Source organism: Lactuca serriola, chromosome 1 (assembly GCF_051521515.1).
Source record: "Lactuca serriola cultivar US96UC23 chromosome 1, Lser_US96UC23_V15, whole genome shotgun sequence".
NCBI lineage: Eukaryota > Viridiplantae > Streptophyta > Magnoliopsida > Asterales > Asteraceae > Lactuca > Lactuca serriola.
This window is the reverse complement of record NC_136408.1, coordinates 115,631,103-115,703,191: the sequence shown is the minus strand read 5'-3', so window position 1 is coordinate 115,703,191 and position 72,089 is coordinate 115,631,103.

The window sequence follows — 72,089 nt, the reverse complement described above, 5'->3', positions numbered from 1 at the left end:
ATCATATCAAATCCCTCAAAGCCTTGGAACTCAACCTAGAAACTACAATGACATGTTTAGACCACAAAATCATTAAGAAACAAAGGCTAGAAGTGAGTTCACGGCCAAGGATGTTCTTGGGCCGTGAACTCCATTTTTAGGTGCCAAAACACCCTAAAAGCCTTCCTTAAGCCAAGAGACTAGTTTAGACATGTACCCTAATGAGTTTAGGACTAGGAAACACCCTTAGAACACCAAGAGTACGGGGTTCATGGCCCAAGAAGTTCCAGGGCTGTGAACTCCAAACAATAGTGCCAAATGGTGCTATAAACTCTTCTAAAGCCTTGTACACTAGCCTAGTTTAGTTCCTAGTTAAATTAGGGACTTGAAAAAACCAAAAACACCCATCCAAGGGAGATTACGGCTGTAATCTCCATCGGATTTGGTCCCAGGGCCATGAACTCCTAAAATGAGTTATATAATGCCCTAAACTCTTCCAAAGACCAAGCCATTAAGTAGAATTGCTTCTTAGGGTCTTATAGAGCCTCAAACATCAATTGGCAAAGTTAGTATGAGCTTATGGCCGTAAACTCAAGAGTTTATGACCGTAAACTCATTAATTGGTGACATTAGGGTCGTAAACTCCATTAGGGAGTTTCCCTTGAGCCCTACACACAATAGCTTCCCCTACAAACACTTAGATGCAATCCTAGAGGCTAATAACACTTGATAAAGGTGTTTAGCATGTCCTAGAGTGTCTTGACTTGTTTATTAGTTGTTTATAGACTAATTTGTTACATATATGTGATATTATTTGTTAACTAGGATCATAGAGTGTGTTCAAGATTTCACTTGACACCTAGCAGTCCTACCTCTTCGGTTCATCCGTATCACCCACAACAGGTGAGTCCATACCCCTTAATCAATGTTTTAACTGTTTTTAAATATCTTATGGGGGGATACAAGTAGAATCATGTTAGTTACTATATCAATCACATGTGATTAGTAAGCATCATTCAAATGATTGGCTACTCATTAGCCGTTTTACCAAACAGTTTCCTTCAAGTGTTTTTCATAAACACTTTATATGTTTAAAACTCCTTATTAAAACTGTACATTTTACTTTGTATGTTTCATTTCAAACTCATTTACAATTGTGTTTCAAACAAATGTTTCCTTATACTTAAACTATTTTATCAAACCCATGCTTCCAACCCGTTTTATAGATTGACATCAAGTCGATCTTTTCTTAGATATTAATTATGTCCAAAGGTTTTACAAAACTTATTTTGTGCTTTTATATTATAAATTGCATGCCTACATATGTATAGCTATATAAGAAATGTTTAAAAGACTTAGGAAGGCTATCAACCATATTTCCTTTTCGCGCTTGAGATGTGGTCTGGTGGGATATCGGGTATCCGTCCGAAGGTCGTTTAAATATTAGTTATATATCATATGTACATATATAGTCATAAAGGTCCTTCCAGTTCATCCAATTCCCTTGGGTAGCAAGGGTATACATCCATGTTCGTACGTAACAGTTAAATTACTAGTAAGCTACCATATGGGTAGTTTAGGAAGATACTAGAACTATTACTAGAATGTGATATCATACAATGAGTCAGTTCATTCATGAGTCAATACTTGCTAGATAGAGAGAACACACATTATAGCTAGTACACACAGTACATTACTATTCATGCTAGATAGAGAGAGAACACACATTACAGCTAGCACACGTAGAACATTACAGTACATTACATATACATGAATACATTAACAAAATTGTGATCCACTGTATCGGAGCATGCCTTCAATGTCATGGCTCGAGTTGTAGCAAGAGTCTCTTGGAGGGAGAGCATGAGTTTGTGTATAGATCTATACTGGATTGACTATCCTACACCTTGCTGCTAGCTACAGCCGGACCTGCAGGTCTGCGGGTGCCAAACTTCATACCTTTTTACGACCTACATTTGTCGTTGTGACCTAGTCGATAGTATGGTACAATTAATCACATGATACCTTAATATAAATCCGGTTTAAGGTAGTTATTACAGCAGTAGTTCCTATAATACAACACTACAATACTACATTAATTTACCCTTTACATATAGTTAGTGATCATTTCACTTAAACATTATTGTACAAACTATAATTTGTTAATGATAGTTACACTTGGGAAAATTACACACTTTTAGAAGAAACGAACAGACAAAACATTTAGGTCTTGGTAGAAGACTCGCTTTTATAATAGTAGGAAATCATAGGGATTTCTAGTGCTTTTCAAATGTTTACAGTTGTTTTACAAACATTCTCATACTTACACGAACTTTCTTTCAAAACATTTTCCAGTCTTTCATTACATGTCAAACAAATACTTACATACAAATTAAGACACATTAATACTTATAATCTCACCATCTTTAAAGCTGATACTCTCTTTCAAAATAACTTGTATCCTCAGGTCAACAGTAGACAGGTACTGAAGCAAGGTTTTGAGAAGATGGAGCTCGTTCAAGACTCATCTTTCATTTTGTTTATGCTTTAGTGTCTATTATAATTTGACAGAACACTTGTATTAAAACTATATTATTAATACAATGGATGATGTTGTTGCTTGTTTACTACTTTTCATTTTTGTGATACTGTACATTACATCCTTCGCCCCAGAAGATTTCCGCCGTTCGTGGTTTTGGGGTTTGACATACCATGAGAGACAATACACTCATGATTTACCATGATAAACAATACACTCATGATTTACCATGAGAAACAATACCGCAGGCTTCATCGACGCCGGAACAAAAACAAATAAAAGGAACAAATCGTCACTCGCTTGTCTTGGGTTGTAATTAACAACCACGAGTGGGGTCGTCAACCCGTATCTTATTCATACACGACTTCCTCGCTCGCACGCGATTAATGGTTACAGGTTAGAGGACTTCCACTAAGATCCCCAATCTTAGTTGATGAATGAGGTAGCTCATGTAGAATTTGACGGCGTTCTATAGTCCTAACAACAAAATCATTTTCATGTCTAAAACCCTAAGTTACTAGACTATGCTTTTAAATGGTACTCCTAACTTCATAACATTTAGGCAGTATAACAGCTATAACTTGACGTAAAACCAGGTTTTATCTTGACATAAAAGCAACAATAATATATAACATATCAAGTTTTATCTTGACATAAAACCAACAATAACAACATATTATATAAATTAACATATAGAACTTCCGAATATAACTTCGGAACTATATCGCACACAAAATATATATAGAATCCTAAGTATAACTCAAGATCTACATTAGTATAATAACATGCTAACAAGATTATAATAGTTGTATATATTCAAAATATTATATTTAGAATAACTATATCCCGGTTAAATAACTATCTATGTTGATACTAATATAGACATAATAGTAACGTATATACAATATTTAGCATGTGTTTTCCCCCAAAAATATTAGAAAGTGGTGCCATGAAGCTCACCTTAGCAGTGTGATTTTATGTAATCTAAGCAGAAACGGTCAGCGGTACGAGGTCGTTAGGGGCTCGGGAAGCGAAACGACTTCAGCAAACGAGAGAGAGAGAAAAGAAATGGTGTACTAAGCCTTGGTGTCAAAATGGCTATTTATAGGCTGATTTTTGGCCTCTCAGGATGTGAGAATGACAGATTCACGTCGTGAGCTATGGCAAGACTCATCCCGTAGCTTTAACATGTGTTTTCTAGCCTCGAATAGTGTCCTGCAGCGTCCTCACGTCGTGAGAAAACCTTGCTCACATCGTGAGCTTTTGGGTTATCATTCCGTAGACTTCTAGCTTCAAAATGTAGCATTTCGACTCCTCACGTCGTGAGTTTTGATGCTCACATCGTGAGTCCAGTCAGATTACGGTTTCTGACACGTGTAGTGCTCTCAGATAGCTGTAACTTTGGAAGGTAGTAATTTTTTTAACACGAACTCCGTTTTTGACATTCTTTATATCCACGCGTAGGTATTTAGGAGTACTAAAACTCTCTGTTAGACTCCAATGGCTAATTCTAAGTCTATTTTAAATTCCTCTTATTATAGAGATTTATAGTGTTAGGGTTTATCATAACTTCTTCACGCGAAGTCAGATTTAGACGTTCTCTATATTTTTGGATTCGTGTGGACGTATACTTTGAGTTGTATCATAAATTATGTATGAAAGTTCATACTTTGAGTTGTCACTTTATTAGTTTAACAAAGTCACATTAGATGATTGGCATAATCACATGTGATTCTTATTGACCTATTTTGACTAGTGTTACATTATGTTATGATTCATGTATATTCGTTGTGATGATATTCAATTTAAGTCACGCGAGCCCTCGGACGTTTCCGCCGTCTGGTTCGGGGTGTGACATTAAATCTTAAGTGTGGATTAAAAATTGGTTTATTTTAGTTTTATCGTTTCTCCCACCTTTAGAAGAATAAAACATAGACATTTCGCCTATCATTACAATTTTCTGAAAGGTAACTATCTCAATTTCATATCATATAGAGATTTATATAGAATTTTTGAAAAAGACTTTTGAAAGGAAAGACTTACTATCTTTGGGATCTGATCCTACACCGCTGCTCAATACCTTAGTGGATCGACTCTATTACATAAGTGGATTCCTAACGTTTGTATCACATCATGACATAATTAAGCAGTTATTATTGTATTGACCCAAAACCTCGCTAATTGATCTTTACATTGCTTACTCTATCAATTAGATCCTTTACCCATAGAATAAAATAGCTAAGCATATCAATTTCTTCATATTTCAACTTCTATGAAGATTCTTTTCTATAGCTGATAAAAATCGTTGTTTTAGACGATGCATATGTAGAAAGCCTAGTTTTCTAGTATTTACTAGTGAATTTGATCTTTCTTTACTTTTTTCTTTCTATAGAGGAGATAGTCGCATGTAACGACAGATCACAGCCATATTATTAAAAGCTTGTGGTAAGAATGGGTTTCGTTCCAGCGCTCGAAAATAATATTCCAAAGCTTTCGTATGTTCTCCGTTACTTGTCTGGATAAGTCCTATGTTATATAGTATATAACTTCGGTCATAGGGATCAATTTCTAGTCGCATAGCTTCATAATAATTCTGTAAAGCTTACGCATAATTTCCATCGGATTGAGCTGACATCCATTACGGTCGTTATTCAATTCAAAGAATCTCCGTTACAGAACCGTACATGAGATTTTTATCGCATACGCTCCTCCCTTATGTCCATAATGATAAAATTATTAATAAGATGAAAGTATTATAATTATGAACTGAGTAGGGCTAGTGTTTTTACAAGAAATATCTAACCAACCTTCCTGCAAGAGATCCTTTCTTAACATCAAACGTATTGGTACTAGAGAGAAATGATAACTCCAACAATTTCCTTGTTCTCAACGCTTCTCGGTTTCCAGGAATTAGTCACTTCAACAGCCTTCGATGGTTATACGGGTATCCAAAATACAAACGAGATGGATGTTTTTTGTTCCAACCATTCTTTTAATCCCAAGCTTGCTAAAGAAAAGGATAATTTATAACAAATTTTTCGTGTTGTTGATTCCTAGATGTAGTGCTCCTTCCCCTCTGCTGCCTATTGGTACTAGTGGAGTAGGATTGACCTGTAATACCAGAGGTATAAACTTTCGCTCAATACTAGAATCGAGAATTGAAACATAGCATCTGAGGTTGCATTAATCGAGGATACACGATAGAAGGAATTGTTCTATTTCCAAACTTTACCTTCAACAAGCATAGATTTTTTTTCTTTTTTTACCCATCACGAATCATGTGTATTTCTCGTAAGACTGAGATTAATAAAAAAAAAAAGTCAAATCGCACCATCTCTGTAATAGGTAAATGCCTATTTTTTTCCTGAAGTTGTCGGAATTATTCGTAATAAGATATTGGCTACAATTGAAAAGGTTTTATCAATAAATTTTCCATTTATCTGCGATCTAGGCATAAGTAGCCATCCATTCTATCATTGTTCTCATTACTTCTCGCGGGAAAATAATCCCACAAGGAAAAGAATTCTACAGTATGAAATAACATAAAAACAGATTGATTCTCATTAAAAAAACAAAAAAAGACATAGTTCTTTTATTCAAAAATTCCATATTCAAATTGTTATTTTTTACATTGGAGGAATTGATAAAAACTAAGAAAGAAATATGGTAATTGGATTTGATTCCATCTTACTGGAATAGTCTACCAACAAAAGTAACTATTCTTATTTGATTGAAGTTACAGCATAGAATAACCTCAGTTGATTTAATTATGATACAAAGAAGAAAAAGGATCGAATAATCATTGTATGATGAAAATAGAATAACCACATATTTTTTGTGTTGTGTACTAAGGGGTATACACTATACAATCAACTATAAATAAATTCTTTATCAATTTCTATTTGTAATAAATAGATGGGATAAGGATTTGTGTTGATAACTCTAGAACTAGTCTAGAAAGGAATTTGAGAATTCTTATGATATGGAATCGTAGTATAAATCGAATCATGATCTAAATATTTCCATTAACCATAGTCTACAAAATATAAATCCCTCACAAGCACCCAAATATGCTTGGTAGTATCCGGTTGAATATACAGAAAGGGTAGGCAAGCACCCAGATATGCTTGGTAGTATGTTTGTATGGTATGTCGTAATTTGGGGAACTCACTAAACTTTGTTATTATGGTTTTTAGTTTATGTTTTAGGTACTTCCGTTTCGAAGGGAAAGAGTCTGGGATGATTGCAGTGCACACACCACATCGCTCCACATTTATATTACTCGGATATATTTGGATGTTAATGATACACCACTTCGATCATGTTATCTTGGTTGATGGTTTTATTAATTTAAAAATCGAAATTTTTAGTCATAAATTTTGGGATGTTACAAGTAGTTATCAGAGACTTAATTTGAGGGATTTGGGCATACTCTCGACTGTGTATGAACTCAAACTGAGGGTTTGGTAGATTTTTCAAAAAGAAATGTTTTTTAAGTGGGGGGGGGGTGGTATTCTAATAAAAGAAAAAGACTTTGGTGCATGCAATCGACCAAGCTCATGTAAGTTTTACTAAAATATGCATGCATGCTTTATGATACTATTTGACTTTTGAACCTGTGAATAGCATGCTAGTTAGGGCTAAGGATCTGCTCAATATTTTCATGAGAGAATGCTAGGAGAGATGCCTTTATGTGCCTATTTTATGAGCTTGTAGACATTCATGCTAGTACTAATAAATCAGTGATAGGATGGCCTGTTTAGGTTATGCTTGTTCCGATTACTCGATGCTCGAATGCTGCTTACTTTGTGCTTTTAGCAGTTTTAATTAACCTCGGCTAACTAGTAAGCGAATATATTAAGTTACATATTTTTGATACTATATAATTTTAGAAGGTTGGGTTTTAACTCTATTGCGTAATTGTTTTTTGAGTCTAACCATTGTAGTGTGAGACCTTTCATTCGAAGAATTATCTGGTGTCGATGATATGTAATTGTATCTGTGAGCTAGTTAAAGGATGTTAGAGGGAGTTCCTTATGTAAATGATGGCGAGGAGTAGTGTGGTGGTTGTCCCAGGTACATCAATCATTTTCACGGTTTTGTTATGGGTGGGTCGAGTTGCTTATCGCCGGATCTTCCCGAGTTGGTTAGTTAGATCCATAGCGCATTTCACGTCTTTCAGTTGCCGAAATGTTTGGTGGATGGATTGGCGTAATATGTGATGCCTTGTAGCCTAAAAGTAATTTGATGTTATTATAGATATGAAATCTTTCTTGGTAGGAAGTGAGATTGAGATGTCCTCTGTTTGGCTGTGACTTGGAGTGTTACTGCATGAATGCTGCTTGCTTTGTGCTTTGTGGGACTCATGATGATGTGATTTAACTATTAAGTGAATATGTTAAGTCACATGTGAAATTGGTTAAATAATCTCAGAGTGACAGATATGACCCTACTATGTAGCTCTCATTTAAGTCTACCTGTTGTAGGGATGAGTCTTTCACTCGATAAATTATCTAAGCTTTGATGCATGTAATTGTATTCATGAAGTAGTTAACTGGCAGTATTGGCAGTTCTTCAGCAGCCGATGGAAGGGTGAGGTTAGGAACCGAGAAGATCCTAGGATATTCTTTAGTGGGTTGGCCTATGCTTTTTAGCAATGTGTATTTATTTGAGAACAAGTCTATAATAATGGATATGACGGATAAAGACATGAGTGGTTACTTAGAGGACTCGACATGATTCTTGAGGAAAGTGTGGATAATTGTGGAAGGTAGTATTCGGCCCATACTACTGGAAGCACAGGATCCATACTCGAATCGAGTAAAATATAAGACGATTATAAGGAACTAGTTACGGAAGGTGGCATGGTTTGGCACAACGATTCGTTGTGATGTATTTCCGCCTTCATCGATTATTGGGTATGACCGTCCAGGTTGAGGATGGGTCAGATGATTGTTCGGGCCTCAATGGCCATGTATAGTGGTTTCAATGGTGTAGAAATATGAAAGGAAGTTGATTAAAAGGTCTGTAGGCCTTGTTCAAGTAGTAATATTTGAGTCGCGGGACTCAAGAAGGAGCCGATTGTGATGAATGGATCAAGAATTATAGCCAGAGATTAAAGTGAATGGTTGATGGATTGGTTTTCTGAGATGGGATGTAATCACGACATGAGTATATAAGATTGTAGTTTTATTTGTTGATGAGTATGGCAGAGTAGGAATGCACAAAGGGGTTTGAGGTACACTTGCCTTGAGATTAGATCAAGGGTCTTTTTTCTCAAAATTAGTCAGGTTCGGTCCTAGTTGTTTGTTTCAGGAAGCAAGGGAAATGAATCAGTAAGAGCAAATTCTGTTGTCTCTGATGTATCGTGACTAAGAGAATGATGCTTCTTATATTTTTGAGTAATGATCATAGTAAATTGAGTGTTGGGTATTAGGTGAGGTGTATGGTAATTCATTTATTTCTAGATAGAAAATTGGTGTCATGAGTGGTCAGAATTATTGGTTGTGCATCTGCATAGGATTCTGATATTAGAGGTGGTTATGATTGGGAGGTTTCGAGGTTTCCATCTGAGATATGGGATAACTTTGTAGTCACTTTTTCCTTATCTGGAAGACCGTTTTGTGGTGTGGTATGTCTACAATGTCATTTGATGGAAATTCGAACCCTAAGTGGGGTAGAACCGACTATTTTGGGCGAAGAAGAATTGCTATGTTTGAGTTTACGATTTCAGAATAATGGTCTTAGGGATTTGTGGTCCAGGAATGTCGAACCTTGTTTCTGGATTTAGTCAGGCCGGAGGTGCAGAACAAGCTATCATCAGTGTATGTGTTCAAGAATGTAAGAGTCGTGTTCGCGACAAGATGTTGAATAAGGAAGCTTGTTATAGCAATGGTTCCTTTCAGGATGTCGCTGAATATATCATGAGGTGTTTGGGACACTCAGGTTGAGCATCGAGTGCCGAGGGATTCCTCAACTCATTCTATAGGTTCTTATCCCTATTCTAGGGTGGGAAATATAGATTGGTAAATCAACTTTGGAGTTTGGTATGTTTAGTCTTTTATGGGTTTTGTGCTAGTGTAGTGGGTTATTAGGTCAGTTGTCAATACATTCTCAATCATTGGTCCTTTGATTCATCATCAAAGGTGGAGGTTCTTCGAAGTTTCATGTTGTGTTAGTTGAAGTTCAATAGAAGCGTCAATTATCGTCATGTTTTGTATGCTTTATTTTTTTTCGGTTTCTAGGTATGTTTACCCTCAATCATGGTGTGGAATTTTGATACATAACAAGCTCAGCTTTTGGTTGCATTTTGGATCCCCTTGGGAGTTTTTTTCGAGCTAATTATGTATTAGTGGAATCTGCTCAATTTTCAATTAAGGTATGGGATCCTTCATCGATCGTTCGTGGGGATGTTTCAGTTAGCAGTTGAGATTTGTCTAGTGTTGCATTAATATCAGTCTGCGTTGTGAAAGGAATTGTGCATGACAGAAGGGTACGGTCTATGTTGTATTTGGATAACATTGATAGGGATATTGTTAGGTCCCTATAAGATGGTGGACTAGTAGTTGAGTACCTTTAGGTCCCTTTGGTGATGGTCACGAGTTTTCAGGATATGGATGTGATGGAGGCATGATCGGTTTAGTATCGTGAACTAGTTGTTGTATGATATATTTGGGTAAGACCCGATAGTCTTTTGATTGAGACTCTTAGGTCACAAATTTTTATCTTTCTTGGCTTATGTGGGTGTTTTTTCCTTGTGGGATTTGGGAGATTTAGTGACCATCTAGTTGCGATCATGTTGGTAGTTAATGGTTATTAGCAATAATGGTTGAGCACCAGTAGCCGCTCGTAGAGTATTTGAATTATGAACTTTGCTTGCTTGAGGACCGTCTATTAGGAGTTTGGTTACTAACATTGGGAACCGGTTATGGAATTTCAAGCCATGTAGTCTATTGTGAATGTCTCGAGCATTTCGTCAAGTGGGGGTTCAATCGAGTTGATAAAGGTTGGATGCAATGTGAAAATTCTTTGATTGATAATCTTTGCTCGTCGGAGCAATGGTTGATTATGGCGTGTTAGGGAGTCAAGGGTTTATTTAAGGTTTTTGGTACATTTTTCGGATTTGTAATTGGTTGAAATTCGCGATTGATGTGTTTTGAGTACTTCAATCCGCGTGGTTGGCAGTGTTCTTAGTCAAGGAAAAGGAGTGGGTTCATCAAATGGATGAATATTTGTCCTGGAATATAGGGTCTAAAGTTTAGATATAATGGGTTCTCGGTCTCGGGAAGCATCTTGGTAGAGTTGATTCAGTTTTTGTAGTTTTGAGCGTCCTCGAATTTGTGGTTCTCACTAGAAGTTCGGTCTTATAGCTAGGAAATTATGGAATATGATGGTGTTTTACGTGCATCCCTATGGCGGTTATATTGATGTGACTCGCATTGGGAATCATAATGGTATTTTTATGCCAGATATTTTCATCATCAAGTTATGTTTAAGGAATCCGTCAGCTGAAGATATCAGTTGCATGGCACAGGATAAAGAAGGACGTGTTTTAGTTCTGATGGTAGGAATGGCCCTCGTGATTTTGTTTTGGATTGGTTCTACCTGAGCGGAGGTTAGGAAAGTTATGGGGTTTCAAATATCTAGCAGTAACATATTGGTTCGACAGTTAAAGGATCAGTGTTTTGTTCTAGGTTAGGAGGTGTTGGCTGGAGCATTGGTTTCCAGGTGAGTGGTAAAGAGTGATATCAAGGAAAAAATGTAATTTAAGTGTGGGAAAGTTGTAACACCATATTCGGAATTTTTCTTAATTCGAGGTTGTGGCCCGAGGATCAGTTATCATAAGGCTTACGACCTTTGGGAAAGAGAGATCTATACCCATTTGGGAATGGGTAAGGTAATTTAGATGATTTTGAAGTTCGGTCTGTGATTTGGAGCCCTAGGCTTTAATCGTAAATGGGCAGTTCATACCTTTTATGATTATTAGGTTTAAGTTTGGAAAGGTTTAAGGCAAGGATGATGTGACAACCCGAAATTTCCATTTGTACGAACTCTATCTTTTCAATAGAAGCTAGTCCAGTTTCAGTGAATTTCATACTTTTCCGAACAAGTTTGTGTACTTTAGGGTTTACGTTTAAGGAGATATTAGGAGAGTGGATGCTCCTGGGTTTGTGAAATTTGAGCATTCCAAGTTTCATAACATTATAGTCCAAATTCCAGAATAAAAATATTTTCTGTCAAAATATTTCAGGACTATAAATAGATTTCTGAATTTAATTAATTCATTATTCACAATTCCAAATAGAGAAAAGCCATTTTCTCTCTGACGGATCTTCGGGTTTTCATCCCAGATTGTGAGTCTACTTCCCTAGATGTGTTAGATTACTTGTTATATGCTTTATAACATCATTTACATGCTTAAAATGCAAGATCCGTGAGCTTACGGCCCAAGAACCTTCTTGGGGTGTAAACTCCAAAACATGGCCTAAAAGCTTCCTAGTCCCATTTCCGTGATAGACAACTAGTTAGGGACTTAATGTATGACCATTAGAGGCTTGAAATCACTAAAGAACCACAAGATATAGGAGTTTACGGCCAAGGATATCTCTTGGGTCGTAAACCCCTTTTTAAGGGCTATAAGTGCCCTAAACCACCCCTAAAGCTTAAGGACATTAACCCTCAAATGCTTGTACCTATTTTGGACATCAAAACACTTCAAAATCATTAAGTTTTGGGGAGTTTACGGCCAAGATATGCTCTTGGGCCGTAAACCCCTTTTTCAAAGGCTAAGTGTACCACAAACACCCCTAAGGCCTTAAGACAATTACCCTTGAATGATTAGGACTTGAATGGGGAATAAATTACATCAAAATCATCCCTTAAAGGGAGTTTACGGCCAAGGAACATCACTTGGGCTGTAAACTCCAAGTAAAGGCACAAATGTGTGCCTAATGTCCCCTTTAGCCTTAGATAAAAAGATGGAAGCTATCCTACATGTGCAAGTGCCTCAAATGAATTAAAACCAACACCCCATAGGAGTTTATGGCCGTAAACTCTAGGGGATATGGTCATTAGGCCGTAAACTCCTCTATGGAGCATTCTAGGGCCTTAAACTACTTCAAGGATTATTCCAACAAAGCTAGGCTTATTCTAGGATCAATATAGCACTTCAAAACACCCAAAACCACCAAGTGAGGAGTTCACGGCCGTAAACTCATGAGTTCACGGCAGTAAACTCCAAAGGTGGGGTTTTTTGGGTGGTGAACACTTATACAAGGCCTTTTGGTGCTTCAAATCCTTTTGCCTTGTCCCGTATCGACTTAGATGCAACCCTTAGAACCTATAACATTTATACAAAATGTTTTCATGTTCCTAAGTGTCCTAACTTATTTTATTAAGTTATTACTTGGCTAATTAGTTATATATATGCTTATTATATGATAACTAGGCTCGTGCGTGTAAACAAGTCTCCGTTTGCCACCTAACACGGTATCCGACACTGCAATTCAAACAGCTCACCACAAGTGAGTTCATACCCCTTTAATCAACCTTTGAAATGCTTTTAAATGTTATAAATACCTTATGGGGGGGGGATGCAAGTTCAATACTTATAGTTATTGCATCAATCACATGTGATTGCATTAATCACATGTGATTTATAACTAGAAAACCAATGATTTATTCAAACTGTTCAAACTGTTTATCAAATTGTTTCACTTCAAATTGTTTCACTTCAAATTGTTTTACAAAATCTTTTACTTATCAAATGTTTTATTAAACTTTAGTTTATTCCTTATAAAATTGCATGTCCATATATGTATAGATATATAAGAAATGTTTAAAGGGCTTAGGAAGGCCATCCGCTCTATTTCCTTTTCCTCGATTTGGATGTGGTCTGGTGGGGTTTCGGGTGACCACCCGAAGGTCGTTTCAATATTATTTATATATCATATCTACATGTATAGACATAATGACACTTCCATATTCATACTTATCAGTACAACAATAATTATTTACCATCGGGGTAACAAACAAGAACATATACAACTATACTAGAAACAAGAACATATACAGCTATACTAGAAACAAGAACATATACAACTATACTAGAAACAGAACATATACAACTATACTAGAAAGAGAACATATACATCTATAGTAAAATCAGAACATATTCAACTATACAAGAAACAGAACATGTATAACTATACTAGAACGAGAAACATTACATATACATGAACACGTTAACAATTGTGATCCACTGTGTCGGAGCATGCCTTAAATGTCATGGCCCGAGTTGTAGCCAGAATTCTCTTGGAGGGAGAGCGTGAGTTTGCGTATAGATCTATACTGGATTGACTATCCTACACCTTGCTGCTAGCTACAGCCGGACCTGCAGGTCTGCGGGTGCCAAACGTCATTCCGTTATTACGACCATTCATCATGTCGTTGTTACCAGTCGATAGCATGGTGCAATTTATCACATTATACCTTAATATAAATCCGGTTTAAGGTAGTTATTACAGTAGTAGTTCCTATAATACAAAACTACAGTACTACAATGATTTACCCATTACATTTTTTAGTGATAACCTCACTTAAACATTAATGTACAAACTATATTTTGATAAATGATAGTTGCACTTGGGAAATTACACACTTTTACAACAAACGAGCATACAAAACAGCTAAGCCTTGGTAGAAGGTTACTTTAATAGAAAATATAGGATTTTCTGAGAGATTCAAACTTTTACAAACACTTTCAAACACTTACTTACATTTTTACAAACTTATACATTGAGACAGGTTCAAACACTTTTGACAACAAACATTGACACTAAAATACTTATGAACTCACCAGCTTAATGCTGATAAACTCTTTCAAAATAACTTGTATTCTCAGGTCATCAGTAGACAGGTACCGAGGCCAGCTTTTGAGAAGATGGAGCGTATTCAAGACTCATCTTATTATTTTGATTTACATTATTTTGGTGTCTATAACTGTACAGAACACGCTTGTATTAAAATTATATATTTAATGCAATGGATGATGTTGTTTGCTTATTTACATTTACTGTGTTGTGATACTGTACATGACGTCCTCCGCCCCAGAACGTTTCCGCCGTTCTTGGTTTTGGGGTGTGACAGATTGGTATCAGAGCATTGTTTATAATGAATCAAGTATATCAACCCATAAAAGATATACTAAACTATAAACCCAAAAGGGATTAAAGCACTCTGACCAAGAGTTTATACTTTAAATATTAAAATATTTAATTATGTATATTAGTTTACATTCAGACTAAAATCAGTGTCACAATGACAAGAACAAAAGTATTACGATTGTTGAATATCACAAGTGAGCTCGGGGATGTATGGTCAGTCCTGGAAATGGCATAGCCTGATCAACTATGTTGGACCTAGGAGTGATTAGCATATGCCCTAGAACGGTTGTGATGTGTTAACAAGTCTAAAAACTTACCAACAAATACCACAAGAAGATCAGTAGAACTTAAACTTAAAATACTATAGGTGTATTTTGTACTACTAGTTACATGTATACTATATTCTTATACCTCTCTTCTCGCGTAGATTAAATGGTTGGATTCCATCACGGCGACCCGTACTTTCCAAATGAAGGCAATGCAGAGTGGATCGAAGAAGAGCCCGAAGATGAGCATCCAATCCCTTTGGATGATCACCTCGCAGAAGGCTTTTCCGATGGATCTAACTTCGAGCCTGAAGTCAACAACCTACCACTAGTAGGTCAAGCCCCGAACAACAATCCCCGACCAGCTTTTCAAGGTCCTACTCCCTTGTGGGCAACCAACTTGAATCGCTGGAGTGATGAACAGGGTCAACCCTTACCATACTTTGGGGACCGAACCTTTTACAACGTCAGCGATGGTGGCTCTGCTGACCGAGCTCTGCCTGTCATTATCCGCAGAATAGCTCGTAATGTCGAGCAAGGTCGAGCAGCCATCGACCAGGTCATGGAGATTGATGCCAACTCAGGTGTCAACACAGTCCGCATCCGCCGTCTTGAAGAAGACATGGAACAGACCCTGAGAACCAACGAAACCCTACAGCAACAGCTGGATGCCTCCCGAGCTGAGGTCGTGGAACTTAGAGCCCGTCAAAGAGCTCAGGATCGACAACTTCAAGAGGTGTTTCTTCAAGTGTCAGACCTCAGGGCTCGCCCGAGGAATTCCCATCGCCATTAGATGATGTCTATTACATCTCTGTCTTTTGATTAAGGAATAGCCTTGAACATCTGTGCTCTAAGTAGCACTTGTCTGTAAATATTCCTAACTTTCAGTACTCTAATTAGGAATCTAAGAACTGTCAAACTTTCTGTATGGTATGATGTAAGACCTACAGTTAGGTCAATTTTTCCCTGAACTTATTACATCAGTAATGCCAGTAGTTTTGACATCCATCTATCTGTGAGGAAAATCTATACACTTGTGTCTTCCTACTAATATCCCTTGTTGTGATTTCAAACACTCATTCAAATGTTGGGCTATGGTTAGTTTGTCCATGGGTCACTCTCACGTTTCTTACAAATTGATTCTTACCATTCTCTTATCTCTATAAACTTATAGCTGAAAGATGCCACCTCGCAGATCTACCAGAAATAACCCTACACCTCCACCTCCTCCGGTCATCGATACTGCAGCCCTGAATGCTGCCGTAGCCGCAGCAGTGGCGACTGCCATGGCTCAGTATCATTCAACTGATGCCAGCAGAGGTGGAACCCCTGTGGAATCAACCCCGGTCGAAATCCCTGTGCGCTCGAGAGAGTACTCCTACAAGGATTTCACAAATTGCAAACCGAAGCCTTTCTATGGCACCGGCGGAGTCATTGCCCTCTCGCAATGGTTCGAGAAGACTGAATCAGTCTTCAAAATCTATTCCTGCCCTGCTGCGAGCAAAGTCAAATATGCCGCATGCACCTTTGAGGGAAAAGCCCTAACGTGGTGGAACGGCCACATTAAAACCCTAACACTCGTCGTGGCTAACGACATGGGCTGGGAAACGATGAAGGACCTCATGACTGAGGAATACTGCCCGAGGGGCGAAGTCCAGAAACTGGAACCGGAACTCTGGAACCTGACCATGAAGGGCACCAATGTGATCGCTTACACTGCCAGATTTAGCGAACTGGTGGCCCTCTGCCCTAATATGGTTCCCACTGAGGGGAAAAAGATCGAACGATACATATGGGGGCTAGTGCCTCCGTATCAGGGGAATGTCATAGCATCGAACCCCGCTACCTCCAACAGTGCCAAGCGATTGGCACAAAGACTCATTGACCATGGGGTCAAGACCCCTACAACAACAACCACCCTAGCCATCTCGGAACCCTCCAAACCCGCCGAAACTAAGCGAAAGTTCTGGGATGACAAAGCAGCGAGCTGCCAAAAAGCAACAATTTATGGCAGTGCACGCCGCGATAGCCTCTACTGCTGCTACTGCTCCGATGAAGCAGTATGCTGGAAGTTTGCCGAAGTGCAACAAATGCAACTTCCACCACAATGGCCCCTGCCGTGAAATGCAGTGTTCTAACTGCAACAGGAAAGGACACACCGTCCGTTTCTGTAAATTCCCGGCACAATCGATCTCCCAAGTCCCTGGCTCTGGCACGAGCCCAACTTGCTATGGATGTGGCGAAACAGGCCAATATAAGAGGGACTGCCCCAAAGCGAGAAATGCTGGAGGAGCTGGGAGGGTACTAGCTATAGGCCACGGGGAAGCAGTTGCTGACCCGACGGTGGTGACTGGTACGTTCCTCCTTGATAACTCCTATGCATGCATTCTGTTCGATAGTGGAGCGGAGCGAAGCTTCGTAAACCATAAATTTACTCGCATGCTTAAGCAACAACCACACGCACTCAAAGAACTATTCACAGTAGAAATGGTTAATGGGAAAACTGAAAGTACAAATAGCATATACTTAGGTTGTATCCTAACTCTAGATAACCATTCATTCATAATCGACCTCATGCCGGTCTCAATAAAAAGCTTCGACGTTATTATCGGCATGGATTGGTTAAGTCTTCATCGTGCTGACATCATGTGCTACGAGAAAGCAGTCCGACTAAACCTCCCGTCTAACGAAACTCTTATAGTCTACGGCGACAAACTTGGTGCGAGTCTTCGCATTATATCGAGTATTCAAGCACAGAAATATATACGCAAAGAATACCACGCATTCCTTGCTCACGTCGTCGACACGAACCTCGAAACGAAAGAACTAAAGAACATCCCAGTAGTGAGCGACTTTCCCGACATTTTCCCAGAAGAGCTACCTGGATTACCTCCGCAACGACAGGTCGAGTTCAGAATCGACTTAGTCCCAGGAGCTACCCCAGTAGCCAAGTCACCCTACCGTTTAGCACCAGCTGAGATGCAGGAACTCTCTGGTCAACTTAACGAACTGCTCAGCAAGGGCTTTATAAGACCAAGTTTCTCACCTTGGGGAGCACCAGTCTTGTTTGTTAAGAAGAAAGACGGATCATTCCGTATGTGTATCGACAACAGAGAACTCAACAAATTGACGGTCAAGAATCGTTACCCTCTGCCTCACATAGATGATCTATTCGACCAACTGCAAGGGGCGAACTATTTTTCCAAGATTGATCTGAGATCCGGATATCACCAGTTACGAGTGCTAGAAGAGGATGTGCCGAAGACAGCCTTCCGAACTCGTTACGGACACTACGAGTTCGTGGTGATGCCATTCGGATTGACTAACGCGCCCACAGTCTTCATGGATCTGATGAATAGAGTATGCCGACCTTACTTGGATCAGTTCGTCATCGTTTTTTATTGACGACATCCTGATCTACTCCCGAAGTAAGGAAGAGCATGGCGATCATCTGCGACAAGTTCTAGGAACTTTACGAAAGGAGAAACTTTATGCGAAGTTCTCGAAATGTGAATTTTGGATCCGAATAGTCGAATTCTTAGGACACGTGGTAAGCGAAGAGGGAATCCACGTGGACCCATCCAAAATTAAAGCCATTAAGAACTGGTCAGCACCTAAGACGCCGACAGAAATTCGTCAATTTCTAGGTCTTGCTGGCTACTACCGCAGATTTATTCAGAACTTCTCCCGAATAGCGAAACCTCTTACAACCCTGACCCAGAAAGGCGTTGCCTTTGACTGGGAAGAGAAACAAGAGAGAGAGTTCCAAACGCTCAAGAGAGCCTTGTGCACCGCGCCAATACTATCCCTTCCCGAAGGAATAGAAGACTTAGTAGTCTATTGCGATGCATCAAATCAAGGGCTCGGGTGTGTTCTGATGCAGCGAGGTAAGGTCATCGCCTACGCCTCGAGACAGCTGAAGATACACGAGGTTAACTACACGATCCACGATCTTGAACTAGGAGCAGTAGTGTTTGCTCTGAAGATCTGGAGACATTACTTGTATGGAACGAAGAGCACTATCTTTACCGAACACAAGAGTATACAACACATTTTCGATCAGAAGGAGCTAAACATGAGGCAACGACGGTGGGTCGAGCTACTCAGTGACTACGAATGCGATATTCGTTATCATCCGGGTAAAGCCAACGTAGTAGCAGACGCCCTGAGTCGGAAAGAATATTCTGGTCGCAAGGTCAAGTCATTATCAATAACCATCCATTCACACTTGTCTAAGCAAATTCAGGAGGCTCAACTTGAGGCCATGAAACCTGAAATTGTGACGAGTGAATCCCTTAGGGGAATGGACAAGAATTTAGAAGCCAAGGGTGACGGAGCTTTATATTTCATGAACCGGATCTGGACACCGAAGCACGGTGGTTTCCGAGACTTGATCATGACCGAGGCGCACGACACTCGGTATTCCGTCCACCCAGGTTCAGATAAGACGTATCTGGATCTTAAAAAGCTATACTGGTGGCCTAATATGAAAGCAGAGATTGCTACCTTCGTAAGTAAATGCCTTACTTGCGCAAAGGTTAAGGTCGAGTACCAGAAGCCCTCTGGTTTACTTCAACAAACAGAGATTCCAGAATGGAAGTGGGAGCGGATCACTATGGATTTCATAACCAATTTGCCCAAGACAACGGGTGGACTTGATACCATATGGGTCATCGTTGATAGATTGACCAAGTCTGCACACTTCCTGCCTATCAAAGAAACTGACAAGATGGAGAAACTTACGAGAACATACATTAGGGAAATCGTACGACTACATGGTGTACCTATGTCCATTATCTCCGATAGAGGTAGTAGGTTCACCTCAAGATTTTGCCAATCACTACAACATTCCCTAGGAACAAGGCTGCACATGAGCACCGCCTACCATCCTCAGACCGACGGACAGAGTGAGAGGACCATCCAAACACTGGAAGATATGTTGCGAGCCTGCGTGATTGACTTTGGGAAGGCATGGGATACTCATTTACCCCTTGTCGAGTTTTCCTATAATAACAGTTATCACACTAGTATCAAGGCTGCTCCATTTGAAGCTCTCTACGGCCGAAAGTGCAGATCCCCTCTGTGTTGGGCTGAGGTGGGTGATACCCAATTAGCTATGGGGCAAGCTTCCGACAGTACTCTCACCGGTCCGGAGATCATTCGGGAAACGACAGAGAAAATCATTCAGATCCGTGAACGATTGAAAGCCTCTAGAGACCGACAGAAGAGCTACGCTGATAAACGAAGAAAACCTTTGGAATTCCAGGTGGGAGACCGAGTCCTTCTCAAAGTCTCACCCTGGAAAGGCTTGATATGCTTCGGCAAGCGTGGGAAGCTTAATCCAAGGTACATAGGGCCTTTCGAGATTCTTGCAAGAGTCGGCCCCGTAGCTTACAAACTCGATCTACCTGACACACTTCGTAACGTACATTCTACATTCCACGTATCTAACTTGAAAAAGTATCTGTCCGACGAGACTCTTGTAATCCCACTCGACGAGATCGAGATCAACGAGAGCCTCAACTTCGTGGAAGAACCAGTGGAGATCATGGATCGTGAGGTCAAGCAGACGAAGCAAAGTCGTATCCCTATCGTGAAGGTTCGCTGGAACGCCAAGCGAGGACCGGAATTCACTTGGGAACGCGAGGATCAGATGAAGCTGAAATACCCTCATCTTTTCGCTTAAAGGTTGTAACTTCGTATTTGCTTAAATTCTAATTTCGGGATGAAATTCCTTCTAACGGGGGGATGATGTGACAACCCGAAATTTCCATTTGTACGAACTCTATCTTTTCAATAGAAGCTAGTCCAGTTTCAGTGAATTTCATACTTTTCCGAACAAGTTTGTGTACTTTAGGGTTTACGTTTAAGGAGATATCAGGAGAGTGGATGCTCCTGGGTTTGTGAAATTTGAGCATTCCAAGTTTCATAACGTTATAGTCCAAATTCCAGAATAAAAATATTTGCTGTCAAAATATTTCAGAACTATAAATAGATTTCTGAATTTAATTAATTCATTATTCGCAATTCCAAATAGAGAAAATCCATTTTCTCTCTGACGGATCTTCGGGTTTTCATCCCAGATTGTGAGTCTACTTCCCTAGATGTGTTAGATTACTTGTTATATGCTTTATAACATCATTTACATGCTTAAAATGCAAGATCCGGGAGCTTACGGCCCAAGAAGCTTCTTGGGGTGTAAACTCCAAAACATGGCCTAAAAGCTTCCTAGTCCCATTTCCGTGATAGACAACTAGTTAGGGACTTAATGTATGACCATTAGAGGCTTGAAATCACTAAAGAACCACAAGATATAGGAGTTTACGGCCAAGGATATCTCTTGGGCCGTAAACCCCTTTTTAAAGGCTATAAGTGCCCTAAACCACCCCTAAAGCTTAAGGACATTAACCCTCAAATGCTTGTACCTATTTTGGACATCAAAACACCTCAAAATCATTAAGTTTTGGGGAGTTTACGGCCAAGATATGCTCTTGGGCCGTAAACCCGTTTTTCAAAGGCTAAGTGTACCACAAACACCCCTAAGGCCTTAAGACAATTACCCTTGAATGCTTAGGACTTGAATGGGGAATAAATTTCATCAAAATCATCCCTTTAAGGGAGTTTACGGCCAAGGAACATCACTTGGGCCGTAAACTCCAAGTAAAGGCACAAATGTGTGCCTAATGTCCCCTTTAGCCTTAGATAAAAAGATGGAAGCTATCCTACATGTGCAAGTGCCTCAAATGAATTAAAGCCAACACCCCATAGGAGTTTATGGCCGTAAACTCTAGGGGATATGGTCATTAGGCCGTAAACTCCTCTATTGAGCATTCTAGGGCCTTAAACTACTTCAAGGATTATTCCAACAAAGCTAGGCTTATTCTAGAATCAATATAGCACTTCAAAATACCCAAAACCACCAAGTGAGGAGTTCACGGCCGTAAACTCATGAGTTCACGGCAGTAAACTCCAAAGGTGGGGTTTTTTGGGTGGTGAACACTTATACAAGGCCTTTTGGTGCTTCAAATCCTTTTGCCTTGTCCCGTATCGACTTAGATGCAACCCTTAGAACCTATAACATTTATACAAAATGTTTTCATGTTCCTAAGTGTCCTAACTTATTTTATTAAGTTATTACTTGGCTAATTAGTTATATATATGCTTATTATATGATAACTAGGCTCGTGCGTGTAAACAAGTCTCCGTTTGCCACCTAGCACGGTATCCGACACTGCAATTCAAACAGCTCACCACAAGTGAGTTCATACCCCTTTAATCAACCTTTGAAATGCTTTTAAATGTTATAAATACCTTATGGGGGGGGATGCAAGTTCAATACTTATAGTTATTGCATCAATCACATGTGATTGCATTAATCACATGTGATTTATAACTAGAAAACCAATGATTTATTCAAACTGTTCAAACTGTTTATCAAATTGTTTCACTTCAAATTGTTTCACTTCAAATTGTTTTACAAAATCTTTTACTTATCAAATGTTTCATTAAAATTTAGTTTATTCCTTATAAAATTGCATGTCCATATATGTATAGATATATAAGAAATGTTTAAAGGGCTTAGGAAGGCCATCCGCTCTATTTCCTTTTCCTCGATTTGGATGTGGTCTGGTGGGGTTTCGGGTGACCACCCGAAGGTCGTTTCAATATTATTTATATATCATATCTACATGTATAGACATAATGACACTTCCATATTCATACTTATCAGTACATCAATAATTAGTTACCATCGGGGTAACAAACAAGAACATATACAGCTATACTAGAAACAAGAACATATACAGCTATACTAGAAACAAGAACATATACAACTATACTAGAAACAGAACATATACAACTATACTAGAAAGAGAACATATACATCTATAGTAAAATCAGAACATATTCAACTATACAAGAAACAGAACATGTATAACTATACTAGAACGAGAAACATTACATATACATGAACACGTTAACAATTGTGATCCACTGTGTCGGAGCATGCCTTAAATGTCATGGCCCGAGTTGTAGCCAGAATGCTCTTGGAGGGAGAGCGTGAGTTTGTGTATAGATCTATACTGGATTGACTATCCTACACCTTGCTGCTAGCTACAGCCGGACCTGCAGGTCTGCGGGTGCCAAACGTCATTCCGTTATTACGACCATTCATTATGTCGTTGTTACCAGTCGATAGCATGGTGCAATTTATCACATTATACCTTAATATAAATCCGGTTTAAGGTAGTTATTACAGTAGTAGTTCCTATAATACAAAACTACAGTACTACAATGATTTACCCATTACATATTTTAGTGATAACCTCACTTAAACATTAATGTACAAACTATATTTTGATAAATGATAGTGGCACTTGGGAAATTACACACTTTTACAACAAACGAGCATACAAAACAGCTAAGCCTTGGTAGAAGGTTACTTTAATAGAAAATATAGGATTTTCTGAGAGATTCAAACTTTTACAAACACTTTCAAACACTTACTTACATTTTTACAAACTTATACATTGAGACAGGTTCAAACACTTTTGACAACAAACATTGACACTAAAATACTTATGAACTCACCAGCTTAATGCTGATAAACTCTTTCAAAATAACTTGTATTCTCAGGTCATCAGTAGACAGGTACCGAGGCCAGCTTTTGAGAAGATGGAGCGTATTCAAGACTCATCTTATTATTTTGATTTACATTATTTTGGTATCTATAACTGTACAGAACACGCTTGTATTAAAATTATATATTTAATGCAATGGATGATGTTGTTTGCTTATTTACATTTACTGTGTTGTGATACTGTACATGACGTCCTCCGCCCAAGAACGTTTCCGCCGTTCTTGGTTTTGGGGTGTGACAGATGAGTTGATAGAAGGGTAGAGCTTCTTGTTACCTTTATGTGGATAAAAAGATCATCGAAGTATAACATACAACGAAGAAGTTATGGCTTTTAGAAGTTGGATATTTAAGGGCTAAGCCTAGTATGTTGGGCATACTAGGGAGGGACGACACATTAACCTCTTATCTTCAGCCTCCATCCCCTTAAATGCTAGAAACAAAACCCTAGCCTCTATTAGTGTGGTTCTTGACCTTTTGGTGTATGTTCATGCATTTTGGTGATTATTGAAGAAAAAGAAGTAGCTTCTTATAGAAGTGTGGGATTGCTTAAAGCTTGTGGATCCAGGCTTGGTGCATCTTGATCTACCTTCTGGAGATGTAAAGCTTCGAACTTGATGACTGTTTTCTTAGATCCTTTTATGGTATAGTTTCATAAGCTTTTTGTCCCTGTCCCAAAGTTTGGATCTTTCTGAGTATAGAGTACTCTAAAGCATATTAATTGTCCTTTCTGAGGTCTTGGAGTGTTATGAGTAATAAAAATGTTTGGTTGATCATTTCCTTAGAACCATGCAAGAGTTAACTGGTTTTAAATGTTGTAAAACTAATATTTTTGTAGATTTAGCCCTCTTTAGTCATGTAAAGGCTTAATAGTTTCGACTTTACGGTTTAAGACATCATTTAGGGTTAAGATAAGTGCATCGATGCCTTTTTCTTAACCCTTAAGATCATATTATGTCCTTTTGAACCTCTAATGAGTACGATGGACATACGTAGGAGGGTACGCTCAATTTAATGCGAGTTTCATGCATTGGATACTCATACATCACGCTTTCGTAGTCAGTACGAGGGGCATACGTTTAGGCCTTGTTGGACCAATGGACTTCCAACTTTGGGCCATGGATAGTCTATGGGATTTCTTGGAAGTAGGTCGATGATGGTTTTGGTCCAATTTAGGAAGATGGGCCATATTCGGCCTTGGGGTGCCATTTAGAAATTTAGGCTTTTTGAGCGAATGAATTGGACCTTGGTTTTGGTCCATATAAGAAAATGGTAAAAGGGTCTTTTGTCATGGATACTGGAGATGTAATTTAGATTCTTGATTATGAGTCAAGGTCCAATTTATTAATTGAATATTATTTGATGGTGCTAGTGCGCAGAGATTTTACGGATCGGTAGACCGAGAATTTATTTGAGGGATTCAACGATTTGAGGTGAGTTTTGATAATTGTCAATTATGCCTGTATTTGCTTGATGACTCTGTGATTCCTGTTATGATATTAGTGGTAGTAGTAGGGAAGAAATAGACTCAATATCCAGTTGAAATTGGCCGAAGGGGATTGCAAGCAACTCGATATTCTTGATAGTATCCAGTTGAAACAGATCGAAGGGGTAGGCAAGCACCCAAATATGCTTGATAGCATCTAATTGAAATAGAACAAGGGGGGTAGGCAAGCAACTAGATATGCTTGGTAGTATCCGATTGAAATAAACCGAAGGGGTATGCAAGCACCCAAATATGATTGCGAGTATGTTTGTATGGCATGTAGTATTTTAGGGAACTTAGTAAGCTTTGTGCTTATGGTTTTCAGTTTATGTTTTAGGTACATCTGGTTCGAACGGAAAGTTCTCGGGATGATTGTAGTGCACACACCACGTCCTCCACATTTTATATTGCTCTGATATGTTTGGATGTTATTGATACACATTGATTCACTATGGTTTTGATGATGTCATCTTGGTTGATGGTTTTATTAAATTAAAAGTCGAAATTTTTAGTTTTAAATTTTGGGATGTCACAAAACAAGTGTTTTATCTCCAAAATCCTACTCAAAACAATAACTAGATAGTTGTGGAAGAGGTTCAACATCAAAAACATTATAACCATCCAAGTATCGGTGTTGCTAATGATATAGATGTCGTGAACGACATTGAATCAACTGATTTTACCTTGGGTGTCGACTTAGGTACCTTGCCTATACAGATGACTTTAGGTGAAGTTGGTGAATCAAGTGTGGTTGCTGGTAGGAACGTTGCTCCTATTATAAATGATGATGATTTTATAATGATGATGTTGATGATGGTGGTGATACGTACTCTTCAGATGAAGAAATAAATAACGAAAACTATGGCAATGATGATGATGTTTTAATTGTATATTGTTTTTGTGATGATTCTTATTGACGATATGTTACACTTATTATATGTCCTGATTCCTTATAATATTTGTTAAATTTTCAAATTTTGCATATTTATAAGTAGCTTTAATATAAATTTTCAATTTTTATAGTATATTTTAAACAAATGGGAAAAGTCGGGAGGGGATATAGAGGAGACGGTGGGGATAGACCTCCACACGGGGTCGCGTACGGTGTACCATCGGGTTGCCAATATTGTAAGTTACATGAAATTTTTAAGTATTGGATATATTTTTAAAGTTTTAGATTTCTAAATTTTCAATTTTATATGTACATGTAGGTAAAGCGAAGAATATGAATGTATGTAGAAATGGGAGAAACATAAATTTTTATGATGAGTAAGAAGATAATGGTAGTAATCATTTGCTCGTGAGCCTTGATACCTTTGGGCTGATGTATCAATTCATGGGGGACAACAGGAAATTATTTTTCACATTGATCTAAAATCTGGTCGGATCACACTGTTGCATTATTATACTTAGCGTCGTGTTCTCACCAACTAAAAAGATAATTTATATCTCAAGCTAGAAGTAAGTATACAACATATGTTATATGTATTGAATTTTACACTTATTAAATATTTATTTTACTAATCAAATATTTTTTTCGCAGAATTATTTTAATCTTGATAGGTATCGGGGCGCAACCTTGTGGGAACCCGTTCGAGTGGGTATCCAAGCAGATATGCAAACAGCTTATCGAGATCACAAGCATGACATGAAAAATAATTTTGACAAAGTCGGTGGATGTGAGGATGTGGAAAGGGCAAGAAGACATCTACCAACTGATTGGTTCACCAATGATTACAATAAGATGATTGATTTGTGGTTTTTACCGATGAATATAAACGCGCATCGCGCAAAGATAAAGTTACTAGGTCGAAAGTTATGCATACAAGTGCTCACGGATGTAGGTCCTATGCTCAACGAGGTTATTTAGAGGTAACAAAATATATTAGCATTATTTAAAATTGTTATTTACACTTGTATAAATATATTTTTTGTTTTTGACTTATTATAGGAATAACTAAGACTGAAATCCCAGCATCTTGAGGGTTAGAGATAAATGCGCTAAAAAAAGGCTCAGGTTGGTATACAAGTCGAGCACAAGAACCTTGGCTAAGTGATAAACAAAATTAATACGTTGTTTAAATATGTTATTATTAATAATTTTAGTTTTTGTTTAAGGTGTATTATTATTATTATTTAAAATTTTGAATTTAGTTGTTTTTTTTAATTATCATATGTTTATTATTTTCTTTTTGTTAGGAGAAAATTCAAGATGAATATGAGAAAATGCAAAGCGAGGGCATGGAACACAGAGAAGTAGATGAGGAAGAATGTCCCGCACATGCCCTCGGGACGAGACATAGGCATGCTCGTAGAGTTGGTAAGAGAGCAACCACCAACTTGGGTCTAATTCCAAATGAACGGGCTTCCGCTTCCACATCTTCCAAATCTCAATCCTAATTTGATGCACCAAAAAATGCAATAATAAATGCAAAAATCTAATGAATCATTGATGGCATATTTTCCGAACTTCCAACCACCACCAATTCCTATATTTCTATTCAACTCCAACACACAAGGAAGTACATGTAAAAAAATGTTGAGCTCATGAGGATGGAAGAAGAAGAAGAATAAGAATATGATAATGATGGTTGATGTTTTGTGTTATTTTGAACAATATTAACTACTTACTGTAATATTAAACTTGAATTTAATGTTTTGAATTTGAACAATGGTAGCTAGTTATCGTGTCTCAATTCATATATGTTGAAAAGTGTTTGGATTTGTTAAAAATGTAGGAATAGTAATGTAAATAATCAGTAAGCACTAAAAAAAAATACCCAGTGGATATCCCAACCTCATGTCGTTGTAAATGGCACCTATCCCGAGGATATGTCGTCGCCACATGTAATTAATAAAACTTTTTTTTCGAAAATATTCTCGAAGAAAACTTTGTCTACGAAAGGTCGCCGGAATAGGGGTACCTATCCCGATGACACCTATGCCGACAACGTTTTTGACCTATCACCACATGCGTTTGCCGACGACTCAGTCTCGACGACTTATCGTCAGTATACCTTATACCAATGACGTGTCATTGCTACAAGGACAGAAATCGGCATCAACACAGGTAGTTAAATTTGTAGTGTGATCAATCTAACAACTTCTAAACTAACTTCTACTCTGAAAAGATGAAAATATCCATATAGCTAGTAACTAGCAAAACAACTTAGTAACTAACTTCAATTCAGTTTCTAACCTGCCCCCCTCCATCTAGAGGGTATTAAAATAAACCCATATGGGAAATATCATGTGAATGTTGGTGTCTAGATAATGAGTTTGTAAAAGCATCAGTAAGATGTTTTCTAGTATTAACATGAGTTAAGGATATTAAACTTGTTAACGTGTATAAATACTTGTGTATTCCATTAGGTATCAATGTAAATATATGTTGGATTAGGTGCCTAAGCCCATAACTAAAATTGGTATGTACGTGACTCGATAATAGCATAGTCCATTTCCGGTTGCCTTTGTCGTAGCAATTTGATAGGATGCATATTTGAGAAAGAGCTTATTTGTGATTTGTTAATATATTATAAGTATAATATATTAATTGAGAAATCATATTATGTAATTGATATTTATCAAGAATTAATTTGGAATTAATTTAGTGATCAAAAGAGACTAATTAAATTAATGGGGACTGACTATGTAAATCTGTGATACATGTTCTTTGGGCTAATGATCCAAGATTGATTAGTAATGGACTAAGATTATGTGATATTCCATGAAGTGTTAGTCCAAATGAATTATTGGATCAAAAGCCTAAGTGTAGGGATTAGGGTTTACAAATGTCCTTTGGAATTCTACACTATATATGTAACCCCATAAGCCCTAAAATCGACACATGTGCATTCTAAGAAGAAGCTAGCCGATTTTTGGTGCCTCTAAGCTCTCTCTCATTGTGCTCAATTGTTCTTGGTGTTTGTGAAACATTTGAGGCATCACACTTGAGATGCTAAGCTCTTTTAAGGCCAAGTTCTACAAGGTATAACAAAGAGGTAATCATCTAACTTTTTTTTTATGTTTCAATTATCAAAGTTGTATGCTAGTTAGACATCATGCTTTGGAAAAAGGAAATTACATGTATAATTGGAGAAAAATTAGATCCAAAGCATTAGGGTTGTATGTGCACCATAGGGATGTTATAGTACTCAAAAACCCAACAGTGTTTTATGTTATATTGATGTAATTGTTTGATTTTCAAAGCTGAAAAAATGTCATTTCTAGCCACTGACTGCTCGACTCATCGAGTCCCATAAGGGAAGTCGATGAGTTAGATCATATTTGATGAACTCGTCGAGTCCATTCCATGAACTCGACAAATTTTAAAGGATTAATACTTATATATATGTAGGCCTCATTCACGAAGTTGGTCTATAAGGGTGTATAAGGAAATTACCTATAAAATGGCGATTAAATGGGTGTCCACTCTCACCCATCGCTTCGTTGACTGGTGGAGGGTCGTTAGCCGAACGGGTAGGATAGGAAATTAATTCTCATTAACAAGTATAATGATATTATAAAGTAACTAATCTTTTATAAAATCCCAATCTTAGTTATTTTAGGAAAAATGTGAAAATGGTGTTATTCCATGAAATTGCACTTTGCACCTTGCCAAGTCGTTAGTGGAGCGTGTGTGGTTAACCGGCACACTAATTTGAGACTAGCAATGGTGGAAAAGGGTAGCCCAATGTTTATCATAGATCAATGGAGCATGTGTGGTTGACCGACACATTGATTAGGTGATAAATGAAATCAAGAGTACCAAGCACATTTGCATGGTCATTCACACCTTGTTTGTGATCCTCGGTATCCCAGTTCCAAACTTGAAGGGCATAATTGAGATTTAAACATGGAATTAAAAAGTTCAATGAAACTCAAAGATCTAGGAATTTCATTTTATTTAAAACATAATCCTAAATTTCGTTTTCATGGTGGAAATTGGTAAATCGTCATTTACCTACGTTCAAATATTTTACAATTGGATTACAACACCCCTCTTTCAAATTGTAAAATATTATCTTGGTTCCTAGCCTTAATATTTCATTTGGGTGTTATATTAAGGATTATCATCTAATCTAAACTATTTTTTTTTCTTTTTAGATGTCTACTTCAAACACTGCTTCAAAATCTAACTCTTTCGGCTCTTTCTCCTTCATGAACTTTTGTGGGAGGGTCATTTTCGATGGATCGAATTTCAATGATTGGATTTGAAACATTCACATAGCCATTCGATACGAGGAAAAAGAGTATGTACTCAACAAAGAACTTTAGGAGATTGATGAGTCTATTGTCACTACTGAATAGATAGTTGAGTATAGGGCTCATGAGAAGGGCACGACAAAGGTGTCATGCATCATGATAACCACTATGACTGCTGAGCTTCATAAGTCTTATGAGGACTTCTGGCCTTTCGAGATGCACCAAGACTTGATGGAAATGTACCATCAAAGTGCTCGACAGGAAAGGTATGAAATCATTTCCTCCATGATTACAACAAAAATGAAGGATGGAGAGTCTATAACAAGCTACTTGCAAAAGATGCAAAGGTTTATGGACCGCTTGCTGAAGTTGAATGTCAAAATTGTCACACCCCCAAATCGGAACGGCGGAAACGTTCGGGGGCGTAGGACGTCATGCTTAGTATCATAACCATAGTGAAGAAAGTAAACACAACCATCATAAATATAATTTAAAAGGTTACATTGTTTCAAAATACATGTTTCCAAATAAATTACATATGATGTCAAAATAGTTCAAAATAAATCTACACCTTAGCGTCTTGTCTTCAAAAAGTCTTATGGTTACCTATATTACTGATTTCCGGTGAATACAAGTGTTTTTGAAAGAGTATCAACATTAAAGTTGGTGAGTTCATAAGCAATTTATGAATGAAAAATGAATATTGTTCCTTAAAGTTTTGTTATGAGTTTGTTTCCAAAAAATCCAATATTTTCAAAAAGGTTTATTGTAGTCTTAACTGAACCATGACTTAGCATATGTAAGTAAATCATCATACTTATATGTAGTTTTATATGTAAATAAAACTCCTTTTTGTTAAATCCTTAAATTCCCGTGAACGACGTGTTTGTTAATTTCCCATGTGAGTTGCTATAACCATACTATGACTCGAAGACCTCGTACTTGACATTCTTCAACCATCGGAATGTTATGACACTTGTCACCCCAGACCTGCCAGTCTAGCTGTTGCAAGCAACTCGGGTGCAGGTTGTCAACCCAATATAGATCTATATACAACTATCACGCTCTCCCTACAAGAGATTATTGCTATAACTACAAGACTTTTCTGTAGTACTAAAGAGTACTCCAAAGATGAATGTCTCACAAATTTATTCATTAACATATTCACCTAGTTTGTAATAAAATACTCGTTTTGTAAATCGATAGTATTATCATTTGAGGTGTCAAAACTATACCTATTATAGTCTTATCAAAATGTTTTATGTTGTAAATGAAACCTTGTTAAGCATGACCTTGTATTTCAATAGAATGACATTGAAAAAGCTAAATATAAAATCTTACACACCTTGCTCAGCATGTTATAAGGTGTGAATAACACTTATCTTTTTTTAACAATTTAACTCTTAACTGTCATTGTTTTAGATTATTTATAGAAAAATCATCGTAAGTTGAAAACTAAATCCGTAAACTCAGAGAGTTTGGAAAAAGACTTTACTATGTTCGCAAATTTTCTTATAATTTTTGGTGGTCTCCAACCAATGTGAAAATATTCATTTTCACAACCTGGTCCGATTTCGTTGCTGCAGTGATAGACAGTTTTGTAAAAATCACCAAAAATTGTAGAAAAATCGTATGAAGATGTGAAAGTAGTCATTTTAAAGTTATACACCTGAGCTATTTGAATATTGAACATTTTTGAAAAATATTAAGTTTAATTTGGGTAAAACAGTTCGTGAATAGGTCACAACTTTTCTGTTGTAAGCTGTCAAGTTAAGTTTCAAATATGTTTTGGTGTTTTAACTTGTATTCTCCCCTGAAAACTAAAGAAAACTAGAAAATGTAGGGGTTGAACTCACCTTTAGTGATTCTTGGAAGAGTGGAAGGTCAAAGACAAGAAGTATCAAGTCAAGAACACTTGATAAACACGTAAAAGCTTGGATGGTCCTAAGAACGATTCTTTGGCGTTAGAATGTGTGTAGATGATTCAAGGATGTTATGAAAACATGGAATAACGCTTGAGTTTAGAGGAAATACTTACCAAAAAGTGAAGTAATAGCTGAAGAACACTTCCAAAAGTGGCTGGAAATTGAGAGAAAATAAGCTTATTTGTGTAGTAAGAAATGTGTAAAAGTGTGGGAATGATCAAAGTGAATCAAGAAATCCTCCAGGGATTTCTTCATATAGAGGAGTTGCTGGAGCAAGTTGCAAGATTGATACGATGTTTGCCTTGGTTTTTGTGATGTGGATAGGGTTGGGTTAATGGGGAAGTGACACATGGAGGCAGGTGGGCACACTTGACCCACTTGTGAGGTAAAATATCCTTAGATATTTCTATTAATTAAAATAATGATTTTAAATTAATAAATCCTTGAGAAATAAATAAAATATGAGTTATGGGAGTTAAAAATAGTAAAAATATGAATGTGGTGAAAAATCTCGGTAAAAAACATCAAATATAGGCTTAACAGGCGAAAGTATTTGAAAACCAGACATTAGGGACTGAACCTGCAAGGTTTGGGTCTAATAGGGTGAGAACTGAGAGAAGGGAAGAAGAAACCGAGAGAGGAGTGAAGGAACCGATGGTGCAAAGCACAGAACCGAAGGTGCGAGGCGGGGAGGAGGAGGGACTGAAGCTCGGTCTCGGCTGCTGACTGCGAGGTTCGGTCCGAGAGGTTCTGACAGGGTTTCGGCTCCTAAGAGGAGCTTCGGCTCCTAAGAGGAGCTTCGGCTCCTAAGAGGAGTTTCGGCTCCAAAGAGGAGTTTCAACCCTAAATGGCCATTTTTCAATATAAATCCCCATTTTGCGCGATTTTTGGCCACGTTAAGGGTTGGGATGACCTGGATGACTATAAAAAGTTGAGAGAGATTTGGGAGAGATTTGAAAGAGATTCATTTTTAGCCATTTTTATTGAATAATCTTGCAATGCATGGTCCGTGGACCCCGTTATACTTCTTTTATGATTATTTTAAGTCCCCGAATGGGTCTTTAGTCCTGTTTTGATGCGTTTAACTCCCTTGTTAGGGTTTCACATTGATAAACACAGAGATTTACCGAGACACTCAAATTCTTGACATACAAATGTACGTTTTCATAGAATAACTTTTAATCATACAAGTATTATACAAATTGAACGATTTGACTTGTTGACTTTGACTTTGACGTGAATTTGACGGTTGTCACAAAAATCGATGAAGAGTTGGCTATTGACATTATCCTACACTCTTTACCTTCTAGTTATGATCAGTTTCGTATGACTTATCATATGAACAAGGAGGAGGTCACTCTAAGCAAGCTTCAAGGCCTTCTCCGAACTGCTGAACTTAGTTTGAAAGGAAAATCTATCGTAACTAGTCCTACTACTGCTGCCCCTTTCTTAGAAATTGGACATGGTAAATGGAAGAAAAGGAAAGCTCCTTCAAAGAATAATAAGGGAAAGTCTCATGATGGATCCTTTTCTAGTGGGTCCAAAGGTGGTTCTGCTGCTCCCTCTTCAAATCCAAAAGAAGCAGAGTGCTTCTACAATCATGACAAAGGGCGCTGGAAACGAAGTTGCCCAAAATAGTTGTAAGACATCAAGGATGGGAAGATAAAGCCCACCTTCACATATATTTATATTATTCATTCTAATAAATCATCACATGTGAAGCTGTCCCAAATACCTGTTGGGTTTTATGTAATATAACACTCCTATGGTGCATATACAACCCTAATGCTTTGGATCTAAGTTTTCTCTAGTTATACATGCAACAAATAATTATCCAAAGCATGAAGCCTACAACTAGCATACAATTTCATACTTAAAACATAAAACTAGTTAGAAGAATACCTCTTAGTTGGAGCATGTAGAATTTAGCCTTTCAAGAGCTTAGCACCTCAAGTGTGATGCCTCAAACAAGTCACAAACACAATGAAAAAGTGGAGGAATTTTAAAAAGAGAGAGCCTAGGAGCAAACAAAATCGGCTAGGGTTTTTTTGGAACACTTGGGTGCCAATTTTGGAGCTAAGGGGTTACACTTATAGTGGGAAATTCCTAGATTTTCAACTTGCAAACCCTAATCCACTCCTTGGGCCTTTAATCCAATAATCCATATGATAAGACCTTTGGACTAACTCTTAGTCCATTCTAATCAACATGGATCATTAGCCCAAACTATAAGTATCACTGATTTACTTAATCAGTCCCCGTGAATTCAATTAGTCTCTTTTGATCACTAAATTAATTCTAAATTAATTCTTGATCAATACTAATTAAATAATATGATTTCTCAATTAATATATTATAATTATAATATATTAATAAATCACAAAAAACCTTTTTCTCAATATTCCATCCTATCAGATTGCTCTAGTGAAGGCAACCCGAAATGGACCATGCTACTCTCAGGTCAAGTACATACCAATTATAGTTATGGGCTTAGAGACCTAATCCAACAGTCTCCCACTTGGATAAGTCTAATAACTATTATTACAGGTATGACTCCAACACCTGAGTAGCAATCATAGCTCTCAAAAGCCGCTGTTGAACTCCGATCTTATCAGCAACACATCCATTAGATAAGGGATCATATATTCATCCGTTCTAGATATCTTATCAACTGAGACATGGATTATAGTCATTCTCTCTGTTCATGTGTTTTTCCTGATTTCCTATTTATGATGACTGACTAATTGAGTAAATAAAATTAGTTCAGGCTTGGCCAAGTACTTAGGGTGTCATCTGTAAATCATCGAGGAGCCCATATATATCGCTTTTATCCCTATTAGGTTAAAAGGAATGGATAAAATTCGACTCATATGCTTGCTCTATTTACTCATCAAATCATACACAATAATATGTTTTATAACACCAAGTTACCAGTGCGTTTACATATCCCCAATGTTTAACTGACTTGTTAACTGCAACTATATATCTACATTTCAAGAATATAAGATATTATCGTCTCACAATCACTCGCGATGAAATCAAAGAGGTGATTCAGATGAGCATGGTTTTAATCCAATACTCAAATCTTATTACAGGAGTACTCATGAACACTGCAACAAACTTGTGCTATGTCTAAACACTTTAGACAATCTACATTCAGATTCATGACAGTCTTGCCTCAATACCTACTTCCAAAGTATGATCGGCTGTGGATGGTCTGAATAACCTTATTATTCGGGAAGTCAAAACATGAGAAGTGAAACACAAGAATATTTGAATCCAATATGGTCTCAAAACGTTTGAATATAAATAAAAAACTTTTATTTAATTACCATATTGATTACAAATTATTCATTGTATAATGTTTCGATTAATCAACATTATACTTGAATTAAAACCATAGTTATCCCATGCTCCAAGCGTGCACACTATGTTTACCTATGCTCCTTTCTGTGTGCAATAGATCAAAAGAAGTCATTTCCAATGGAACTCATTTCACAATTCCAAATCTTTATCACAAGTGTTAGATTCTAAACTATCAATGTCTCAAATTCAAAGTACTTTCCTTTGTAGTATTCCTTTGTAGTTTGATACAAAAATAATTCCAAGGAAGCAATGCCTCAAATTCAAAGTACTTTCCTTTAAACATCCTTCTTACATAAATAGATTCTTAATATCCATCTCCCATTATGGAAATATTATAATATTCGCCATATGACAACTCATTATTAATAGAATCCAGTCTATACATAATAATGTCAATATGGTCCACCCATTACTATACTTCAAAATGTCCTCAAGCAGCCAGTCCTTAGCAAACCTTAGATTGTCCTTGACAGTTGTTTAACCACTTTAGTCATATTCGACTCTAGTCCTTTGTTCCCTCTTAATTCCCTAGGCATTTGAAAACTTAGAACACGTGAATATTATAGCATATGCAATCTATCCAATATCCAGAACAAATGGGACACGATTAATTATGTCTTACAAAAAGACATGATACTAGACCAACCTCTTACGATAATGTTTACATATACATAATTTCCAATGTTGAAGTATTTCAACATGATATTCATATATATATATATATATATATATATATATATATATATATAAATGACTAAGCTTTATTAATACTTCAATCTAAACTTTTAGATTCGAAATAAAGTATAAGTATCCTCTCCCTTATTATAGCAAAACAACTTTTCAAATCTTGCAACTTTGGAAATTTGTAACCTTTGTTTCCTATAACTATTATTTGCTAACTTGCAACACTTCACATAGTAATCATAACACTTATGCTCCCACTAGCTTTGACCATATAAGTAGGTGTAGATTGGATGATGTTTGGATTGTATTTGTTGGAGTTCTGGAGGATATTTTAAAATAACATAATATTGTTTCATCAAAGATTACATGGAGGGAGTGAGTAATAGTTCAAGTTTGTATGTCAAAACATTTGTATCCCATATGGTTGGATGGTTAACCTAAGAAAACACAAGGTCGTGAGCGTGTTTGTAATCTGCGAATGTTGGGAGATGGGGTAACTGGGTATAAAAAACAATCGAATGTGCTAATATGAGAGTATGTAGTTTGGAGATTATAGAGGAGATGGGTGGGGGTGAGGTTTATAAGAACTTTTCTGGCAAAAAATGTTTAACAAGTAAGTGGCATGTTGGAGTGCATGATGTTAAAAAGTTGTGGGGGCGTTTGAGTGGGAAAGAAGAGTTCTAAGGATGTTATTGATGGACCTTATTTTACGTTTCGCTTTGCCATTTTGAGGAGAGGTGTGGGGGAAAAACGGGAATTGAATGCCATTTTGAGAGCAAAAATTATGAAAATTTTGGTTATCAAACTCACAACCATTATCACATTGTATGGTTTTAATAGTGTAGTGGAATTGTGTTTTGATCATAGTAAAGAATTGAGTAAATATAGAAAAAATATGAGACTTTTTACCAAAAGGATATGTCGATAGGTAATTTGTTTTGTTATCTAAGAACATAATATAGTAGCAATGATCATTTGAACATAGCACAATTGAAGTCTACAAATCTGTATGAATGATATGAAATAGCAAATGAGTAATAAACTAAGAATTATAAAAGGTTAGTTTAGTTTGTTTACCCAACTCACAAGAATGAAAAAAGGTGACAAGAGTTTAGAACTATGAGAATTTAAACTAGACCGTAAAGAAGACAAAACATCCTCGCCTGGGTGTCCAAGGCGTTGATGCCAAAGGTCTCTGGTTATTGCAACAAAAGTATAATGTTGCATGACTTGTGAAGATGACTGGAACTTGAAGTGGTAAAGATAGTCGGTACTATTGCGATGGAGGATTAGGCTCCACATCTGGAAGTCCCCTATATCATGATCAACCGGGTCAAGTTCTATGGAAACATTGTTGTCAATAATGAATTGACGAATGGATAGAATATTTTTAATCACATCTTTAGTGTGAAGAACATTTTTAGAATTAAGAGGGGAAGTTGATAAGGAAGAGTTTGATGAATTGTTCCATGTACTGGACTAGTGGCTTAATTACCTACAATGATATTTTGAAAGAGACCATTATTGACTTAAGATGTGAGGTTACAAGAGTTGTGAGTGATGTGGGTTGTTGCTCATATGTCTGCATACAATGTGTAGTTATGTGGAGTACTGAAATTAAATGGAAGGCTTGCTTGAGACCAGTGGGCGTGTAGATAGCTTCTAACGCGACATAGGCATGTTGAGATTGATTTCCTGGAATCCCAAGAGCAGCAGATTGTTGTATCCAGCCATATTGTTGAGCCGAATATAGACATAGAGGATAAGTACAAGGTATACAGTTAGGGAAAGCCCATGGGGAGAGAGTAGACAACGGTTGATAGGAAAGAGACCCCCTATTATATGACTAATATGGAGAGTTATTGGTGACTGTATCGTATCCGCGTCTGCTCGAGTACTGTCCCTGACCACATCCTCCTCGTCATCGTCCATGCCCATGAGTATTGATGTAGTCTAACTGTTGTTGATTGAAGTGGGTGCTATTGTTGTAATTTTGATGAGACACCGGTGATGAGGTAGTTAAGACGGTAGCGAGGGTGCTACTGGTGGGCGATGAAGTAGTGGCGTCCGCCTAATGTGCTTTTTTGCTTCTTCCATGATGAGTTTGAATCTAATATCATAGAAATCAGGGAGTTGAGTTATTTGCTGAATAATCATGGCTACTCCTTTATAGATTTCATTGAGGCTAACAATTAATTAAAGAGATAGATGTTGATTAGAGACACGGTTACCAGCATTTTCAAGTTTCTAAGGAAGCATTTCCATGGCCTATCAATATGAAGAGACATTGGGATGGTTATTAAACCTTGTAGAGATAAATCTGATGCCAATATAGGCAGCCGTAGTCCATTAGATGTCTTGAAAAATGATTTCTGGAGTGGTCCAGGGTTGAGATGTAGTGGTGTTTGTCTTAATAATATTGTGTGTAAGATCATTTTGAATTGTGCTATATATCCATTGGTAGACAATAGCATCAAGTCGGGACCATATTTCAAACTCAGAGGCGGATTTGGTTTTGTCAAATTCAGTGTTTGTTGAGGATGAAGTAGATTTAGAGGGATGAATGATGGAGGGGTCAATGTGATTAGCAACCTAAAATGCCCGATAGTGGATGCAAAAAAGTTCTGCTCAGGTACTGTATTGTCCGCTCTCCATCTCAAAGGTAAATGAAATGAAATTCCATATGTTGGCGACTATGATTGCTAGATAAGTTCTAGGATCCATTGGAGAAGAGTGTTTGGGGAAAAAAATAGGAGAAGGAACAGAAGAAAAAATGATGAGATGATAGGGTTAATTTTTTTTGTTCTCTGATACCATGTTAACGTGTAACAATCCTTGTGTATTCCATTAGGTATCTATATAAATATATACAAGAGCCCTATCACGATTTTTCGATATTATCTTTATAATAAACATATCATATATCTTCTGTAATAATGAGTATCTATTATAAAATAACTTCCTCAATATGAGGAAGGTAATCATTGGATAATAAAACCTTCTCATGCTTTTCTCGAACAAAGTGGTAGTAAAGCTCAATATGGTTAGTACTCTCTTGAGAAATAAGGTTTCTTGCAATGTACATAGCTTCCATTTTATCACACTTAAGTGGAATTTGAGTTCTTTCTTTAATCCCAAGCTTTGCAATTAACCTACTCAACTAAGCCAACTCTACACACACTCTTCTCATTATACAATATTCAGCTTCAGGTGATAAAAGTGAAACTATAGTTTATTTCTTCGATTTCCATGAAATAGGATTACCACCAAAATTATTGATTAATAAACATAGATCTCTTTGAGATCCGGCAAGCAGCCCAATCTGAATCACAATAAGCTTCCATGTTAAAATAAGAAGTGTTATTGAAGAAGAGACATTTAGTGGACGTTCCTCTCAAGAGACATCAAATGAAGCATCATAATGATATTGACATGGGGCTTGATTAAATTGGATTTAATGTTGAACGACATAGGAAAGATGAGTTATTTTGGTCGGTAAATGCAGTTAAGATGGTACCGACATGCTGAAAGGATTTAAAGAAGCCATAGAATATAGCTTAAGGAGTTTTGTAATGAACTTGTGTTGGTGGGTAATCTTATGTCACACCCCAAAACCAAGAACGGCGGAAACGTTCTGGGGCGGAGGACGTCATGTATAGTATCACAACACAGTATAACAGTAAACAAGCAAACAACATCATCCATTGCATTAAATATATAATTTTAATACAAGCGTGTTCCGTACAGTTATAAACACCAAAAATGTAAATCAAAATAATAAGATGAGTCTTGAATGCGCTCCATCTTCTCAAAAGCTGGTCTCAGTACCTATCTACTGATGACCTGAGAATACAAGTTACTTTGAAAGAGTTTATCAGCATTAAGCTGGTGAGTTCATAAGTATTTTAGTGTCGGTGGTTGTATCAAAATGTTTGAACGTAGTTATAAGTATGAGTTTGTAAACGTTTGTAAGTGTTTGTAAATGTTTGAATCTCCTAGAAAAACCTATATTTTCTATTAAAAGTAGCCTTCTACCAAGGCATAATTGTTTTGTATGTTCGTTTACTGTAAAAGTGAGTAATTTTCCCCAGTGTAACTATCATTCTCAAAATATAGTTTGTACATTAATGTTTAAGTGAAAAGATCACTAAATATGTAAAGGGTAAATTAATGTAGTACTGTAGTATTGTATTATAGGAACTACTGCTGTACTAACTACCTTAAACTGGATTTATATTAAGGTATCATGTGATTAATTGTACCATACTATCGACTGGATAAACAGCAACAAATGTAGGTCGTAAAATGAAATGACGTTTGGCACCCACAGACCTGCAGGTCCTGCTGTAGCTAGCAGCAAAGTGTAGGATAGTCAATCCAGTATAGATCTATACGCAAACTCACGCTCTCCCTTCAAGAGACCCTAGCTACAACACGGGTCATGACATTGAAGTCATGCTCCGATACGGATCACAATGGTTAGTGTATTCATGTACATGTAATCTAATGTTACTCGTACTAGTATCGTTGTATATCTCCTCTTTCTAGTATAGTTGTATATGTTCTCTTTCTAGTATAGTTGTATATGTTCTCTTTCTACTATAGTTGTATATGTTCTCTTTCTAGTATAGTTGTATATGTTCTCTTTCTAGTACAGTTGTATATGTTCTCTTTCTAGTATAGTTGTATATGTTCTCATAGTAATAAGTATTGACTCATGAATGAACTGACTCATTGATCTAACAATAGTATAAGTATGATCCTGTGTTACCCCGATGGTAACTTACAAATGATGTAACGAGTATGTATGAATATGGAATAACTTTTATGTCTATATATGTACACATGATATATAATTAATATTGAAACGACCTTCGGACGGCTGCCCGTTATCCCACCAGACCACATCCAAATCGAGGAAAAGAAAATAGGGCGTGCGGCCTTCCTAAGCCTTTTAAACGTTGCTTATATAACTATACGTATATGGGAATGCAACTTATAATAAGTATAACAAAGTTGCAATAAAAGTATTTCATATGTAAAATAGTTTGAAGTAAAACAGCTGTGATAAACAGTTTGAATAGTAGTAAAATCATTGGTTTTGTAGTTATTATTCACATGTGATTGATGTAATAACTATAAGTATTCAACTTGTATCCCCCCATAAAAGCATTTAAAACGTTTAAAAGTATTTTAAAGGTTAATTAAAGGGGTATGAACTCACTTGTGGTGAGTGGTTTGGATTGAAGTGTCGGGTACGGTGCTAGGTGACAAATGAAGACTTTTACACACGCACGAGCCTAGTTATCATATAATGAACATATATATAACTAATTAGCCAATTTATAACTAATAAATTAAGTTAGGACACCATAGAACATGAAAACACTTCGTTTCAAGTGTTAAAGATCACAATGATTGCATCCGAGTGTTGGTAGGGTAAGACTAGTGTGTTTGGAGTCCAAGGGTAAACTCCCTTGGAGTTTACGGTTTTGATGGTCAAGACTTAGGGAGTTTACGGCAGTAAACTCTAGAGTTTACGGTCGTAAGCTCTAGTCTTAACGTCCAAGTGTTGTTTTGTGGTTTAGCAAGCCTATTGAAGCATTTCTACTAAGTGGTTTGGCCTTTGGAATGGACTTGGACAACAAAACACCTCCTTTGAGGAGTTTACGGCCTCGTGGCATTTTCCTTTGGGTTTAAAACCGTAAACCCATATCGAGGATGGTATTGCCATGTTTTAAAGTTCTTAACACAATTAGGTAAGTGTATAAGCTAGTTTATACGCCTAAGGAAGGAAAATGACCCATTTAAACATACTTTAGGGTGTTTACGGTTTTGGGAGATCCCCAAACTGTAAACACCTATAATTGTGGGTATTTGATGTTTTTTTCAAGGATTAAACACAATAAAGGAATGTTTAATCAATTCATGGAAGGCTTAAACATCAAACTTGGGCTAAACAAGGGACTTAGGCACACTTTGGTGCCATTTATGGTGTTTACGGCCCAAGAACATTCTTGGACCGTGAACACCTTTAACCATGTGTTCTTGACCCATTTTATTGATGTTCAAATGAAATACTAGTTTACAATCACTCAAGGATGGAAGCACTTACTATTAGAAGGCTTGATTTGAGCTAAAAGGCCAAGAACACTTAGTGTGTGTTCTTGGTGTTTTGGAAAACCTAAACAAAATACATAAATGAATGGATGAATAGATGCACAAACACTAGATTAAGTGTCTTACTAACTTGAAATGGTTAGAACACTTACAAGATTGAAGATTTGGAATTAAATCTTGGATGATACTTGAGAGAGTTTTTGGAGTTTACTTTTTTGACTTTTGGGGAGTAAACACAAATGACTAACTTTTTGGGGAGTAAACTCATACATAGGCATGAGTTCACGGTTTTGGGTGATTTCTAAACCCAAAACAGAAATGTTTGGTCGAGTGTTTCTAATACGCGAAGTGTTTGCGGTTTTCAAAAATCAAAACCCGAGATGACACTTTCTTTCACTCGTTCGTTTAAAAATAATATTAAAATAATCAAACGAACTTTATATTTCTTAAAAATAAGAAATAATGATATTAATTTATGATACGAAGTGGTTCACTTTTAGGGTTTGACCGAATGGAAATTTCGGGTTGTCATATCATCCCCCTGTTAAGAGAATTTCGTCCCGAAATTAACGTCTAAACAAATAAAGTAGTTACAAATAACTAAGCAAAGAGATGAGGGTATTTCAGTTTCATCTGATCCTCACGCTCCCAAGTGAATTCCGGTCCTCACTTGGTGTTCCAGCGAACCTTCACTATCGGGATACGGCTTTGCTTCGTCTGCTTGACTTCTCGGTCCATGATCTCTACTGGTTCTTCCACGAAGTTGAGGCTCTCGTTGATCTTGATCTCTTCAAGTGGGATTACAAGAGTCTCATCGGACAGACACTTTTTCAAGTTAGATACGTGGAAGGTAGAATGTACGTTATGAAGTTCGTCGGGTAGATTGAGTTTGTATGTTACAGGGCCGATTCTTGCGAGAATCTCGAAGGGCCCTATGTATCTTAGATTAAGCTTTCCACACTTACCGAAGCATATCAAGCCCTTCCAAGGTGAGACTTTGAGAAGGACTCGGTCTCCCACCTGGAATTCCAAAGGTTTCCTTCGCTTATCAGCGTAGCTCTTCTGTCGGTCTCTAAAGGCTTTCAATCGTTCACGGATCTGAACGATCTTCTCATTCGTTTCCCGAATGATTTCCGGGCCGGTGAGAGTACTGTCAGAAGCTTGCCCCCTAGCTAATTGGGTATCCCCCACTTCAGCCCAACACAGAGGGCATCTGTACTTTCGGCCATAGAGGGCTTCGAATGGAGCAGACTTGATGCTCGTGTGATAACTGTTATTGTAGGAAAACTCGACGAGGGTTAAATGAGTATCCAACGCCTTTCCAAAGTCAATCACACAGGCTCTCAACATATCTTCCAATGTTTGGATGGTCCTCTCACTTTGCCCGTCGGTCTGTGGATGGTAGGCCATACTCATGTCCAGCCTAGTCCCTAGGGAACTTTGTAACGATTGCCAAAACCTTGAAGTGAATCTACTATCTATGTCTAAGATAATAGATAAGGGAACACCGTGCAGTCTTACAATCTCCCTAATGTAAGTTCTTGTAAGTTTGTCCATCTTGTCAGTTTATTTGATAGGAAGGAAGTGTGCAGACTTGGTCAATCTATCGATGATGACCCATATGGTATCAAGTCCACCCGTTGTCTTGGGAAACTTGGTTATGAAATCCATAGTGATCCGCTCCCACTTCCATTCTGGAATCTCTGGTTGTTGTAGTAAACCGGAGGGCTTCTGGTACTCGACCTTAACCTTTGCGTAAGTAAGGCATTTACTTACGAAGGTAGCAATCTCTGGTTTCATATTAGGCCACCAGTATAGCTTTTTGAGATCCAAATACATCTTATCTGAACCTGGGTGGACGGAATACCGAGTATTGTGTGCCTCGCTCATGACCAAGTCTCGGAAACCACCGTGTTTTGGCGTCCAGATCCGGTCCATGAGATAATAAGCTCCACCACCCTTAACCTCTATGTTCTTATCCATTCCTCACAGGGATTCACCTGCTATGTTTTCAGGTTTCAAAGCGTTGAGTTGTGCAGCCTTAATTTGTGTGGACAAGTGTGAATGGATAGTTATAGTCAAAGATTTGACTCTTCGACCAGAATATTCTTTCTGACTTAGGGCGTCAGCTACTACATTAGCTTTACCCGGATGATAGCGGATTTCGCGTTTGAAGTCACTGAGTAGCTCGACCCACCATCGTTGCCTCATGTTAAGCTCCTTTTGATCGAATATGTGTTGTAAACTCTTGTGGTCAGTAAAGATAGTACTTTTCGTTTCGTACAAGTAATGTCTCCAGATCTTCAGAGCAAATACAACTGCTTCTAGTTCGAGATCATGGGTCGTGTAGTTGACCTCATGTGTCTTCAGCTGTCTCGAGGCATAGGCGATGACTTTACCTCGCTGCATCAGAACACACCCGAGCCCTTGGTTCGATGCATCGCAATAGACTACGAAGTCTTGTATCCCTTCGGGGAGGGATAGTACTGGTGTGGTGCACAAGGCTCGTTTGAGCGTTTGGAACGCTCTCTCCTATTTCTCTTCCCAGTTAAAGGCCACGCCTTTCTGGGTCAGCGTTGTAAGAGGTTTTGCAATTCGAGAGAAGTTCTGTATGAACCTGCGGTACTAGCCAGCGAGACCTAGATGTGACAACCCGATATTTCGGGTCAATGTAATGTAAAACCGATCAAATTTAGGTCAAAATGTAACCTTCCTAAAATCTTATTCGGATTAAATAAAGTAATAAGAATCATATCAAGGTTTGCGTACATAAAAAGAACGTCCAAATATGACTTCGGATGAGGAAGTTATGAAATTTTGAAGAAATTCCTTAATCACGTCATTTTAATAAATAAATAATAAAAATAATTTCGGAATTAGCCAACGGAATCTAAACGAAAGTCGTAGATCATGGTCTCACCTTCGCGAGGATATAAAGAACGTCAAAAACGGAGTTCGTATGAGGGAGATATGAATTTTTTTAGTTTATTTAAAATAAATAAGAATTTAATTATAAATTCCCGGTAATATCCGAAGAGGAGTCATCGGATTGGACCGAAGTACGCCCCGCGTACTGATATCGAGGGTCTCGGATCGTCCACGTCGCACTATCCGAAGAGTTCTAAACCGTCCGACCCGTCCGAAGCTCCGACCCGTCCGACCCGCTGTCCCGTCCGACCAGCCGTCCCATCCGACCCGCGTACCCAGCAACCCGTCCCATCCGAACCGAGGCAGTCGAGGCTTCGGTCATGCATGACGTACGCGTACGCGCTGCGTACGAGCGTACGCCCCGCGTTCGGAGGCGGTTCAGCCTTCCTATAAATAGGATGCGAGGCTTTCCAAAAATGTTGCTCATTTCTCTCCTCTCTCTCACAACCTTGTCTCGTTTTCCGTGCCCGTTATAACCCGAAGCTCTGGTCTTTTTGCTCAAGTCCCGAGGGTCGATTTTACTCCCGAGATTCCCGAGAATCCCGAGAAAAATCCGTTTTCCGAGACGAAACTCTGCCCGGTTTTCCATCTCGCTTTCTTCAATCAATCAAGTGAGTTTCATACCCCTTAATCAACCTGTTAAATATTCTAAATGCTTTTATATGCTTTCAAAAGGGGGGGAATGCAAGTTAAATACTTATAGTTATTGTTTCAATCACCTGTGATTGTACTAATCACATGTGATTAATAACTAGGGAAATCAGTGGTTTTATCACTATTCAAACTATCTATCAAACTGTTTTACTTCTAAATGTTTTCCAAACCCATTTACTTTTCGAATTTACACTGCAACTGTGATTTAAGCAAATGTTCCTTATACTTAAACTGTTTTAATCAAATCTACACCTTCAAATGGTTTTATAGATTGACATCAAGTCAATCTTTCTTTAAAAATAATACTTATGTTTCAAATGCCTTATAAATACTTATTTATGCTTTTATATTACAAATTGCATGCCCATATATGTATAGACGTATAAATAATGTTTAAAGGACTTAGGAAGGCTATCCACCTTGTTTCCTTTTCCTCGATTTGGATGTGGTCTGATAGGATTTTGGGTGACCATCCGAAGGTCGTTTCCATATTAATTATATATCAAATATACATATATAGACATGAAAGTACTTCCATAATCATATGTACTAAACGCACTGTTAACAAGTTACCATCGGGGTAACACAGAATCAAACTATTACAACTGCTAGATCAATGAGTCAGTTCATTCATGAGTCTATACTAGGAAGAGAATATATACAACTATACTACGAGAACATATACAACAATACTAGAACAAGAAACATTTCATCACACATGCAAGAATACGATAACAAATGTGATCCACTGTATCGGAGCATGCCTTAAATGTCATGGCCCGAGTTGTAGCCAGAATTCTCTTGGAGGGAGAGCGTTGAGTTTGCGTATAGATCTATACTGGATTGACTATCCTACACCTTGCTGCTAGCTACAGCCGGACCTGCAGGTCTGCGGGTGCCAAACGTCATTCCGTTATTACGACCGTTCTTTATGTCGTTGTTATCAGTCGATAGTATGGTGCAATTATCACATTATACCTTAATATAAATCCGGTTTAAGGTAGTAGTAATTAGTACAACAGTAGTTCTTATTATACAAAGCTACAGTACTACAATGATTTACCCATTACATATTTTGGTGATAATCTCACTTAAGTATTAATGTACAAACTATATTTATACTTGGGTAATTACACACTTTTACAACAGACGAGTTTACAAAACAGTTTAGCCTTGGTAGAAGGTTACTTTTATAGAAAATATAGGATTTTCTGAGAGATTCAAACTTTTACAAACTTATACATTGAGACAGGTCCAAACGTTTTTGACAACAAACATTGACACTAAAATGCTTATGAACTCACCAGCTTAATGCTGATAAACTCTTTCAAAATAACTTGTATTCTCAGGTCATCAGTAGACAGGTACCGATGCCAGTTTTTGAGATGACGGAGCGTACTCAAGACTCATCATTTTATTATTTTGATTTATGTTATATTTTTGGTGTCTAAAACTGTACAGAACACGCATGTATTAAAATTTTATATTTAATGCAATGGATGATGTTGTTTGCCTATTTACATTTACTGTGTTATGATTACCTTACATGACGTCCTCCGCCCCAGAACGTTTCCGCCGTTCTTGGTTTTGGGGTGTGACAGATTGGTATCAGAGCATTGTTTATAGTGAATTGAGTATATCAACCCATAAAAGATATACTAAACTATAAACCCATTGGGGATTAAACTCTGACCAAGAGTCTATACTTAAAATAATAAAATATTTAACTAAGTATACTAGTCTGCATTCATACTAAAATAAGTGTCACAATGACAAGAACAAAAGTATTACGATTGTTAAATATCACAAGTGAGCTCGGGGATGTATGGTCAGTCCTGGGAATGGCATAGCCTGATCAACTATGCTGATCCTAGGAGTGATTAGCACATGCCTTAGAATGGTTGTGATAGGTTAACAAGTCTAAAAACTTACCAACCATACCACAAGAAGATCAATAGAATTTAAACTTAAAATACTATAGGAGTATTTTGCGCTACTAGTTACACGTATACTATATTCTTATACCTCTATTCTCGCATAGATCTTGATGGCTAGATATCCATCATGGCGACCCGTACTTTCCCAATGAAGGCAATGCCGGGTGGATCGATGAAGAGCCCGAAGTTGATCATCCAATCCCTTTGGATGATCACCTCGCAGAAGGCTTTTCAGATGGGTCCGACTCCGAGCCTGAAGTCAACAACCTACCGATTGTAGGTCAAGCCCCGAACAACAACCCTCGACCAGCGTTTCCAGGTCCTACACCCATATGGGCAAGCAACCTGAACCGCTGGAGTAATGATCAGGGACAACCCTTACCATACTTTGGAGACCGAACCTTTTACAACGTCAGTGATGGTGGCTCTACTGACCGAGCTCTGCCTGTCATTATCCGCAGAATAGCTCGTATTGTCGAACAAGGTGGAGCAGCCGTCGACCGAGTCATAGAGATTGATGCCGACTCAGGTGTCAACACAGTCAGCATCCGCCGTCTTGAAGAAGACATGGAACGGACCCGGAGGACAAATAAAACCCTGCTGTAGCAGTTGGCTGCCTCACGAGCTGAAATATTGGAACTTCGAGCTCGTCAGAGGACTCAGGATGGACCCATTCAAGAGGTGTTTCGTCAAGTGTCCGACCGCAGTACTCGCCCGGGACTTTCCCATCGCCGTTGGTTGATGTCTAGTACATCTCCGTCTTTTAATTAAGGGATAGCCTTTAACATCTATGCTCCAAGTAGCGCTTGTGTGTAAAATGTTTCTAGCTCCCGTACTCAAATTTGAAATCTAAGGACTGTCAAACTTTTCTATATGGTATGATGTATGACCTACTGTTAGGTCGATTTTCCCTGAACTTATTACATCAGTAATACCAGTAAATTTTTGAGATCTATCTATCTGGGAAAAATCTATACACTTATGCTTTCCTTCTAATATTCCTTATTGTGGTTTCAAGCACTCTTTCAACTGTTGGACTATGTTTAGTTAGTCCGTGTGTCACTCTCACGCTGCTTACAAATTGATTCTTACCATCTTTCTTATCTTTATAAACAATCAACTGAAAGATGCCTCCTCGCAAGTCTCCCAGGAATAGGAATAATCCTGCACCTCCTCCGCCTCCGGTCATCGATACTGTAGCCCTGAATGCTGTCGTAGCTGCAGCAGTGGCAACTGCCATGGCTCAGTATCACTCTTCTGATGCCAGCAGAGGTGGAACCCCTGTGGAATCTATTCCGATCGAAATCCCTGTGCGCTCAAGGGAGTGCTCTTACAAGGATTTTACAAACTGCAAGCCGAAGCCTTTCTATGGCACCGGCGGAGTCATTGCTCTCTCGCAATGGTTCGAGAAGACTGAATCAGTCTTCGAAATCTGTTCATGCCCTGCTGCGTGCAAGGTGAAATATGCCGCATGCACCTTTGAGGGTAAAGCCCTAACGTGGTGGAACGGCCACGTCAAAGCCCTAACTCTCGTCGTAGCCAACGACCTGGGCTGGGAAACAATGAAAGACCTCATGACTGAGGAATACTGCCCGAGGGGCGAGATCCAGAAACTGGAGCAGGAACTCTGGAACCTGTCGATGAAGGGCACTAATGTGGTCGCTTATACTGCCCGATTCAGCGAGCTGGTGGCCCTCTGCCCCAATATGGTTCCCACCGAGGGGAAGAAGATCGAGAGGTACATATGGGGACTAGTGCCTCCGTATCAGGGGAATGTGCTAGCGTCAAACCCCGCTACCTTCGACAGTGCCAAACGATTGGCACAACGACTCATTGACCATGGAGTCAAAACCCCTGCAACCACAACCACCTTAGCCATCCCGGAACCCTCCAAACCCGCCGATACTAAGCGGAAATTCTGGGATGAAAGGAAGAAGCACCAGGCTGCCAAAAAGCAGCAATTGGTGGCAATTCATGCCGCAGTAACCCCTACTGCTGCTACTACTGCTCCGGTGGGTCGGTATGCTGGAAGTTCGCCCAAGTGCACCAAATGCAGCTACCACCACAACGGCCCCTGCCGTGAATTGCAGTGCTCTAACTGCAACAGGAAAGGACACACCGTCCGATTCTGTAAGTTCCCGGCACAACCTATCAACCAAGTCCCTGGCTCTGGCGCAAGCCCAACCTGCTATGGATGTGGCGAAGCAGGCCACTTTAAGAGGGACTGCCCCAAAGCGAGGAATGCTGGAGGAGCAGGGAGGGTACTGGCTATAGGCCACGGGGAAGCAGTTGCTGACCCGACAGTAGTAACCGGTACGTTCCCCCTCGATAACTCCTATGCATGCATTCTATTCGATAGTGGAGCGGAGCGAAGCTTCGTAAACCATAAATTTGCTCGCATGCTTAATCAACCACCGCACGCACTCAAAGAACTATTTACAGTAGAAATGGCTAATGGAAAAACTGAAAATACGAGTAGCATATACTTAGGTTGTACCCTAACCCTAGACAACCATTCATTTCCAATCGACCTCATGCCAGTCTCAATAAAAAGTTTCGACGTCATCATTGGCATGGACTGGTTAAGCCTTCATCGTGCCGACATCATGTGCTTCGAGAAAGCAGTCCGTCTAAACCTCCCGTCTAGCGAAACTCTTATAGTCTATGGCGACAAACCCGGTGCAAGTCTTCGCATCATATCAAGTATTCAAGCACAGAAATACCTGCGTAAGGAATACCACGCATTCCTTGCTCACGTCGTCGACACGAACCTAGAAACGAAAGAACTAAAGAACCTCCCAGTAGTGAGCGACTTCCCCGACATTTTCCCAGAAGAACTACCCGGGTTGCCTCCACAACGACAAGTCGAGTTCAGAATCGACTTAGTCCCAGGAGCTACCCCAGTAGCCAAGTCGCCCTACCGTTTAGCACCAGCCGAGATGCAAGAACTCTCTGGTCAACTTAACGAACTGCTCAGCAAGGGCTTTATAAGGCCAAGTTTCTCACCTTGGGGAGCACCGGTCTTGTTTGTTAAGAAGAAGGACGGATCCTTCCGTATGTGTATTGACTACAGAGAACTCAACAAACTGACGGTCAAGAATCGTTATCCTCTGCCACGCATAGATGATCTATTCGACCAACTGCAAGGGGCGAACTATTTTTCTAAGATTGATCTGAGATCCGGATATCACCAGTTACGAGTACTAGGGGAGGATGTGCCGAAGACCGCCTTCCGAACTCGTTACGGACATTACGAGTTCGTGGTGATGCCATTCGGATTGACCAATGCGCCCGCAGTCTTCATGGATCTGATGAATAGAGTATGCCGACCCTACTTGGATCAGTTCGTCATCGTTTTCATTGACGACATCCTAATCTACTCCCGAAGTAAGAAAGAACATGGCGATCATCTGCGACAAGTTCTAGGGACATTACGAAAAGAGAAACTTTATGCGAAGTTCTCGAAATGTGAATTTTGGATCCGAAGAGTCGAATTCTTAGGACACGTGGTAAGCGAAGAGGGAATCCACGTGGACCCATCCAAAATTAAGGCCATTGAGAACTGGTCAGCACCGAAGACTCCTACAGAAATTCGTCAATTTCTAGGTCTCGCTGGCTACTACCGCAGGTTCATTCAGAACTTCTCACGAATAGCGAAGCCTCTTACAACCCTAACCCAGAAAGGTGTGGCCTTTGACTGGGAAGAGAAACAAGAAAGAGCGTTCCAAACGCTCAAACGAGCCTTGTGCACCGCACCAATACTATCCCTTCCCGAAGGAATAGAAGACTTCGTAGTTTATTGCGATGCATCAAACCAAGGACTCGGATGTGTTCTGATGCAGCGAGGAAAGGTCATCGCCTACGCCTCAAGACAATTGAAGACACACGAGGTTAACTACACGACCCACGATCTTGAGCTAGGAGCAGTAGTGTTTGCTCTGAAGATCTGGAGACATTACTTGTATGGAACGAAGAGCACTATCTTTACCGACCACAAGAGTTTACAACACATTTTCGATCAGAAGGAGCTCAACATGCGACAACGACGGTGGGTCGAGCTACTCAGTGATTACGAATGCGATATTCGTTATCATCCGGGTAAGGCCAACGTAGTAGCAGACGCCCTAAGTCGGAAGGAATATTCTGGTCACAAGGTCAAGTCGTTGTCAATAACCATCCATTCACACTTGTCAAAGCAAATTCAGGAGGCTCAACTTGAGGCCATGAAACCTGAAAATGTGTCAAGTGAATCCCTTAGAGGAATGGACAAGAATTTAGAAGCCAAGGGTGACGGAGCTTTATATTTCATGAACCGGATCTGGACACCGAAACACGGTGGTTTCCGAGACTTGGTCATGACCGAGGCGCACAACACTCGGTATTCCGTCCACCCAGGTTCAGATAAGATGTATCTGGATCTTAAGAAGCTATACTGGTGGCCTAATATGAAAGCAGAAATTGCTACCTTCGTAAGTAAATGCCTTACTTGCGCAAAGGTTAAGGTCGAGTACCAGAAGCCCTCTGGTTTATTGCAACAACCAGAGATCCCGAAATGGAAGTGGGAGCGGATCACTATGGATTTCATAACCAAGTTGCCCAAGACAACGGGTCGACTTGACACCATATGGGTCATCGTTGATAGATTGACCAAGTCTGCACACTTCCTGCCTATCAAAGAAACCGACAAGATGGAGAAACTTACGAGAACATACATTAGGGAAATCGTACGACTGCATGGTGTACCTATGTCCATTATCTCCGATAGAGATAGTAGGTTCACCTCAAGATTTTGGCAATCACTACAACATTCCCTAGGAACAAGGTTGGACATGAGCACAGCCTACCATCCTCAGACCGACGGACAGAGTGAGAGGACCATCCAAACTCTAGAAGATATGTTGCGAGCCTGCCTGATTGACTTTGGGAAGGCATGGGATACTCATTTACCCCTTGTCGAGTTTTCCTATAATAACAGTTATCACACGAGCATCAAGGCTGCTCCATTTGAAGCTCTCTACGGCCGTAAGTGCAGATCCCCTCTGTGCTGGGCTGAGGTGGGTGATACCCAATTAGCCAGGGGGCAAACTTCTGGCAGTACTCTCACCGGTCCGGAGATCATTCGGGAAACAACAGAGAAAATCGTTCAGATCCGTGAACGATAGAAAGCCTCTAGTGACCGACAGAAGAGCTACGCTGATAAGCGAAGGAAACCTTTGGAATTTCAGGTGGGAGACCGAGTCCTCCTCAAAGTCTCACCCTGGAAGGGCTTGATACGCTTCGGCAAGCGTGGGAAGCTTAATCCGAGGTACATAGGGCCTTTCGAGATTCTTGCAAGAGTCGGCCCCGTAGCTTACAAACTCGAACTACCAGACGCACTTCGTAACGTACATTCTACATTCCACGTATCTAACTTGAAAAAGTGTCTATCCGACGAGACTCTTGTAATCCCACTCGACGAGATCGAAATCAACGAGAGCCTCAACTTCGTGGAAGAACCTATAGAGATCATGGACCGTGAGGTCAAGCAGACAAAGCAAAGCCGTATCCCTATCGTGAAGGTTCGCTGGAATGCCAAGCGAGGACCGGAATTCACTTGGGAACGTGAGGATCAGATGAAACTGAAATACCCTCACCTTTTTGCTTAGTCATTCGTAATTTCTAACTTGCTTAAAATTCTAATTTCGGGACGAAATTCCTTCTAACGGGGGGATGATGTGACAACCCGATATTTCGGGTCAATGTAATGTAAAACCGATCAAATTTAGGTCAAAATGTAACCTTCCTAAAATCTTATTCGGATTAAATAAAGTAATAGGAATCATATCAAGGTTTGCGTACATAAAAAGAACGTCCAAATATGACTTCGGATGAGGAAGTTATGAAATTTTGAAGAAATTCCTTAATCACGTCATTTTAATAAATAAATAATAAAAATAATTTCGGAGTTAGCCAACGGAATCTAAACGAAAGTCGTAGATCATGGTCTCACCTTCGCGAGGATATAAAGAACGTCAAAAACGGAGTTCGTATGAGGGAGATATGAATTTTTTTAGTTTATTTAAAATAAATAAGAATTTAATTATAAATTCCCGGTAATATCCGAAGAGGAGTCATCGGATTGGACCGAAGTACGCCCTGCGTACCTTCGTACGCCCCGCGTACTGAGATCGAGGGTCTCGGATCGTCCACGTCGCACTATCCGAAGAGTTCTAAACCGTCCGACCCGTCCGAAGCTCCGACCCGTCCGACCCGCTGTCCCGTCCGACCCGCCGTCCCATCCGACCCGCGTACCCAGCAACCCGTCCCATCCGAACCGAGGCAGTCGAGGCTTCGGTCATGCATGACGTACGCGTACGCGCTGCGTACGAGCGTACGCCCCGCGTTCGGAGGCGGTTCAGCCTTCCTATAAATAGGATGCGAGGCTTTCCAAAAATGTTGCTCATTTCTCTCCTCTCTCTCACAACCTTGTCTCGTTTTCCGTGCCCGTTATAACCCGAAGCTCTGGTCTTTTTGCTCAAGTCCCGAGGGTCGATTTTACTCCCGAGATTCCCGAGAATCCCGAGAAAAATCCGTTTTCCGAGACGAAACTCTGCCCGGTTTTCCATCTCGCTTTCTTCAATCAATCAAGTGAGTTTCATACCCCTTAATCAACCTGTTAAATATTCTAAATGCTTTTATATGCTTTCAAAAGGGGGGGAATGCAAGTTAAATACTTATAGTTATTGTTTCAATCACCTGTGATTGTACTAATCACATGTGATTAATAACTAGGGAAACCAGTGGTTTTATCACTATTCAAACTATCTATCAAACTGTTTTACTTCTAAATGTTTTCCAAACCCATTTACTTTTCGAATTTACACTGCAACTGTGATTTAAGCAAATGTTCCTTATACTTAAACTGTTTTAATCAAATCTACACCTTCAAATGGTTTTATAGATTGACATCAAGTCAATCTTTCTTTAAAAATAATACTTATGTTTCAAATGCCTTATAAATACTTATTTATGCTTTTATATTACAAATTGCATGCCCATATATGTATAGACGTATAAATAATGTTTAAAGGACTTAGGAAGGCTATCCACCTTGTTTCCTTTTCCTCGATTTGGATGTGGTCTGATAGGATTTTGGGTGACCATCCGAAGGTCGTTTCCATATTAATTATATATCAAATATACATATATAGACATGAAAGTACTTCCATAATCATATGTACTAAACGCACTGTTAACAAGTTACCATCGGGGTAACACAGAATCAAACTATTACAACTGCTAGATCAATGAGTCAGTTCATTCATGAGTCTATAGTAGGAAGAGAATATATACAACTATACTACGAGAACATATACAACAATACTAGAACAAGAAACATTTCATCACACATGCAAGAATACGATAACAAATGTGATCCACTGTATCGAAGCATGCCTTAAATGTCATGGCCCGAGTTGTAGCCAGAATTCTCTTGGAGGGAGAGCGTTGAGTTTGCGTATAGATCTATACTGGATTGACTATCCTACACCTTGCTGCTAGCTACAGCCGGACCTGCAGGTCTGCGGGTGCCAAACGTCATTCCGTTATTACGACCGTTCTTTATGTCGTTGTTATCAGTCGATAGTATGGTGCAATTATCACATTATACCTTAATATAAATCTGGTTTAAGGTAGTAGTAATTAGTACAACAGTAGTTCTTATTATACAAAGCTACAGTACTACAATGATTTACCCATTACATATTTTGGTGATAATCTCACTTAAGTATTAATGTACAAACTATATTTATACTTGGGTAATTACACACTTTTACAACAGACGAGTTTACAAAACAGTTTAGCCTTGGTAGAAGGTTACTTTTATAGAAAATATAGGATTTTCTGAGAGATTCAAACTTTTACAAACTTATACATTGAGACAGGTCCAAACGTTTTTGACAACAAACATTGACACTAAAATGCTTATGAACTCACCAGCTTAATGCTGATAAACTCTTTCAAAATAACTTGTATTCTCAGGTCATCAGTAGACAGGTACCGATGCCAGTTTTTGAGATGACGGAGCGTACTCAAGACTCATCATTTTATTATTTTGATTTATGTTATATTTTTGGTGTCTAAAACTGTACAGAACACGCATGTATTAAAATTTTATATTTAATGCAATGGATGATGTTGTTTGCCTATTTACATTTACTGTGTTATGATTACCTTACATGACGTCCTCCGCCCCAGAACGTTTCCGCCGTTCTTGGTTTTGGGGTGTGACACTAGAAATTGACGAATTTCTGTAGGCGTCTTTGGTGCTGACCAGTTCTCAATGGCCTTAATTTTGGATGGGTCCACGTGGATTGCTTCTTTGCTTACCACGTGTCCTAAGAATTCGACTCTTCGGATCCAAAATTCGCATTTAGAGAACTTTGTATAGAGTTTCTTCGATCGTAAAGTTCCTAGAACCTGTTTCAGGTGATCGCCATGCTCTTCCTTACTTCGGGAGTAGATCAGGATGTCATCTATGAAGACAATGACGAATTGATTCAAGTAAGGTCGGCATACTCTATTCATCAGATCCATGAAAACTGCGGGCGCATTGGTCAATCCAAACGGCATCACCACGAACTCGTAGTGTCCGTAATGAGTTCGGAAGGCTGTCTTTGGAACATCCTCCTCTAGCACTTGTAATTGGTGATATCTGGATCTTAGATCAATTTCGGAAAAGTAGTTCGCCCCTTGCCTTGCAGTTGGTCAAATAGATCGTCTATGCGAGGCAGAGGGTAACGATTTTTGACCGTTAGTTTGTTGAGTTCTCTATAGTCGATACACATACGGAATGATCCATCTTTCTTCTTAACGAACAAGACCGGTCCTCCCCAAGCCGAGAAACTTGGTCTTATAAAGCCCTTGCTGAGCAGCTCGTTAAGTTGACCAGATAGTTCATGCATCTCTTATGGTGCTAATCGGTAGGGCGACTTGGCTACTAGGATAGCTCCTGGGACTAAGTCGATTCTGAACTCGACTTGTCGTTGCGGAGGTAATCCTGGTAGCTCTTCTGGGAAGATGTCAGGAAAGTCCCCCACTACTGTAATGTTCTTTAGTTCTTTCGTTTCGAGGCTCGTATCGACGACCTGAGCAAGGAATGCATGGTAATCTTTATGTAGATACTTCTGTGCTTGAATACTTGATATAATATGAAGACTCGCACCGGGTTTATCGCCATATACAATAAGAGTTTCGTTAGACGGGAGGTTTAGACGGACTGCTTTCTCATAGCACATGATGTTGGCGCGATGAAGACTCAACCAATCCATGCCGATGATAACGTCGAAGCTTTTAATCGAGACCGACATAAGGTCGATTGGAAATGAATGGTTATCTAAAGTTAAGGTACATCCTAAGTATATGCTATTTGTACTTTCTGTTTTTCCATTATCCATTTCCACTATGAATAGTTCCTTAAGTGCGTGTGGTTGTTCTTTAAACATGCAAGCAAATTTATGGTTCACGAAGCTTCGCTCCGCTACACTATTGAACAGAATGCATGCATATGAGTTATCGAGGAGGAACGTTCCAGTCACCACTGTCGGGTCAGCAACTGCTTCCCCATGGCCTATTGCTAGTACCCTCCCTGCTCCACCAGCATTCTTTGCTTTTGGGCAGTCCCTCTTATAGTGGCCCGCCTTGCCACATCCATAACAGGTCTGGCTTACGCCAAAGCCGGGGACTTGGGTGATCGGCCTCGCCGAAGATTTACAGAAATGGACTGTGTGTCCTTTCCTATTGCAGTTAGTGCACTGCATTTCACGGCAGGGGCCGTTGTAGTGGTAATTGCATTTGCCGCATTTAGGCAAATTTCCAGCATACTGCCCCACCGGAGCAGTAGCAGCAGCAGGGATTGTTGCGGCATGCACTGCCACAATTTGCTGCTTTTTGGCAGCTCGATGTTTCTTCTTCTCCTCCTAGAACTTCCGCTTAGTGTCAGCGGGTTTGGAGGGTTCCGGGATGGCTAGGGTTGTTGTTGTTGCAGGGGTTTTGACTCCATGGTCAATGAGTCGTTGTGCCAGTCGCTTGGCACTGTCGAAGGTAGCGGGGTTTGATGATAGGACATTCCCCTGATACGGAGGCACTAGCCCCCATATGTACCTTTCGATCTTTTTCCCTTCGGTGGGAACCATATTGGGGCAGAGGGCCACAAGTTCGCTGAATCTGGCGGTATATGCTACTATGTTGGAGCCCTTCATGGTTAGGCTCTAAAGCTCCTGCTCCAATTTCTGGATCTCGCCCCTCAGGCAGTATTCCTCAATCATGAGGTCTTTCATGGTTTCCCATCCCATGTCATTCGCCACCACGAGAGTTAGTGCCTTAACATGGCCATTCCACCACGTCAGGGCTTTTCCTTCAAAGGTGCATACGGCATATTCGACTTTGCTCGCAACAGGGAATGAACAGATTTCGAAGACTGATTCAGTCTTCTAAAACCATTGCGAGAGGGCAATGACTCCGCCGGTTCCCTGGAAGGACTTCAGCTTGCAGTTCGTGAAATCCTTGTAGGAGCACTCTCTCGAGCGCATAGGGATTTCAACAAGAATAGAGTCAATAGGGGTTCCACCTCTGCTGGCATCAGTAGAGTGATACTGAGCCATGGCAGTTGCCACTGCTGCAGCTATGACAGCATTCAGGGCTACAGTATCGATGACCGGAGGAGGAGGTGGTGGAGGTGTAGGGTTATTCCTGGGAGATTTGCGAGGAGGCATCTTTCAGCTATAAGTTTATAAAGATAAACGCAATGGTAAGAATCAATTGAAAAAGAGGTGAGAGTGACACATGGACTAACTAACCATAGCTCAACAGTTGAATGAGTGTTTGAGATCATAACAAGGAAGATTAGTAGGAAAACACAAGTGTACGGATTTTTCCCACAGAGTAGGTAGTTTTCAATAATACTGGTATTACAGATGTAATGAGTTCAAGGAAAATTGACCTAACAGTAGGTCTTATATCATACCATACGGAAAGTTTCACGATTCCTAGATTCCTAGTTAGAGTACTGAAAGTTAGGAATATTTTACATACAAGTGCTACTTAGAGCACAGTTACTAAAGGCTAATCCTTAACCCAAAAGATAAAGATGTACTAGACATCTTCTAACGGCAATGGGAATTCCTTGGGCGAACCCTGAGGTCTCCCACTTGACGGACCACCTCTTGAAGGTGTCGTTTATGAGCCCTCTGACGGGCTCGAAGCTCCATGACTTCAGCTTGAGAGGCAGGAAGCTGTTGTTGCAGGGTTTCATTGGTTCTCCTGGTCCGTTCCATTTCTTCCTCAAGACGACGGATGCGGACTGTGTTGACACCAGAATTGGCATCAATCTCCATGACTCGGTCGATGGCTGCTTGACCTTGTTCATCATTACGGGCTATTATGCGGATGATGACGGGCAGAGCTCGATCCGCAGAGCCACCTTCGCTGAGGTTGTAAAAGCTTTGGTCCCCAAGGTAAGGTAAGGGTTGACCATGTTCATCGCTCCAGCGATTCAAGTTGGTTGCCCACATGGGTGTAGGACCTAGGAAAACTGGTCGTGGGTTGTTGTTTGGGGCTTTACCTACTAGCGGTAGGTTGTTGACTTCAGGATAAGAGTCAGATCCATCAGAAAAGCCTTCTGCTTGATGATCATCCAAAGGGATTTGATGTTCATCACCGGACTCTGCCACAAGCCATCCAGCATTTCCGTTGGGTGGAAAGTACGGGTATCCGGGAATGTGGAATCCAACCATTAAATCTACGTGAGAAGAGAGGTATAAGAATCTAGTGTATAAATAGCTTGTAGTAGCACAAAATACTCCTATAGTATTTTAAGTTTAATGTTATGTTCTAATGTTCTCATTGTGGTTTTGTTGGTAAGATTTTTAGACTTGTTGCAACCACACAACTACACTTAGGCACATGCTAGTCAACTCTCGGATAATATAGTTGATCAGGCTATATATTCCCAGTTTTGACTATATGTCTCTAAGTCCACCTGTATTGTTCAACAATCGTAATTCTTTTGTACTGTCCTAGTGACACTGATTTTAGTATGAATGCAGACTTGTATACTTAATTAAATATTTTATTATTTATAAGTATAAACTCTTGGTCAGAGTATTGTAAACCCAATGTATTTATAGTTAGTATATCTTTTATGGGTTGATATACTCAATTCACTATAAACAATGCTCTGATACCAATCTGTCACACCCCAAAACCAAGAACGGCGGAAACGTTCTGGGGCTGAGGACGTCATGTATAGTATCACAACACAGTATTATAGTAAACTAGCAAACAACATCATCCATTGCATTAAATATATAATTTTAATACAAGTGTGTTCCGTACATTTATAGACACCAAAAATGTAAATCAAAATAATAAGATGAGTCTTGAATGCGCTCCATCTTCTCAAAAGCTGGTCTCGGTACCTGTCTACTGATGACCTGAGAATACAAGTTATTTTGAAAGAGTTTATCAACATTAAGTTGGTGAGTTCATGAGTATTTTAGTGTCGGTGGTTGTATCAAAATGTTTGAATGTAGATATAAGTATGAGTTTGTAAATGGTTGTAAGTGTTTGTAAATGTTTGAATCTCCTAGAAAAACCTATATTTTCTATTAAAAGTAGCCTTCTACCAAGGCGTAACTGTTTTGTATGTTCGTTTACTGTAAAAGTGAGTAATTTTCTCCAGTGTAACTATCATTCTCAAAATATAGTTTGTACATTAATGTTTAAGTGAAAAGATCACTAAATATGTAAAGGGTAAATTAATGTAGTATTGTAGTGTTGTATTATAGGAACTACTGCTGTACTAACTACCTTAAACCGGATTTATACTAAGGTATGATGTGATTAATTGTACCATACTATCGACTGGATAAACAACGACATATGTAGGTCGTAAAATAAAATTACGTTTGGCACCCACAGACCTGCAGGTCCTGCTGTAGCTAGCAGCAAAGTGTAGGATAGTCAATCCAGTATAGATCTATACGCAAACTCACGCTCTCCCTTCAAGAGACTCTGGCTACAACATGGGTCATGCCATTAAATTCATGCTCTGATACGGATCACAATGGTTAATGTATTCATGTATATGTAATGTAATGTTACTCGTACAAGTATCGTTGTATAAGTTCTCTTTCTAGTATAGTTGTATATGTTCTCTTTCTAGTATAGTTGTATATGTTCTCTTTCTAATATAGTTGTATATGTTCTCTTTCTAGTATAATTGTATATGTTCTCTTTCTAGTATAGTTGTATATGTTCTTTTTCTAGTATAGTTGTATATGTTCTCATAGTAATAAGTATTGACTCATGAATGCACTGACTCATTGATCTAACAATAGTATAAGTATGATCTTGTGTTACCCCGATGGTAACTTACAAATGATGTACTGAGTACGTATGAACATGGAATAACTTTTATGTCTATATATGTACACATGATATATAATTAATATTGAAACGACCTTCGGACGGCTGCCCGATATCCCACCAGACCACATCCAAATCGAGGAAAAGGAAATAGGGCGTGCGGCCTTCCTAAGCCTTTTAAAAATTGCTTATATAACTATACATATACGGGCATGCAACTTATAATAAGTATAACAAAGTTGAAGTAAAAGTATTTGATAAGTAAAATAGTTTCAAGTAAAACAACTTTGATAAACAGTTTGAATAGTAGTAAAATCATTGGTTTTGTAGTTATTAATCAAATGTGATTGATGTAATAACTATAGGTATTCAACTTGTATCCCCCCCCCATAAAAGCATTTAAAACATTTAAAAGTATTTCAAAGGTTAATTAAAGGGGTATGAACTCACTTGTGGTGAGTGGTTTGGATTGAAGTGTCGGGTACGATGCTAGGTGACAAATGAAGACTTGTACACACGCACGAGCCTAGTTATCATATAATGAACATATATATAACTAATTAGCCAATTTATAACTAATAAATTAAGTTAGGACACCCTAGAACATGAAAAAACTTTGTTTCAAGTGTTAAAGATCACAAGGATTGCATCCGAGTGTTGGTAGGGAAAAACTAGTGTGTTTGGAGTCCAAGGGTAAACTCCCTTGGAGTTTACGGTTTTGATGGTCAAGACTTAGGGAGTTTATGGCAGTAAACTCTAGATTTTACGGTCGTAAGCTCTAGTCTTAATGTCCAAGTGTTGTTTTGTGGTTTAGCAAGCCTATTGAAGCATTTCTACCAAGTGGTTTGGCCTTTGGAATGGAGTAGGACAACAAAACACCTCCTTTGAGGAGTTTACGGCCTCATGGAATTTTCCTTTGGGTTTAAAACCATAAACCCATATGGAGGAGGGTATTGCCATGTTTTCAAGTCCTTAACACAATTAGGTAAGTGTATAAGCTAGTTAATAGGCCTAAGGAAGGAAAATGGGTATTTGATGTTTTTTAAAGCCTTAAACACAATAAAGGAAGGTTTAATCCAATCATGGAAGGCTTAAACATCAAACTAGGGCTAAACAGGGGACTTAGGCACACTTTGGTGCCATTTATGGTGTTTACGGCCCAAGAACATTCTTGGACCGTGAAAACCTTTAACCATGTTTTCTTAACCCATTTTATTGATGTTCAAATGAAATAATAGCTTACAATCACTCAAGGATGGAATCACTTACTATTAGAAGGCTTGATTTGAGCTAAAAGGCCAAGAACACTTTGTGTGTGTTCTTGGTGTGCTTGGTGTTTTGGAAAATCTAAACAAAATACATAAATAAATGGATGAATAGATGCACAAACACTATATTAAGTGTTTTACTAACTTGAAATGGTTAGAACACTTACAAGATTGAAGATTTGGAATTAAATCTTGGATGATACTTGAGAGAGTTTTTGGAGTTTACTCTTTTGATTTTTGGGGAGTAAACACAAATGACTAACTTTATGGGGAGTAAACTCATACATAGGCATTAGTTCATGGTTTTGGGTGATTTCTAAACCCAAAACATAAAAGTTTGGTCGGGTGTTTCTAATACGCGAAGTGTTTTCGGTTTTCAGAAATCAAAACCCGAGACGACACTTTCTTTCACCCGTTCGTTTAAAAATAATATTAAAATAATCAAATGAACTTTATATTTCTTAAAAATAAGAAATAATGATATTAATTTATGATACGAAGTGGTTGACTTTTAGGGTTTGACCGAATGGAAATTTTGGGTTGTCACATCTTACCAACATTAGTATTTTGAAATTTTAAACCATAAAAGAAATATAGGAACCCCATATCTGTGATTTCAAATTGTAGATGTAGGAAGGCTTTAAGATCTTGAATCTCTTCGTTGTCATTGCAAGTCACCAATATATCATCAACATGAACAACAACAATGAGAAGTGAATAATTAGATTTCTTTAAGAAAAGAGAATGGTCATTTTGTGAATGAGTATACCACTTGGCATGTAATGAAACTAATAGTTAGTCATACCACTACCTAGAAGCCTATTCTCTTCATGCAATTCCCCGTGTAGGAATGCATTATTGACATCAAATTTGTGAATTTTCGATTGTTTCTAGAAGGCTAAAGTGACAATGCATCTGATGGTATTGGATTTTACAATAGGAGAAAATTCTCTTAATAAACTAGTTGTCACACCCCGAAAACCGAAGGCGGATGCATTTCAGGGGTTGACTCCACGTTGAGTATCAGATCCAATGCACATAGTAAGTAAAACAAAAAACCATTACATTACATACATAAAAGCTTACATTTGTTTGAAGGTAAACTTGTAGAGGTGTGATACATAGTATATAAGAACAAAAGTAAGACGAGTCTTCAACGCACTCCGTCTTTGCCAAAAAGGAATCATCGAGTACCTGTCTAATGCGGACCTGAGAATACAAGCAGTTTGAAAATTAGCATAACGCTGGTGAGTTCATAAGCGGTTTTTGGTTTTTGAAAATGCACAAGTTCCTTTCTGTTTCTGAAAAAGTTACACACCAAGAAAAATCCCATATTTTCTTAAAAGTTGGTTATCAAATCCAAAGTGTAATGTAAAAGATGTATACTGAAAACATGTTTACCGTTATGAATTGTAAAGTTTAGTTATCTGAATTTGTTACACGAATCTAGTTGTATACAAATATTACCCAAGGAAAATCCATATTTTCCTGAATGTTGGTTACTAAATGTGAAAGATGTATACCGAAAACCTGGTTGTCCTTGTGAAATATATTAGTTTTAACATGTTTATAAAACTAATATAAACAAAGTAAACATAGTTACTTTATTCATTATTACTGCTTAGTAAATCTCTGTTATCCAAATTGCGAGTTCCATAACCATACGATAGACTAGATATGACAATAAGTAGTCCACATCACCTTATGACTTTCTTCACCCTTGAATCTTTCGGTTCAGCTGTTGCTAGCAGCCAGGTGTGGGGTAGTCAGTCCCGTATAGATCTATACACTCAAGTCACGCTCTCTAACCCAAAGATTCTGGCTACGGCGGCGGTCCTCCACTCGCATATCTCTTGTGGAGTGTTACCGAGGACGTGTCTCCAATTTATAGGAATAACAAATTTACTAGTAGTATTACAAAAAAATACTGTTGCGAAAGATGATCCTCCACTCGCGTATCTCTGTGGAGTGTTACCGAGGAAAAAACATTGTACTAGGTTTCATGTTTCAAGTTCAAAGGTTATGCTTTTAACTGATATAATGTGGAAAACCATTTGTGAAAATATAAAATACAACGTTTTATAATGTTTTTCACAAATATTACGATAGTGTGTTCTGCAAGTTCAAATTGTTATCTGTTATGATTATCAGTGTTAAAAGCATATGAATTATGGAACGCAACACATAAAAAAACAAGTTTAAAATACAAGTATTCCTTGTACTTTGCTTGTATTCCCCCCATGAAAACAGTGAAAAACATTGAAAAGTGTAGGGGTATGAACTCACCGCTTAATGTAGGGTTTGAGTGTCAACGGATGCCCTGAACGCCTATGGCCCCTGTTATTCATGTGATGACACATAAATGAGTTAGAACTAAGGTGTTTCATGACTAAACATGATGGGAAAACATCCTTAGCACTTGGAATTACTAAGAATAAGTGTCCTATGATCCATACTTAATGATTTATGCAAGTTTAGGGCCAAATATGGGCATTAGAGTGGGTGTATGATCTTGAAAATGAGTGTGCGGCTGGGTAGTGCGGCCAGGAGTGTGTGTGAGGAAGCACACAAGAGTGTGCGGCCGTACAGAGGGTGTGTGCGGCCGTACACAGGAGTGTGCGGCCGTACACTCCTCATTTGAGTCCATATGATGATTTTGAAGTGTATGCTCTTCATACTTGGGAGTTTTGAATGTATGCTGCCCCCATATGAAGGTGTGCGGCCGTACACCTTCAAGGGATGATGAATATGATGAACATAATGAGTTTTAAGCTTGGGATTCAAGTGTTTACCACTATACTTAGCTTGAAGATGGAGTAGATCACGATTATGAAGCCTTCCAAGTGTTCTTGGTTGATGATTTAGAGAGAGAAAGTAGAGAGAGGGAAGAGAAAAATCTAAATGAATGAATGAAAGGGTATCCATCCATATATTGAATTGGGTGTGAGGTTGAGAGTGTTTGTGGTTGGGTGTGTGGCCGTACACACAGGTGTGTGGCCGCACACACCTTATTTGGTGAGTTTGGCCTGATTTTGCAATGCTAAAACACTCTCCAACCCTTCCTAAGACTTATATCTAGATTATACAAAGTCTAGAGCACCCATATGGAACCACAAGATTTAATAAATGATAATGAATTCAAGTTTTAGTGCTGAAACACAGATCAATTACCTGGGTTAGAAGTTTCGGGTTGTCACATTATCCCCCCGTTAGAGGGAATTTCGTCACGAAATTCAGAATTGAGATACAAATCATGGATTTGGAAAGAGATGCGGATACTTCTGTCTCATTGATTCTTCATGCTCCCAAGTGAATTTCGGTCCTTGCTTAGCATTCCAGCGAACCTTCAGTATCGGGATGCGACTTTGTTTCGTGCGTTTGATCTCTCGATCCATGATTTCGATTGGTTCTTACACAAAGTTCAGGTTCTTATTGATCTCGATTTCATCAAGAGGGATCACAAGGGTTTCGTCGGATAAACACTTCTTAAGATTAGAGACGTGAAAGACGCGATGAATGTTGCTGAATTCATGGGGTAATCATAGTTTATAGGCTACCGGAACAATCCTGGCGAGGATCTCGAAGGGTCCAATGTACCTCAGATTAAGTTTCCCACGTTTCCCAAAATGTATCATGACTTTCCAGGGCGAGACCTTCAACAAGACACGTTCTCCAACCTGGAACTCCAGAGGTTTCCGTCGGTTATCAGCGTAACTCTTTTGGCGGTTTTGTGAAGCTTTCAATCGTTCCCGGATTTGGATGATCTTTTTGGTTGTTTCGCGAATGATTTCAGGACCAGTGAGAGCACTGTCGGGGAATCGATTCTTGGCTAGCTACGTGTCTCCTACCTCGGCCCAGCATAGGGGGGATCTGCACTTGCGACCGTAAAGGGCTTCAAACGAAGCAGCCTTGATGCTGGTGTGGTAAATTTTGTTGTACAAGAACTCGATCAAAGGTAAATGTGTGTCCCACGACTTTCCAAAATCGATGACACATGCCCTAAGCATGTCTTCCAGGGTTTGGATAGTTCTCTCACTCTATCCGTCGGTCTGAGGGTGATAATCCATGCTCATGTCTAGTTTGGTTCCAAGAGACTTCTGAAGGGACTGCCAAAATCTGGAGGTAAACCTGCTATCTCGATCAAAGATAATGGACGCAGGTACACCGTGTAGTCGAATTACCTCCTGGATGTAGATCCGCACAAGTCTTTCCATCTTGAACGATTCTTTAATCGGGATGAAGTGAGCGGACTTGGTTAAACGATCGACAATTACCCAAATGGTATCGTACCCACTCGGACGTTTGGGTAACTTGGTAATGAAATCCATGGTAATCAACTCCCATTTCCACTCGGGTATCTCGGGTTGCTGGAGCAGACCCGAGGGTTTCTGGTACTCGACTTTCACTTTGGCGCAAGTCAAGCACTTGCCCACAAATGTAGCGATCTCGGCTTTCATGTTTGGCCACCAGTATTGTGTCTTGAGATCTAGGTACATCTTGTCCGAGCCTGGGTGAACAGAGTATCTACTCTTGAGTGCTTCCTCCATGACAATCTCCCTAAATCCTCTGAACTTTGGAATCCAGATTTGGTCCATGAAACAATGAACTTTGTCGCCTCTGATCTCAAGTTTCTTATCCATTCCCCTCAAGGCTTCACTTGATTTGCTCTCGGGTTTAAGGGCTTCTATCTGGGCGTCTCGGATTTGCATGGATAAATTGGAATGGATAGTCATCGTCAGTGTCTTCACTTTACATCTTGTACTTTCCTTTCGGCTAAGGGAATCTGCTACCACATTGGCCTTGCCGGGATGGTAGCGAATCTCGCACTCATAATCGCTGAGTAACTCTACCCATCGCCGTTGCCTCATGTTTAGGTCTTTCTGATTGAGGATCTGCTGCAAGCTCTTATGGTCAGTGAAGATCGTACACTTGGTTCCGTAGAGATAATGTCTCCAAATCTTCAGTGCAAAGACTACGACTCCTAACTCCAAGTCGTGCGTGGTATAGTTGACCTCCTGTGCCTTCAGCTGTCTTGAGGCATAAGCAATCACTTTTCCTCTTTGCATAAGCACACAGCCTAAGCTCTGATTGGACGCATCACAATAGACTACGAAGTCTTATATCCCTTCAGGTAGGGACAGAATAGGTGTGCTACACAAGGCTTGCTTTAACGTCTGGAACGCGGATTCTTGCTTTTCACTCCAACAAAAGGGTACACCATTCTGTGTTAGAGTGGTTAGGGGTTTGGCGATTTTGGAAAAATTTTGGATGAATCTCCGATAATAGCCGGCGAGACCCAAGAATTGACGGATTTCTGTGGGTGTCTTTGGTGCCGACCAATTCTCTATCGCTTTAATCTTGGAAGGATCCACATGAATGCCCTCTTCTCTTACCACGTGACCGAGGAAAGTTACCTTCCGAATCTAGAATTTACGCTTTGAAAATTTCGCGTACAGCTTCTCGGATCTAAGGGTTTCCAACACTAACCTCAAGTGTTGCTTGTGGTTTTCTTCACTTCTGGAGTAGACAAGTATGCCATCGATGAACACAATGACGAACTTATCCAGAAAAGGGCGACACACCCGGTTCATCAGGTCCATGAACACTGCCGGTGCATTGGTTAGACCGAAGGGCATCACAACGAACTCGTAGTGTCCATATCGAGTCCTGAAAGCTGTTTTGGAAACATCACTCTCATGAACTCGTAACTGATGGTACCCTGACCTAAGGTCTATCTTTGAGAAGTAGCTGGCTCCTTGAAGTTGGTTGAAGAGGTCGTCTATTCGCAGAAGGGGATATCGGTTCTTGACGGCCAACTTGTTCAACTCACGGTAGTCGATACACATCCGGAAGGATCCATCTTTCTTCTTCACAAACAAAACCGGAGCTCCCAAGGGTGAGGAACTCGGTCTGATGAACCCTTTACTGAGTAACTTGTTGAGTTGGCTAGATAACTCCTGCATTTCTGCTGGAGCTAAACGATATGGAGACTTAGCTATGGGGGTAGCTCCAAGAATTAGGTTAATGCGAAATTCGACCTGACGTTCGGGAGGAATTCCTGGAAGCTCTTCGGGAAAGACATTAGGAAAGTTGCAGACTTCGGGAATGCACGCGAGGTCTTTAACTTCCTGTTTCTCGTTAATGACATGAGCTAGGAATGCTCGACACTCCTTTCGCAGGAGTTTCTGAGCTTTGATGCAGGAAATGATACGAAGGTTGGAGCTGAGTTTATCGCCATAAATCATGAGAGTTTGGCCCGTAGGAAGATTAAGACGGATGGCTTTTTCGTAGCAAAGGATATCAGCATAAATGGGACTCAGCCAATCCATGCCTATGATGACATCAAAGCTCTTTATGGAGATTGGCATAAGATCAATGGGAAAGGAATGATCATTCAGGGTAAGAGTACAACCTGTGAATATATCGCGAGTGCTTTCTTTCTTACTGTTAGCCATCTCGACGGTAAACGTTTTGGTTAATGGTAGGGGATTAGGTTTTAGATTATGTTTGAACAAATGACTAACAAAGCTTCATTCGGCACCCGAATCGAAATGAATACTAGCATAAGAGTTGTTGAGAAGGAACGTACCCGAAACAACAGTGGGATCTGCGACTGCCTCCTCCCGTCCCATGGCTAGGACTCTCCCGGTATTATCAGTTGTTGCCTTTTTGGGGCAGTTCCTCTTGAAATGCCCAACTTCTCCATAATTGTAGCAGGCTTGACCAACACCTGCTCCAAAAGATTGATTTGCTGATTAGGCTGGTGCTTTGTAGGATCGGATCGTGTGCCCCTTTCTACCATAGTTGGTGCATATAAGTTCACAGCAGGGGCCGGGGTTATAGTGGTATTTACACTTTTCACATTGGGGAAGGCTACCAGCATACCTATTAGTAGGTGCTTGAGCTGTTGATCCCACAACAGAAGCAGCAGCAACAGGGCTAGTAGCAGCATGGACTGCTACTGTCTGCTGTTTCTTTGAGGACCCTTGAGAAGATTGGCCCTTCTTATTCATCCAAAACTTCCTTTTCTCACCACTACTCTTGGTCGGTTCAGGGGTGGCGGTTGTTTCCTCAACATCATCACTGTGGTTGATCAGGGTCTGGGCTAAACTCTTGGCGCTGTCATACGTATCCGGCCGTGCAGCTAAGATCGTGTGCCCCAAATAAACCTCTCTATTTTCTTACTCTCCGGGGTAACCATTCCCGGACAGAGTAGTTCCAGGTCATCAAATCTCGAGGTGTATGCAGTAATATCGGAACCCTTCATCTTCAGGTTCTAGAGTTCATGCTCTAACTTCTGTATTTTTCCCCGAGGGCAGTACTCATCTAGAAGGAGTTCTTTCATGGCTTCCCAACCCATAGCGTTGGCTACAGATAGGGTCAGGGATTTGACTCGGCCATTCCACCAAGTAAGGGATTTGTCGCTGAAGGTACAGGCTGCGAACTTTACTTTATCGGACTCCAAACAACCACAGATTCCAAAGATGGATTCGATTTTCTCGAACCATCGAGTGAGGGAAATGACACCTCCAGTGTTATCAAAGGAAGTGGGTTTTGCGCTCATGAAGTCTTTATAAGAACCCCTTTTTCGGTGTCCTTGACTATCTTCTAGGTTCTGGGGCTGGGAACCACCTCCTGAACTACCAGGGTTCATTTGTGACATGGCGACTATCACTGCGGCAGTAATAGCTGTTTGTAGCGTTACGAGATCAATTTGAGGAGAAGGTGGTGGCGAGGGTTATTGGTCTTTGAGCTGGGTTTCTTTCTTGGAGGCATCTTGATCTAATAAGCTCAGGAAAGAGAGGATGGTAAATCCTCTGAATTGAATCAAGAGATATGACAGATATATATTCCGAATAAGCAATAAAGCAGGAAAGAGTTATCAAAGCAGACAATTTATCACTAGAGGAATATTCAAGGAACAATGCGTGAATGAGGATTTCTACAAAGGATTTTCTCAAGAAATACTCCCACAGTATTTCATGATTCGCTACGACCATGATTCGATGTTAGTGGTATTAGTGTAAGTTTTAGGCATGTCGCATACCGCAATCACTCCCAAGCACATGTTGGTCGTGTCTCAAATGAATATAGTTGGCCAGGCTATATTGATCCTAGACACGAGTACATAACTTTCCAAGTTTAACCGTAATACACAACACCCATTTACTTATGTTTTGTTCTACTTGTAGTTATGGACCTCGGCGGTTCGGTATACTTGTATACTTTTGAAAATACTTATATTTTGAAGTATACTTTTAGTTCAGAGCACTTAGGCCCCTTAGTGTTTATAGTCTTATACCATGTAAGGTTTGGTATACTTTATTCACTATAAACAAGGGCTCTGATACCAATCTGTCACACCCCGAAAACCAAAGGCGGAAGCATTTCCGGGGTTGACTCCACGTTGAGTATTAAATCCAATGCACATAGTAAGTAAAGCATACAACCATTACATTACATATATAAAAGTTTACATTTGTTTGAAGGTATAGTTGTAGAGGTGTGATACATAGTATATACGAACAAAAGTAAGACGAGTCTTCAACGCACTCCGTCTTTGCCAAAAAGGAATCATCGGGTACCTGTCTAATGCGGACCTGAGAATACAAGTAGTTTGAAAATCAGCATAACGCTGGTGAGGTCATAAGCGGTTTTTGGTTTCTGAAAATGCACAAGTTCCTTTCTGTTTCTGAAAAAGTTACACACCAAGAAAAATCCCATATTTTCTTAAAAGTTGGTTATCAGATCCAAAGTGTAATGTAAAAGATGTATACTGGAAACATGTTCACCCTTGTGAATTGTAAAGTTTAGTTATCTGAAATTGTTACACGAATCTAGTTGTATACAAATATTACCCTAGGAAAATCCCATATTTTCCTGAATGTTGGTTACTAAATGTGAAAGATGTATACCGAAAACCTGGTTGTCCTTGTGAAACGTATTAGTTTTAACACGTTTATAAAACTAATATAAACAAAGTAAACATAGTTACTTTATTCATTATTACTGCTTAGTAAATCTCTGTTATCCAAATTGCGAGTTCCATAAGCATACGATAGACTAGATATGGCAATAAGTAGTCCACATCACCTTATGACTTTCGTCACCCTTGAACCTTTCGGTTCGGCTGTAGCTAGCAGCCAGGTGTGGGGTAGTCAGCCCCGTATAGATCTATACACTCAAGTCACGCTCTCTAACCCAGAAATTCTAGTTACGGGGGCGGTCCTCCACTCGCGTATCTCTTGTGGAGTGTTACCGAGGACGTGTCTCCAATTTATAGGAATAACAAATTTACTAGTAATATTACAGAAAAATATTGTTGCGAAAGATGATCCTCCACTCACGTATCTCTGTGGAGTGTTACCGAGGACAAAACATTGTACTAGGTTTCATGTTTCAATTTCAAAGGTTATGCTTTTAACTGATATAATGTTGAAAACCATTTGTGAAAATATAAAATACAACATTTTATAATGTTTTTCACAAATATTACGATAGTGTGTTCTGCGAGTTCGGACTGTTATCT